Source organism: Aedes albopictus, chromosome 3 (genome assembly GCF_035046485.1).
Source record: "Aedes albopictus strain Foshan chromosome 3, AalbF5, whole genome shotgun sequence".
Lineage (NCBI taxonomy): Eukaryota > Metazoa > Arthropoda > Insecta > Diptera > Culicidae > Aedes > Aedes albopictus.
In genome coordinates this window covers 254690285-254762373 of record NC_085138.1, presented here as the reverse complement: position 1 = coordinate 254762373, position 72089 = coordinate 254690285, and the positions used below count along the sequence as shown (strand labels likewise).

The window sequence follows — 72089 nt, the reverse complement described above, 5'->3', positions numbered from 1 at the left end:
CATTTCCTTTCAAGAGTTTAACGTCCTTACACAGCACTTTCTTGGACCAGTAATTCATCTGCCGTGTTGGCGGAATGAAAAGCGTAGTCTTAATCTTGGGCGGAATGTCCACCTCGACGTCGGCTTTGATGCGTCGCAGCATGATCGGCTGCAGGATGTTTTTTAGCCTCACGGCTCTTTCGTGGTTTGGGTCGATGCAGTCTTCCACCTTAAACCACTCATCGAAGTCTTCCGAATTTTTGAAATAATCTGGTAACAACATATTCAACAAAGCCCACAGCTCGTGCAAATTGTTGTTGATCGGTGTTCCGGTCATGAACAGCAAGTTACGGTAGGTCGTCTGGCGGAGCACTTTAGACAGTCGCGTGTCCTCATTTTTGCATCGCTGTGCTTCGTCCAACACTACGTACTGGTAGTTCAACCGCTTGAAGTAGCCATGTTCCGAGACGAAGAAATGATATGCGGTTATCACGACGTCCCATGAACGATGCGTTGCCGTTAGAGCTTGATGTAGCTCTCGTTTATCTCCCCGGCAGTGTCCTCGTAGAACGCGAACATCAGGTAGAAAGCGTTTGAATTCGCGTTGCCAGTTATCGATCGTCGATAGCGGAACGATTACGACGTGCGGTCCAGTGATTTTCCTGTGAAAAAAAAAAATCAAATATCATTGAAATTTCTGAAAAAAAATTGGTAAAACTTATTGTGGCTTAGATCCACATTGTTGTATTATAATTGTAGAAATTCATCGCCCAGCTTAATCTATCACCACCTAATGTACATGTTGATAGAATGAAAAAGCATCTAATCAGGTTTTGACAAAGACTAAGGGCCGATTTCTTCACCTCGGCTTAACGCGTAAGCCAGGCTTACCCATACAGTTAAACCTGGCTTAACGCCTAAGCCAGGGTGAAGAAATCGGCCCTAACAAAGAATAATTTATTGAGGGGATACCTACCCTCAATGTACCAGAAGCCGCTCGTGTTCCAATAGCCGCTCACGAGCGTAGAAATGAAGTTCAACTGCAAAAATATATATCACGGATATTCAAAATATGCGTGTCGAATTACATTTAAACGGGGAGGATTGCGCATATTTATGCCAATGAACATCAGTTTCATAACGGTGAGTGGCTATTGGAGCACGAGCGGCAACTGGTACATTGAGGGAACAAATTCAATGCTTACTATGTTAACATGCCCGCTCAAAAATTTGCATTTGTATTAAACCTAACAACTTCCTGTCTTCTTGAAGCTTGGGTCCAGGTAACGCCTTGGTCAAGATATCTACCGTTTGAAGATTGGAAGCCACGTGTTCCAGCTTGATCGACTTCGCCTCCACTTGCTCTCGAACAAAGTGGTTTCGCACGTCGATATGCTTCGTCCTCGCCGAGTAGCCCATCTCCTTCTCAGCCAGGCATTTTCAGCTCTTAGTTGTCGCACTTGATGATCATAGACCACTGCGCCACATCGCTGTATCCAGAAAACGCCGGATCCGCATTTCTCCTGTGGGTCAGCTTGCACTGCTTGGTCCCCTTGAGGTATCGCTAAATTGTCTTGGCCGCTGTTAAGTGTGGACGACCCGGATCACTGAGAACGAACTTACCACGCTTACCGCGTGATGTCTGGCCTCATGCACTGTGCGATGAACTGAAGAGCTCCAATCACCTCGCAAAATGGAATTTCTTTCATCCTTTCACGATCCCCTTCATTTCGAGGTCTCATCATCTTCAGACGTCGCTACTTCGCGTCAAGCGGAATCGATAATGGATTGCAATCCACCATATTGAATTTCTAGAGCAATTCCTCTAATATGTATCGCTACTGGTCGATGGAAATAGTGTCGATGGTCCTGGTGACACACAGACCCAGAATCGGCTTGGCTTGGCCTAGGTCCTTCATCCGGAATTCGTCGCACAACTGATGATCTTTCCATCTTGTAATACACGCACGTGTCGTACTTCGAGCGCTCCCGGCTGCTCCATGTATATCTCCTCATCGTCCAGATCGCCTTGGAAGAACGTTGTCACAGCATCCATCTTGTGCACAAAGAAATTTAGTTGCGCAGCCAGTGCAAGGAGTCGAATAGTGGCGTAGCGGACGACGGGAGTCCACTGCTTTCACTTGCGAGAAACCTTCTATCACAAGTCTTGCCTTGTAACGTTCAATAATATCGTCCGGATTGGTTTTGACCTTGAAGACCCACTTGTTCTTCAGAGCCTTCCGTCCCTTCGGAAGATTCACCACATCTCGTTCGCGTTCAACGCATCGAATTCTGCCTCCATTGCTTCAATCCATCGGTCCCAGTCGGCTTAGCGCTTCCTGCAGCGTGTCAGTCACTGCTCAGTTGCTTGTTGCAGTCCAATAGCTACTTCCTTCGAGTGTGCCGGGAGAGCAGTGCTGTGAAACACGTGCCGCCGGATTTGAACGGCAATCTCTGATGATTCGCCTCGATGCAAGGGACACAGGGTGACATAGTCCCGCTTGAGATGTCCATGCCGACCACTATACCAGGTAATCGCCTCACGCTGTCCACATTAAGATGCCCCAGTCGCCGATGCCAAGTCTCCAGACTGGTGGCTGGACGTGCCACACACGCACTCGTTTGACCAACCTGGTTCAGTTGGAAGAAGCCGTCCTTCTCGCGGTCCGTGGCACAAGCTTCTCCCGTTGAATTGTCCTTGGCCACACACGATTCCCTCGAGAATGTTACGCAATAGGTCTTCTTACAGCCACAACACTCACCTTCCACATCAGCATCCAGCTCGAGGAAACACTGAATCAGCAAGCAGAACTTGCACAAACTTTCTTCTTGACGCCATTTTCGTCTTCTTCTTCTTTATGGTTCGACGTTTCCGATGGAACTTGGCCTGTCTCCCTTAAACTTAGTGTTCTTTAAGCACTTCCATAGTCCATTGAAGGGCCTGTCATAGCATGAATTTGTATATTGTGAGGCAAGCTTAATAAGTTATACACTGATAGGAAAAATAAAGTGCCCACCTTTTAGTTTTTTCAATTTCTCTCATTTACTTGGTTCAAATTAAAGTAAAAACACTGTAGTTTTTTTATTATCTTATTTTTTATATTCTTTTTAAGTTTCACTTATGGAATACTAAAAAAAAGGAGTTTTACTTGAAGAAAAAAAATCAATTTGTGTTGAAAAAAAAACAGTGACAAAAAAAAGTACCCACTTCAAAAATCGATATATTTTCGATAAGTTTCCATTGGAAGACCCCTCGATTGTTTATGTTTTGATATTTTGACATGTTTTGAAGCAAACGGCTTGACCTGGTGCATTTGTTTACGTGATCGCGTTTGATTAGGTTGAAAAAAAGAGGGGGCCGTAGAGTAGTTGTCTACACGTCTGACTGATAATCAGATGGTCATGGGTTTGATTCCCACCCCTTCCACCCTTTAGTATTAAGGGAAACCGTCTACGGACGTAAAAAGAATAGGAAGTCTACGGACAATAAACTGTCAAATTGAAAAATAATAATCCGATAAAACAGAATTGAAAAATATGTAAACTCCACTGGAGTCGATAAAACAGAACTAAGAAAAACATTGTAAACTCCACTGGGAGTATAAACAGAAATAGGTTGGACATATAGCCACAGATGCTGGTCCATTAGAAAGGTGGTGCACAAAAGAACAGCACCACCGATCAGAAAAAAGAAGAAGGTTGAAAATAAAGGAGAACGTAGTGGTTTCGAAAGCAATTCCGTTGTGTATCCGAAAACTGGTAGTTCGTGATGTGCAAAACGGTGAATCGCACCGGGCTTTCGCTAGGAAGTACAGTATCAGTAAGGCAGCGGTTGGCAAAATTCTTCTGAAGCTTAAAACACCAAGATCATGCGCGAAGTCAAGAAGAATCCGAAGGTAACTGTCCGCGAGATTCAGGAAACCCTTCAGTCAGAGCCGGATTTACAAATGTGGGGGCCCTTTTTTAAGAGGATATTTTTTTTCACTGTAGAAAAATCCAGAAAAAATGATTAATTCTTTCAAAAAATAAGGTTGTTATTGAAGAAACTATTCTAGATTAATTAGCGTAACTAGAAAAAAGGCATCCACTATAATCTAAGCATAACAGAGATTCAGATATGAAAATCTAGTCTGAAGACGATTATAAAAGAAATTTAATCAAGTAAAAAACGCTTTATCCGAGAGTGTTCATAATATTAGAATCCATTGATCAAGTCGGAATTCATGAGAAAGTCCTTTAAGAAATTTAAAAATAGATTTTATAGGAGATTTTCGATAAATTTCAAATAAAATTTATAGCGCTATCTTTGCTTATTGCTTATTGCAAAAGCTCCAAATAGTATTTCTTGCGGAATCATTGATAAAATCAATAGAGTTGCTAACTGATTACTGTAGTGTCCACACTACTACAAATAATAATAGGGGGACTCACTAAACAGATTAAAATGCTGCGTAAGCCATGATATTCTGCTTATTTGAAATGTTTCATGATTTTGCGCATGAAATAATCAAAGATTGCCTTGGTGATCGCGACGTTTAATCAGAATAAACTTCAATAAGCGGTTTAAGCGGTTAAGTGAATCCCCCTAATATCTTGAGTGAATACATCTTAGAGTGCATGCTGTCACTCATGCGTAGGTAAACAATACACAAATAAATATGCTCAGTTCTACCCGGATAAAAACTGACCATAGGGTGTTTGGTGAAAACCATTCCTGCACCATACAGTGTACCAGCTACAATAAAGTGTATTGTAATGAAATGGTTCGCTATACTATACATTTACATTGGATTTTTATGTAACAATATATCATTACTGTTCTTTTCTTACTTTTCCGAAACATTATTTTTCCGTGAATTTTTAATTATTAATTCAGTTTAAGATTTTTTCCGTGCTTTGTTTTGTTGATGTTTGTGACTTTTTTTGATGCAAAGGAAAGGAAAGAGAAAAAAGTGAATAAGTTGAAACATCAATTTAAAGTCAATAACATGTTTAAATCAGCGGTAAACCAGATGTCCTAAGAACTGCAGGTCCAAGCAAGGTTCCAAGAGATATGGCGGGGTAGGTATGTAGGGTGCGATGAGAGAAATACTAATGTAGGCCAACCCGGAAAAATGCAGGTCAGATTACCGTAAATCAGTGGATGAGTTCAACACTATTCTTTCGGTATTTGCATTTAGGGGAGTTTTCTCGTCTTCTCTCACTTGCCTTCGACCACAATCGAATTAAATGCGATTGACAAACTTTATCTTTGACGTAGAGCCATCTTTAACACCTTCACTTCGATGCCGCAATCGGGTGTCAGCTTGCTCTGTTACATTCATGCGCTACCGTTACCTCTTACACACAACACGAGCGGTAGGACGAAGATCAATAAACAAAGAAAAGGGCCAAATTAATGTCGTCTGACACGATGACATTTGTCTAATTCTAGCTTTTCGCGTGGATTTTAGCCAATTTCGATTATGAATATTAATATTAGTTTATTCTTGTTTGTTGAATTGAATACAACACACATATGGCCATCACAGCGCTCATTGTGGAAGAAGACAGGAGTAACAAAAGCCGAACCGTCTCCCGAAGACGCAATCGTGGTCAAGTGCATTCGTTTGACATTTTTGTTTCGTACGGTAGTTTGATTGCTTGTGTTGCGAATGTCGGAGACAAAGGCAGCCGAATATCGACGAAAAGGTGTAAATGAATGTGATCTCCAATAAGACTGGACTGGACTGAACACTGAAATGACTTCTAATATAGGTTCGTCTGCGGGTTCGCTTTTTAACCTAACTTATATTTGAATCGAACTTGACAGTTTTCTCATGAGTTGTTATGTATTTCAAACTTTAGTCAAACTGGTGCCTCAATATTGCAATAACGGTTAAGCACGCTGTAATGATACTTATGTACCTCGTCACCCACTTCATGCAACTACATTAGTGGTTTAATAACACTTAGCGCGCTCGGCATAGTTCCATCATGCCGCTCAAAGTGCTGCCACAAATAATGCTTAGTTTGCAAAACCCAGTTATCTGGCTGGTGGGACATGGGAGCCTAAGCTTCAACTGTTAATGCAATCAGAGACTACTCAGACTTAGACGTGGGTGATCCTATATATGAAGGGTTATCGAAAATGCACTGGAGAATTTCCAAAGCGCATTCTTATAAATCTAGTAAGCCTAAGGTGCCATTAACAGGAGGAAAATGACAAGATAATATAACAATATATGGTTTATGTAATGTTAAACAATACAACATAACAAAAGAAAACCATTCCAAAACCATTTGATTAAATGTATAACCAGTAGTAAAATTACAATTAAAAACAATTTATTTACGGTACATTTTATTGTTTGAAACCATTCATGTACCATACAATGTACGGTATATTTAAACCCACGTATCAGTATTTTGAACAATTCATTAACAATAAAATGTATGGTTTTGCAAAAAAATATATATGGAGAAAAATATTTTTTTATATTGTTACGATACTTAACAACCTGTATAATATATTGTAAAAATCTTATTTACAATTCACGGTATAGGTGTCTACATTACATCTTATTGTTTTTGTATTTTTTATTTTTACAGTGGTGTCTATTGTAAAAATATGGTTCTAAATAGTACTGTTACAATACAACGTTCGGTTTTTCTACTGTATTTTTTATTCGGGTATTCAGACCAACGCCGCGTGTACACGTCTCTCTTGTGATGCATCCGAAGACCACTTTCCGACATTACATTTGGCTTCGAGGATGAAACTATTTTTGAGTTTGTGATGGAATCGTACCTAGTAGTTTATTAAAATCGCGTTACAATAAAAAAAGTCGAGGAACGGACGAATGAATGCAAGCGGTCGATAGGAAAAAGTGTACTGTTCACATAAAACAGCGGCTGCAGATAGGAGGTCGTTTTTTTTTTGTTTTCTCTAGATCAGCAATAGAACGGGGAAGAAAACATATTTACGGATTTTGTGAAACTGGTAGTTTTTGTGGCAGAGCGCAGAGGAGAGGACATGTGAACAGTCATAACGTAAGAGGTGTAGGTCGCATGATCAGAAAGGACGTGGAAGTAATGTGTGAGCGATGGTGCACTGATTGTTTGTTACCCTCGGCTGGAGTCGAAGTGTTGGTGTCCGCGATGCTGTGTCCGGTTGCTACTGCTGATGGTGATGATGATAATTATTTGTGTCATGTTCGCTGTGTAATTTATAGGGGCGGAAAAGGATGAAAGAATATTGTCCTCCTCTCCTCTTCTTGGCGTAACGTCCTCACTGGGACAAAGCCTGCTTCTCAGCTTAGTGTTCTATGAGCACTTCCACAGTTATTAACTGAGAGCTTCCTCTGCCAATGACCATTTTGCATGCGTATATCGTGTGGCAGGCACGAAGATACTCTATGCCCAAGGAAGTCAAGGAAATTTCCTTTACGAAAAGATCCTGGACCGAGCGGGAATCGAACCCGTCACCCTCAGCATGGTCATGCTGAATACCCGTGCGTTTACCGCCTCGGCTATATGGGCCCTGTGAATATTGTGTTTGATTTCAAAGATGTGGGTATGCTAACGTGCCTACTTGAATGGCGATTGTTTGTGTGTATAGAGAGGCGGAGGCATCCAGCTCCTCCTTGGTTTGCATTGACAGTTACTGGAATGGATGTTTTAGAGCTAATTTACCACTCCAAAGCATATACTCCGCCGTATCTGGGTCGGTGCAATTTTATAGTTGTGGAGAGATGTCAAAAGTTAGTTGTGTGCGAGGCAGACCGTGACCGGTCTTAGTCGTCTGCTACGGACACCGCATAGAAAATTTAGTTATTTAGATAACCAGACGAAGTGTTGAATAAACGACCAACTGTAAGTAAAAATCATGTTTCTTGATTATAATTAAGAATGAAATTTAATATCTTGCTTCAAGGGTTATGCTAAAAAAATATCTGTTAGAAGAAGAATTACATTTGATTTATTTATAGAGAAGTGCCGTGTGAATTGAGGTACAAATCAGAACATACTACTGTAAAGTTGGACAGCGTTTGCGTTATTGAAAAGTTGTTAGCTTGGTGATGACTGGGTATGTGTGCGCTTTTGTGAATTTGGAAATCATTGAATTTCAATAGAGTGACTTATAATTGAATGGGTTGGAATTCGGAGTAGGGTTGTAAGAGCATTGTACATAAGCAGTGGAATGTAGTAATCGTGAAGTCAAGTTAACTTAGGAATGAGGGGAGTAAAATAATAGGGGTACTCACTAAACAGATTTAATTGCTGCGTAAGCCATGATTTTCTGCTTATTTGAAATGTTTCATGATTTTGCGAATGAAATAATCAAAGATTGCCTTGGTGATCGCCACGTTTAATCAGTTTAATCAGTTTGCGTTGTTAAGGGAATCCCCCTAATGAGTAGTTTGGTTAAAATAAACAGCCGTGCAAATTCGCGGAGTAAAGTTATATTAAATAAACATGAAAGTGAGTCATTCAAAGTGAAACGAAGGATACGAAGTAGTGTTCTGAATTTCCTGGGGATTGCTTAAAAAGGATTGTAAATTAGTCTTTAGTTGCGTCCACAAATGATTTTTAGGTAGAGGGGAGAATCAATAATATTATCTCGTTTATTGAAGTAATAAGAGAAGTTATTGGTGAAACTAAGTCTTTGAGTTGTATTGATTTTGAAAGCACATGCTCGGTCAAAAATGTCAAGAAAATCCCTTCAGACAATGTGAAGAATTGGCTTAGTTTGAATGTTGAACGCCAACATGGAGGACCTGGCCACCTGACCTTAGAATGAGAGAACTCGGCATGGTCGGCTTTTCAGTTTCAGAGCAGATGGTGTTAAAGATGGTTTTGGTCTAGAACTCAGACGTTGATGCTCAGAGTAGAAATAATAAGCCTTATAAATTGTAGGTCATTTCAGTTTAGTTAAAAATATCGTAGAAGGAAGAGATTTCACAAATAAAATCTTTCACATCAAAAAATGGTTTCTTACAATCAAAGAAAACTTTCACCAAAAGTGATATTTTGGAGGTATGAGTCTACGGGGTATTTCATGGAATGGTGAAATGTGAAGAAGAAATCCCTTGTTCGCCGATGGTACTTCGGTGGAGCTACGTATGCAGGTTGCTGAAATCAACGTTCAATACGTGCGTGTGAGGGATATCAACCTCCGGAGATTGATGACAAGGATTTGCCTGTGGCGCTTGGACAACACCGATACATTCATCGGATGCTGCAAAAGAAATTCCCTGCTGGACTAGCTTTCAGCGTCAACCTCCATACCGGTATCAGAGGGATATACATGGAAATCAACACTGATATCCCTGCAGTTTTGGCGCTCGGTAAATGGAAAGCGAGGACTTGGGCGAGGATCTACCATATATGAGAGGCTACAAGAAAAATGTTTTGTTTGCCGGTCGGAAGGTCACCGTAGGAATACCTGCCCAATTTTAAAACTGGCGGAGAAGCAAGGACGAGATAGAAAAACAGCAGTTTCGGTATTGTGGAAGAGGAGTATCAGCGCTACATAGCTGAGCGGAAACTATCGACGAAGAAATAATTGAATTTGTAGAGGAAGACATCTTGGAGCCGAAACGCCATTGGTAACAGAGAAAAAGGAAATACCCACTAAAGAGAACGTCGATGAATTAGAAGAGGAGCGCATGAGGCAAATTAATCTAGCGGCAGAACAATTTGGTTTCGAACATTTTCGGGAAAACTTCGCCAAACTATCGGAGATTATAGAAGCACCACCAACACCAAATAACAGCAAGTATCATGCGTGTTAACGATGGAGGCAGTTCGCAGCGTCTGGCTCGATGGAGTTGCGATCGAGAAAAAAATCCACTGGTATCGTAAGAACAACAAGTATTATTAGTAACTATTTTTCGTCCAGTGTTTCGGCTCTATTATGCTTAGGTGTGGTTCGAGTCTATCAAATAAGCAAATAGGTTAAAAAAGAGAAAGTGACCGAGACTTTCACGATTGTTTCGCTTTGCTTCGAAGAAGTTTGCATCTAAAAGGTGAGGGACTCTTTAAGTATAAGAAGGAGGATATCTGGATCTTTTCTTCCAGAAGGAGTGTATTTAAATAGAGTATTAGAACATAAATCAATAGCGAATAATTTTAGTGCTGCCGTGATTCCTGTTAATGCTTTGTAATAGTCAGAAAATCGTTTGGAATAAAAGTGTGTAAATATGAATTGAACTTTCTATATGCTCAAACAGAAATGTACATACTGCATATACTATAATTGACATTCAGTCTCATTTGGAACTTCACATATTTACTTGGAAATATTTCTTTATCATGTGTGTCGAATGGCTCTTTCACATAAATAAAAATAAAAATCATAGAATAGGAGACAATCAGTGAAGTACTAGATTGAAAGTAGTGAGCTGGATTTTTGTATGGTGAGATGATCAATTCTCCGTTTCTGCAATAAAATGATGCAAACAGCGTGGGTTATATGATTACGTGCCTAATTTGATGATGTTTGAGCAAAAGTTTGGGTAACTGTGTTGTTGAAGTTGCAGGAAAAAAATAATACAACAATACAGTTATTCAAACTTTTGATCAAATAGCATCAAATTAGCCAATAAATCATATAACCTACGCTGTTTGTACCATTTGATCGTAGAAATGGAGAATTGATCATCTCGCCATACAAAAATCCAGCTCACTACTTTCAATCTAGTACTTCACTGATTGTCTCCTATTGGCAATGAGTTATATCCAGGGTAGACATAAAGATATAACGTAGAGTGGAGTTTATTGATATGCATTGATGAGTATCGATAGGGCACAGAAGCAAAGCAATGCAAGGGCTATACGTTGGTGTTAACATTGACGGAGTGTAGTAATTCGAAAGTAACATCCAATTGATCGTGCTGATTTCGTCGGAGCAATGGTATCCGAGCATATTCTGTCTATTTTCTAACCTATCACAGCTAGCCAACTAAGGTTGTTGACACGAAGCGGTCAAGCATTCCCCATCACTCGAAGTGTTCATTGTTATGGAGGATACCAGATTGAATGGAAATTCACCAAGGACTAAGTTCTTCAGAGTCGAGTTGCAGTTCTTCTGTAAATGGTTTGGGATCCGGAAGGTTCAATAGAAATTTAGACATACCGAAAGTTAGAACAACTATTCGTGATGGTGATTTTAAATATTAGTTATATTGTCAATTAAAAAAAGGAGTTGGCAATCAATTCGAACAAAATTGCTAAACAGTTTGTATGGATAAAGTAATAGAAATTGAAGAATTTGAAGAATTAGAAAATCCGTGCTTTCTCATCAACTATTTCTTGGGCATTTGATAAAAAGAAAGTGAAAATGTTATCTAAGGCCTTGATAGATTTTATTTTTTGCCTTTTTGAAATGATAGTCAACATCTTTATTATCCTTCAAAAGAAGAATAATAAAGATGTTGACAAGTCCAAGGCTTGTGCAGTAGTATGGGACACCCATCAAATTCTCGCTCCAGTCGACTTTTTCGATTCCATTTAGGTCCCATATGAACTGTACAAAATTTCAGCGCAATCGGTGAAACTATAATTTAGCGCAAGCGGTTTAAAGTTTTCATAGGATTTACTATGGGAAAAGTTACACTTTCAAACAAAAAATCCCAGAGGTCGCCCTTTGTCTCCTTAATTCAAATCGATCAATGCTTCTTGTAGGAAAATCATTTATGAAACTTTCCTTCGAAGACCGCAAAACAATTGGATGGTTGTGGAAAAAGTTATTGATTTATTACCAATTAGTGATCCAACGAACGGCTTTTTGTTTTGTTTTATTAGCAGCACTGTAGCTGCTGCCTTGGTTGTTGCTGTTTCTGGGGGTGGTGATGCCTCCCGCCACCCCATGCAACAACGGCGGCAGCAGTGCTGCTGATAAAATAAAAACAAAAGCCGTTCGTTGGATCACTAATTGGTAATAAATCAATAACTTTTTCCACAAGCATCCAATTGTTTTGCGGTCTTCGAAGGAAAGTTTCATAAATGATTTTCCTACAAGAAGCATTGATCGATTTGAATTAAGGAGACAAAGGGCGACCTCTGGGATTTTTTGTTTGAAAGTGTAACTTTTCCCATAGTAAATCCTATGAAAACTTTGAACCGCTTGCGCTAAATTATAGTTTCACCGATTGCGCTGAAATTTTGTACAGTTCATATGGGACCTAAATGGAATCGAAAAAGTCGACTGGAGCGAGGATTTATTTTTTCCATACAAGCGTGTCCCGTACTATTGTGCAGTCTCTGCTGTGTGGTCCAATGACCACCCGTATTTATACTACCTTAGGTAGACATAATGAATGATACCTAGACATTTAGGTATTGTTATGAATAGTATTTCATGTAGGTAGATATCCTATGCGCACAACCATTAGGTAGACACTACAATAGGTAGCTAGTTGTTTTGCTGTTTCAGTGTGCGTTAATATTTTAGTTATTCAAAATTGTAAGAAAGGTAAGATTTCAAGGGTAGTTTTGGAATTGTAAAAAGGCATCGATTCATAAACACTATATTAGACAACATACATAGCAGACCTAGACCAAGAAACAGAACTAGTTGAACAACAGTTTCTTAAGCTAAAGTTTGTTTGAGACTCGTTTGTTCCACTCTTGTACAGCAAAAAATGTTTGTTGGGAGGCCATTTCACCACAGATAGCGTATATTCAGACGTTAGATGTGCTAGACCAAAGGAGATCTAGACGGGATTTTTTTTTTGTTGTACGAAGAATGATGGTGAGTAGAGACAATCAGCTGTTTTCTACCCGTAAAAAACTATTTAATGAAGCCGAAGAAACTAACATAACGCGACAAGTTAAAAATGTTATAAAAGACCTAAATGATAAGGAGGAGACAGTAACGACACAAAGTCAAAATATATTTGAAGAATGAGGGGATGAAAGCTGCATAACAGGAATACGGAGAAGCATGAAACACCTCAACTGACAGTGTGAAATTATTTCCAGGGGTTTGAATGCAGAAAAACAAAATGAGAGACACAACATCATTAGAAATGTGTTTGTTCGTGAAGTACATTAGTCTTAAGTCATGAAATAAAAAAATACTGTAAAGAAAAGGAGGAATGTAGTGTCCACACTACTACAAATAATAATATCTTGAGTGAATACATCTTAGAGTGCATGCTGTCACTCATGCGTAGGTAAACAATACACAAATAAATATGCTCAGTTCTATTCAGACCAACGCCGCGTGTACACGTCTCTCTTGTGATGCATCCGAAGACCACTTTCCGACATTACAATTACCAGGTTTCTTTTTTTGTGAAACTAAAGCATAAACATTTATAACGTGGCTTTGAGAGGAGTTTCTGGTGATCGCGCAAAATAACTGTTAAGAACTCTTTGTGAAACTTCAAGAGGTAAAAAATCCATAGTGGTATTTTTAGCGGAAATTTTACTAAAAGATGCTGAAGAAATTTCATCGGAAATCCATAATGAGTTCCTGATGGAATTTCTGTTTTTTTAACCTTTCGTAACTCGCGCGGTTGACTACCTGCGTCAGCACCACGCTAATGCTGAGTACAAAAAGCGAGATTTTTTCAACGTGTTGTACAAAATAAAACAGCGCGATCGCTCGTGGGTTAATAGAATTATAAGTTAAATTTCGTAAGTATCTCTGGCGGACGAATTTTTAGCCAATCTAAACAATTTTTTTTGCATAACTTCAAATATTTCAGAATCTTTCAAAAAGTTCTCCACAAATATCTACAGCAATTTTCATATGGAACCTATAGATTTGTTAAGAGTTCGCCTTAAATTACACATTCGAGCCAGGAAGAAAAATTCGTCATGAATTTAATCATATTAAAGAAAATCGGACCAGATCTTTTGCAAAAAAAAAGCTGCCTAAAATTCTTGCTTGTTCCTACAAAGAAATGTTTCAACAATTCTGGGATTCTATTTGAATAATTTATAAATTTGGTGAGCGAAATCTAACTCTACAATTCTAAAAGCTTTTCTTTATTCTGATAGAAACAACTGCAAATCTTCAAAGAACTATGTAGAAAATGTTTAAATATAACACCAATAATTTTCGACAGAAATAAACACGAATTTTCAGCAGAAACTTTTCAACTCTCTATTCCATAGAGTTTAACATTTCATCAAGATACAGGTGAAGATTTCCGGTGAATTAACTTGTGCAATTCACAAGAGTGATCAATTCAAACCATAAAAATCTTAACAACTTTCAGAGGAAGTTTGAAATTAAAAAAAAAACAGATATATGCTTCTTTCTAATTTGAAGCACAATATTTCACATACATCTTGAGAGTAGAAGTACTTGTGATGAAAATTAAATCAAGATGTTTCTACCACTACTTTTTTTCGGTGCCACTTGAAGTTAGATTTTGTGCGGGCCCCTAAAATGTGGGGGCCCGGGGCCATGGCCCACCTGCCCCCCCCCCCCCCCCCCCTTAAATCCGGCCCTGCCTTCAGTTATCAGTTTCCGGTGGAACTGTTCGTCGCCGCCTTGTAGCACAGGGGTTGAATAGCAAACTTGCCCGGAAGCGCCCATTTATCAGCAAGGCAAACAAAGCCAAACGGCTTAAGTTTGCTAAGGAGCATGCTGATAAGCCCCTAGAGTTCTGGAAAACGATTCTCTGGAGGGACGAATCAAAATTCGAGCTGTTTAACCGAAAGCGGCGGGTTCGTTTTTGGTGCAGATCGGGAGAGGAGCTTCAGGAGCGCCACATCCAAAACACGGTGAAGCATGGAGGAGGAAATGTAATGGTGTGGGGATGTTTTTCGTGGAATGGAGTGGGTAGCCTCGTGAAAATCAACGGGATAATGACGGCGGATTCCTACATCAACATCCTGCGAGAAAATCTGGAGGTTTCGCTGCTCCAGACGGGCCTTGAAGAGAAGTTCGTATTCCAGCAGGACAACGACCCGAAGCATACCGCCAAGAAGACCAAGTCTTTCTTCCGGTCTTGTCGGATCAAACCGCTAGAATGGCCTCCACAAAGCCCGGATCTCAATCCCATCGAGAATTTGTGGGCGATTCTCGATGCCAGGGTTGACAAAACTACCAATAAAAATAGCTATTTTGAAGCCCTGGAGCGCGCCTGGGAAGAGCTAGATCCACAGCACCTAAAAAACCTGATCGAGAGCATGCCGAAGCGCCTGCAGGAGGTCCTGAAGGCCAAAGGAGGACACATCAATTATTGAAAAGCATTTGTTTTACTTTAATTTATGTTTTCTGTAGCCTAAATGAAGTGGGCACTTTTTTGTCAGTTTTTTTTTTCAACACAAATTGTTTTTTTTTTTCTTTTAAGTAAAACTCCTTTTTTTCGGTATTCCATAAGTGAAACTTAAAAAGAATATAAAAAATAGATAATAAAAAAACTACAGTGTGTTTACTTTATTTTGAACCAAGTAGGGGTAGGCGGGGCATAATGAGCAGATGGGGCATAACGAACACCTTGTATTTTCACTGTAAATTTCAAAATTTTCGAAGCAAATTGCTTGAATATAGCTTAATTATCTCAAATCCAATGAATTGGTGACGAAACATTTGTCAAAAAAGCCGTTTGCTTTAAAAAAATAGTCAAAATGAGGATAGTGGTCATGCACTGGGGAAATATTATAAGAATCAACTGACCTAAAATAAGGTTTTGGAATCGAAATAAGAATGAAGTGGGTATCTATCAATTTTCTTGATATTTCCTGTGTCAATGAAATGTATTTGTAACACTTTCAAAATAATGGTATAATTATTTTGTTAAAAAATATACTTTGAAAAGTTGATAGTAGGGTGGGGCAAAAGGAGCAACAGGTGGGAAAATGATGAAAATTGTGAACATCTTAAACAAACGAATTTTACTTTTGGTTTTCTCCGTTACGATGCATATAGTAAGGTTTTGTTATTAATTTTCAATTTATTAGCTTGAAAAAATCAGTATCTGTATATTATCACTGTTTGAAAATGCCCTAATAGTAAACACCACGGAACCCCACAGTTCCCTACAAATTAAACCCCATAATTCCCTTAAATTCTCATTGATGGTTGTCGGCATGCTTTATCATTGACAAGAATAGTCAATTAGCATTTGATTGTGTACAAAACAAGGATTGATCATCCTGCCCCACCTAGGGTGCTCATTATGACCCACCCCCAAAACTCAACCCATGATTTTAAACGTTTTTAAAAACCATAAAATTTTGCAACAATAATCGCTTTATTCGAAATTTCAACGATTAGCTTTTGTCAGTAAAGGTTCAAATAAGGATTATACGTTAAAATTGCACATTGATTGCGCTTAATTTACTGGATTTGGAGGCAAAATGCTTAAGCTGCTCATTATGCCCCGCCTACCCCTAAATGAGAGAAATTGAATAAACGATGAAGTGGGCACTTTATTTTGCCTATCAGTGTATGAAGAAAGTGAGCAAATGCTTTTACTTTGGTAAAACGTCAAACCTTGTACTTGAGCGTTTACTCAGGTTGGTATGACAAAACTAAAAGTATGAGCAATTACTTTTTGAACATCATAATCCATATGAATAAAATTGCGAAACCTGAGTAAATGCTCAGTCACCTATACGGACCCTTAGTGTGGGTCATCGGAACTGTTTTCTCAGATCAAAGCTTTTATGGTTTCGTTTCGGGTTCTGAGTATCTGTGCAAAATTTGAGCACGATCGGTTGCGTCTACACTTTGCGTATTGCAATTGAAATTTGTATGGGATTTTGTATGGAAAAACAAACTTTTTTGCATTTTTGTCATAAGTTGAAAAAGTTTGTCTGAAACTTCTTAAGGAGAAACATCAGAGAATACAAATATGACTGCCACAATGGCCGACTTAGACCCCTACTCACGTTTACAAGAGCACCAATCTTAAAAATTCGTAAACAAATGCGCTCGGTTTGGAAAATCTGCCTCTTTTTGGAAGTGAGCTAAGCCAGAATTGACAAGTGCGGCTTGGTTCGATGCTTCGTTCGTCAGATTTGTGCCTCCAAAGTTTGTATGCAAAATTGCAATGGGATTTCTCGATGTTTCACTTTAACCAATACTATAAAATGATAGCCTAGAATGTTCTGAAAAACTTTGTTGAAGATCGCAAAGCGATCCGATGCTTGTCAAAATAGTTATAACTCACGAACCGCATGCATGTGTTTATGTTTTAACATGTAAAGGAATAACAATAGCAACAAAATTATGCTGTTTCGCCAAGCAATGCCAACGCTATAACTTTTTTCATAAGCATCAGATCACTTCGCGGTCCTCGACAAAGTTTTTCAGGACACCCTAAGCTATGTTTTCACTTTATCGCTTACATTGTTTTAGAAAACTTTGAGCTTGTTATGAGAGAAATGCAAAAAAGTGTGTTTTCCCATGTAAAACCCCATACAAATTACAAACGCAATGCGCAAAACGTAGACATAACCGATCGTGCCCAAATTTTGCACACTGAGTCCTGAAATGGGATCAAAAAAGCTTTGATCTGATGGGATACCATTGAATTTTTCATTTTTCCATATAAACGATGACCCACTCTAATGCTCAGTTGAAAGTGAACACATTTACAAGTTACATAAACGTCGAATTATGATCACTGGATGTTGCTCGAAGTGCAATTACCACCCTTAGGGCTGCTCTGATGACCCTCCGAGGCCACAAGTGCCCATTTATATGAAAAGTGCATGATCTTATAGGCATGGTATTGAACTTTATCATTTTCATAGTCAAGCCGTAATGTATGGCCATTGAAAGTTGCTTTGGGTATAATGCATCCCAAAATATGGGAATCAAACTACTCTCCTGGAGGAACCCCACGAGGACTTTCAGCAGGAAATCTTGTAAGAATTTCAGTAGAAACTCCTGGAGGAACTTCTAGCGGAATCCCAGTCGAAACTCCTTAGGAATCCCAGGAAGACCTCCAAGAGGAATCTCAGAAGGAACTTCAGGAACGAATCCCGGGTGTAACCTCTGGCGGAACCCCAGAAGAAACTCCTGGAGGAGCCCTAAGAGGAACTCTGGTAGGAGTCCCAGAAGGAACTCCTAGAGGAATCCCTGGAGGAACCTCAGGAGGAATTCTTGGAGAAATCCCAGGAGGACCTCCAAGAGGAATCTCAGGAGAAGCTTCAGGAAGGAATCCTAGAGAAACCCCAGGAGAAACTCCTGGAGGAACCACAGAAGGAACTCCTGGAGGAATTCCAGGAGGAACTCCTGGAGGAATTCCAGGAGGAACTCCTGGAGGAATTCCAGGAGGAACTCCTGAAGGAATTCCAGGAGGAACTTCTGGAGGAATTGCAGGAGGAACTCCTGGCGGAATTCCAAGAGGAACTCCTGGAGGAATTGCAGGAGGAGCTCCTGGAGGAATCCCAGGAGGAACTCCTGCAGGAATCTCAGGAGAATGAATTCGTAGATGAATCCCAAGAGAAATACCAGAAGAAGCTCCTGGAGGACTTCCAGTCGGAACTGCTGGAGAAATCCCAGAAGAAACTCTTGGAGGCATCCCAGGACCTCCAAGTGGAATCTCAGGAGGAACTTCAGGGAGGAATCACTGGTTTAACCTCTAGACAAAGATGGTTAGAAGGAAAAAGATGAACGACTCCCGCTCCTAACAGGCGACACGAATAGCGCCGCTCTGGTGAGCCAACGTTCAACTAATACACTCTTAATGAATTTTTCGAAAAATTTTACTACAAACGCACAGGCAAAATCACACTAAACTTTTTTCACACATTTCACACAGTCACGCGCAAGGTTATTATTGTAATCACCAATAGATTGTTAATTCAATCAATCGATTCAGTGATGGGTGAACCAATGTTTAGCAGCTTGATTTGGATGTTCCAATGTTCGACAACACGAATATGTTTGCACAAATAATTCAATTTCAATTCATAAGTAATGTGATCACTTTTTGTGTAAATCAAGATGTTACATTACATCAGAATTGCATACATACGCGCCAACTTGTGACGTAGTGGCGGGGGAGAGATGTGCAAGACCTCTCAAAATACATAAATTAAATTCGGAAATTATCTATACAGTTCATTTATTTTAGGCATATTTACGTGAAAATTAGTGCATTTAGCTGAAAAAAGAAATAATTTGATTCAATTTTGGAGAGCTTTGCTTCCTAACTACGTCACAAGTTGGCGCCCATGATTGCAGATGTCGAAGCTTTCAGATTCCTGGCACTGTAGTTTATTTCAGTGACTGGATTCTCTTCAAAATATCTTGAAAAAAAAAAACAGATGCAACCATACATGTGATGATTCCAATGTGGATTCGAAAATCATGGAAAATTACATGTTATTTAAATTACTGAATCGTGCCATATAATTTTGATACATTTAAACAATTTTTCACAAGCAAAATATTTACAAAAAAAAAAAAGTTGAATCAGATTTTCCGACGCAATTTTGTGTTACGCGGTTTTAGCGTGTTTTAATTGCGTCAAAAGTGTACACTCTAACTTAAATCTAGCCATAAAGGATGTTTTTTTGCACTTCTCACTCAACAGATGGCGGTAGTGTAGAATGCATAGTGTGTCTCCGGAGGAATGTATGGGAAAAATAAGAGTCGGTCATCTTTTTCCTTCTAACCATCTTTGCTCTAGAGGAACCCCAGGAGATACTCCTAAATGAACCACAGAAAGAAGTCCTGGAGGAACCACAGAAGGAAGTCCTGGAGGCATTCCTGGAGGAATTCCAGGAGGAATCCTCGAGGAGAGGAATCCCAGGAAGGAACTCCAAGGATGTTTTCGATCAACTGGCAATCGTTTGACTCATTTGTCCGTAACTCAGTTCAGAAGCCTAATATTGAAAAGTTGTGTTCGGCAAAGTTGTAGCTTAGTGTTTTTCCTATAATTATTACCAAGGACGCCATATTCTAACTCTAATACTTACGACGTAAAAGTGTTAGTACCACCTACTTCTACTAAACGATCGGATTTTTCGATCGTTTAGTATAAGTAGGTACTAGGTAGTACTAGCGCTCTATCGCCGTATATATGAGTGTTGCGACGCGAACTCATTATAGGCTCCAATCATTATTAGTTGTATTTACCAGAACATTTATTTTGTTAGGATGCATACACCTCATTCTCATCATTCATTCCGTTTTTAGTTACCCATTCGAAATTTTCGTATACCTGTTAGATGTAAGTAGGCTAAAAATATGAAATCAGAAATACACAAGTAGGTCACAACCAACTGAATGGTCGTAAGTTTCAATCATCCGAACTCACGCTCTTCAAAATTGTTGCTACGAAATAGTGGAAAAGCCTTTCACACTGAAAAGGAACTATTCGCTATTAAGTTCTTCAATTAGAAGAAATATTTAGTTTGAAAAATCAACAATGAGAGTTAGAAAAAAAAATTTCCTCCTGAGATTCATTTTACGATTTCCTATGAAATATTCCTTGTCAAGGAGTCCTTGATTGAAATTTCGAGTCTAGCATGATGTAGTGCGTGATCGTTCTCTAGGATGGGATATGGCAACTAGTGTGCCTAGAAGAGACCGGGTCGTTCCCATTGCATCACCACGAAGCACGATGGTACTGATGGAAATATCAGTGAATATTTTTTTGTCATGGCAAAACATGTTGTATGCAACTGGTTGCAAAAAATAACTTTCCCAGCACTCTTTGTATTTATCCAACTCGGCAAGCCTCATTGATGCCTCGTGCTGAAAATATCATCTTTATGCAACTTGTTGCATAAATAACATATACTATTCTATCTTCACTTACTTGTAATGCTTCAGGTATCCGATAATCGAAATCGCTTGCAGCGTCTTTCCCAGACCCATCTCGTCCGCCAAGATACCGTTGATTCCGTTGTCGAAAAGCGTTATCAGCCAGTTCAGCCCTTCGATCTGGTAGTTGCGCATTTGTCCCGTGATAAATTCTGGCGATTCGGTAAATTGCATCGATAGCTGCTGGTCATCCTGGTCGATTTCGAAACGCGATAGCACTTGCTTTCGAGATCGACCTCGCTTTTTGTCATGGCTGTTGTTATTGTTCGAGTCTTCAGCCACCCGTCCCGTTTTCTGAGGCCGCTTCAGGTTACGCTGTTCGGCAAACTTGGTAAACTGAGAGAATTGTCCCTCGAGAAATTCCAATCGGCGCAGTCGATCGCGTGAGATGGCTTCTTGAAACTCACGTTCCGCACGCGACATGTAAGGGAACATTCCTCCTACGGCGGGCTGAACATTTGAATCAGGTACTTCGAGGACATCGCTCGGAGTCGTTGAATGGCGGCGCTGCAAAAGGACATCAATGATATGAACAATATCGTATGCGAAAACACTTTAGCGTGTCGAAAACCACCCTTTCTTTATACCTTTCGGTCCGTGGTCGATTCCATCGAGTCGGAAGAAAAGCCCTGTTGCTGGGCGGAAGTTGAATCATCCATTGTGATTTCCTGTTGCCTGTACGATTTATGGGTACACTAATTAACAAAATTACAATTTTCCAAAAACAAATTGAACAGTGAATTAGGAACAAAATTAAAACGACGACCGGCTAGTCCTGGTCCTGAACGAACACGAACACGCTTTTGCATCCGAAGCCGGCACCGCGACGCGCGCGTTTGCTCTCAGTAACATTTTCGTGCAGTTGCCACTGGCAACCATAATAGGGCTGTGTGATATTCTGTTTGGAGACTTCTGTTTTTTTTGGCCTTCAGTTTACAGTCACTATATGTATAAACAGTCTGGCGAAAAGAAAATCCAGTGATTTGATGTTGCATGAAGAAGAAGAAGAAGAACGATGGTGTTTGTTATAGATAGTAGAGTAAACATAGATCCGCTAAGATGAATCCGTTGTATCCAAACGAACTGTCAAAATCTGTATCCAAACGAGCATGACGTCACGATTTGGACAACATCAATGGAACGCATGACGTCATATTCAATCGTCGCACTTTTGAAAATTACTACCCGCATAACCATGAACCATACCAGTACTGTTTGCCACACTGTTCACAACTATTTCCTACTGTATCTCAACAGTATGGTATGTATAATATACAGAGTAACAATAAATCAACCCTACCATAAACGGTTTCAACAGTGTGATAGATGGTTTTCGAGCAAATTACAATATGGGGAATAGGCGGTTAAGTTATGTTACAATAAAAAATTGGCATTTTTCTCGAACAAAATTTTCGTAAAACAGTAAGCCATACTGTGGACATACAGTTCATTTTCTGCAGTAATAAAAGTGCACCAAACTGTTGCAGAACAGTTGAACAATAAATTTAGGAGAAAATTGTGACACACAATGAAACTGTTTGTGTATTGTGCAATATAGTATAATGAACAGCATGCTATACTGTGTGGTTATATTTTCACAATTGGAACCATTATTTTTCGGAATTTTCTGTTTTTCAATAACTATTTTCCCAAGCGAAAAAAAATCTTGCCAATTCACAACAAAATAAGCATTTTCTTCGTAATCACCAAAATGCGTATTCAATTCGAAATCGCCATGAAAATTAATCGCTTAGGGAAACAGTTATTTGAAAGTAGCTCAATGATTTGTAGATTATTACTATTATAGAAAATGGCAGAAAAGCCTTGTATATTTTATTGAACAGGATAAGTATCTATGATGAAAACTTAGAACGGCAAAACGACTTCCGGAATACTGCTGCGTCTCCGATGTATCGACATGGCCGCACACGGACTGTAGAATGAATCGGTCCGCAAGATCGGTAACGAAATCATGTGGTATCCGTACAACAATGCACGACTGCCGCAAGCAAATCCTGTCTTGGATCCAGCTGCCGCTGGGGAGTCCACTGCTGGCTATTCTGATGAACTGTTGTCACGGAAGTAACTACGACGCCAACACGGATGTCCCAAGGACAGTGCAGAGCGTTTCTTTTCTATCGCATTATACACTGATCGGGGATTCGCCTCCATCTGTTGTCTGCACCAAATTTCCGATTAGTCGACGTTTCGTTTTCACCCTGAAATCAGAAAGTATAATATTGGTAAATATTGTCAAATCCATAGAAAGTTTTCTCACCTCTGATATCCAATTTGTTCCGGTCCATCGGTTCGAGGCTGGTTTATCCCAATGGGGCCATTGGAAGTCGGGTATCCCCGTGGATTTCCCGCGATGTTGACGGTGTGAGTTTTCCAACGCGGAGTGAGATAAACAAGCGTTACATTTGAAAAAGTCCTAAGCATTAGCATTAGCATTAGCATTAAGCGAGTCGCACAAATTCGTAGGTGGTACAGTCCTAGACCGCTGTTATGAGGGTTGCCTCCTTCCCGTCCGGACCAAAGCACAAAGATTTGGGACTAATCTCTGACTCTTAGACAAGACTGACGCAATCCTCCAATGGTCGAGCACTGTCCTGGCCACGTCCTTGCGACTGCTGAGGAATGGGAAAGGATGGTTAGTTTTGGACACCTATGAAAAATGTAGACAACTCTACGATCTCTCAGGCCTAGGTGTCACGGGAATTTGGGTGTTGTTAGTGGAAGGGTAAACTCCAAAGGATACGCTTGGTTAACGTTCAGGCACACCATTGTTAGACTGCTTCGAATCAGTTGTCTGTCCAATTCATCCTGTGGTTTCCTCGTCATCTTGTTGGCATTTGGTTGAATTACTAGATTCTTCGGTTGATAATCTGAAATATAAAATAATATTAACATCGCACGTCAAATAAGCTACATATTAGTGATACGCTCGCCACAGTTACATATTTTTAAAATATTATTTATATCGTAAGATACATTTACCTGAATCTTGCAGAAATCAAATGTTAATTAGCAGTACATACATTGAAACACAAATACTACAAAACACAAGGAAAAGAGCATCAAACTTTGATCTTGCAATATTTAGAAATACGGTAAATATCAAGGTCAAAATTTGATTTGGTAGATCTTACACCGCAACGCACCATTCTAAGGTGATCTACCCACGTTACGGGGCGCGTTACATTTGAAAAAGTCCTAAGCGCACAAAATGTAATCATAACTTCATTTAATTTTTAGTTTTCGAATAATGTTTTTTTTTTGTTTTAGTTCACATAAAAGAGCATCCATCAAGTACGTCACGTTAAAAAAGATAATTTCGTACGGCTTTTTTTTTTTCTATACTTAATACATTGCTTGTCACACTTCCACAACCCCCCGCTCCCTCTCCCGTACGTACTTTATCGATGACCCCTTACGGCCTTTCATTCATTACAACCATTGCTTGTCCTACTTCTACAATTCCTCTCCCGCTCTAAATAAAATAATATAAATACGGAAACAGCTAATCCAATTCTAAGTTTAATAAAAAACCAAGCAAATACATTTACATTACATATGCTCCGTTCTTCAGATAAGTCTGTATGAAATATTACTCGAGAAATGAAGAAACACGTTGAAAGCTTGAAAAAAAGATGCATTTTCATGTTTCATAAATCGATCACAGATACAAATACGTTCAACTGTTTGCCATGCTGTTAAGCAAACATTATTAATAGTGAAATGTGCTGGTGTAAGTGTGTTGTGGAAATATGAAAGCTTACCATTTGATATGATGTGATCACATAATTCTACCATGCCAATCGTGTGTGCATCCAATAGAGTTAATACACTATAGAGGACGAATGTCGCTGGCGTCGCTGCCGAAACATCTCTTGCTGGCGGAGATAGGCCGGGCTATAAGTGTCAAAGCGAAAAAGTATGCATGTTTCCAAACGAGAACAAAGGGAACAGCAGCGACATTCGTCCTCTATAGTTTCTTAACTCTATTGTGCATCCCCTTATCGGTTGACAATATTAGCACATTATGTTATACTGTTAGAGCACCTTTACCGGTGCGCGACTAAACTAAATTACATAGCGCAGTATCATAGCGCTATACCTTATCGAGGGCTACTAACCGGGCTAGTAAAATAGCAGCGAGGCTTTCGGGAAACATCGAGCGCACAAATTTAGGCGCCCGATAGTTGCGCAGGAAACGATTGCTATTTCATATATGTCAAAAGTGTTGTGTTGTTTTTTATTTGTTTGTTTCGAACAAAACGCACCAGCGGTAAGCAACAAATTTTGTAAACACTTGCAGTTAGAGAAAATCTGCTGCGAATATCACAAGCGAAAATGTCCAAGGAGTACCCCCTCAAGAAATTCCTCCGGGGAACCCTACAGCATTTTCTCCTTTGATTCCTCAATAAACTCCTGGAATTTCTTCTGGAATTTCTTCAGGCATCCCTCCGGAGATTAATATAGAAATCGGTCCGGGTATTTCTCTTGGGATTCCTCCAGGAATTCTTCCAGAGATTCCTGTAGCAATTGTTCCTATGATTCATTAAGGAACTTCTCCGGGAATTTCTTCAGAAATTCCTTTTATAATATTTCTTCCTGTAATTTATTCTGTCATTCCTGCAAGAGTTCGTACAGGAATTCCTCCGGAAATTTCTCCAGCAATTCTTCCAGTTATTCCTACGGGGATTATTGCAGGAAATCCTCCAGGATTGCTCAAGAATTTATCCGGAGATTAATCCGGAAGTTCCTCCGGAAATTTCATATAAAATTTCTGTGGAGATTCCTCCTAGAATTCCTTTAAAGATTCCCATAGAAATTCATCCGGAAATTCCTCAGCTGAATTCCCGAGGAATCCGGAGAAATTTCACTAAGGATTCCCTGGAGCCTGGAGCAATCCTCAGGGAATAGCCGGAAGGAATTCCTGGAAAAAATCCACGGAGGAATTTCCTGAAGGAACATCCGAGTAAATTTCTGAATGAACCCCCGGAAGAATTTCTGGAGAAATTCCTAATGGAATTCCTGGAGAAATTATTGGAAAAATTCCCGGAGGAATCCTCGGCGGAATTCCTAGAGGAATTCTTGGAGGAATCCTCGGTGAAATTCCTGGAGGAATCCTAGGAGGAATTCCCGGAGGAATTCCTGGAGGAATCCTTGGAGGAATTCCCGGAGGTATTCCTTGAGGAATTCCCGGAAGAATTCTAGAAGGAATTCTCGGAAGAATTCCTGAAGGAAATCTCGGAAGAATTCCTGAAGGAATTCCTGGAGGAATTCCTGAAGGTATTCCCGGAGAAATTCCTGAAGGAATTCCCGGAGGAATTCCTGGAGGAATTCCCGGAGGAACTCCTGAAGGAATTCCCGGAGGAACTCCTGAAGGAATTCCCGGAGGAATTCCCGGAGGAACTCCTGAAGGAATTCCCAGAGGAATTCCCGGAGGAATTTGTGAGCATAATCTTTCTAACTGGCTGCACTGCCGCATTCTAACTGTCATCTAACCAAACCGCCTTTTGTTCAGTTCGAATATGTCTAAATAAACAAACAGTTGATCGTAAAGTTTATCGCGTTCTTTTGCCCAGAAACCTCCGAAATCCAGCAGGTTATGGGACCAGCATGGCCGATTCCGATAAATCTGGATTCCCGGTGTTCGACGGGAAGGATTTCAGCAGCTGGAAGTTTCGATTGGATCTAATTCTGGCGGAGCGGGAGCTGCTTGATCATGTCGGAAAGGAGCCGACACATGCAGATTTTCTCGACGCTGACTGGAAGAAAAATGACGTCAAAGCGAGAAACATCATCGTGAAGTGCTTATCAAATGCACACATCGAGTATGTTCGTCAGGAGCTGTCGGCGTATGGAATGTTGAAGTCGCTTTGCACTGTTTTCGAGAGGAAAGGTGTTGCCCAGGAGAGGTACCTCCGGATGAAGCTGCTAGCTTTGAAGTTTTCGGATAAGGAGCCGATGGAAAGACAGCTGGCGCAGTTTGATGCAATCATCTCTGATCTTCGAGCTGCCGGAGCGCAAATGCGGGAAACCGAAATCATTACCCACCTTCTCATGGCGCTGCCAAAATCGTACGAAGGTGTAAGGACTGCATTGGAAACACTTGATCCGGACGACTTAACAGTAGCGAAAGTGAAAGCACGATTATTTGGAGAAGAAATCAAGCGTTTTGAGACCGGAGATGTGAACGCGGAATCTGCAGAAGGAGGCGATTCTGGAGCCGCATTCCTAGGACGACGGAAGAAATTCATAGGAAAGTGCTGGCGATGCAAACAAGCTGGGCATAAAGCACACGAATGCCCAAGGAGTGAGGAGGACTTTGATCGTGACCGGCATAGTGAACGTCGCAGCGAAAAGAAAGTGTTTCAGCTCAACCGAGGCGAACATTCGTTTGATAGAGAGGAGTCAAAAAGAGGAGGATTTGCTTTCGTCGTGAAAGGGAAATGTGATTCCAGTGGCACGTCCTGTTCTTCAGAACTCCGCTGGCTGATTGACTCGGGATGCACGGATCACATGGTGAACAGTGATGCTCTGTTTACCCTCGAACAAACGTTCTCCATGCCGTATCCGATTAGTTTGGCGGAAGAGGGTCAAACGGTGCGAGCAACGAAGGTTGGGTTCATCGCAGCGAAGAGCAACGTCAACGGGCTGGATTATGATTGTGACATTTCCGAGGTGCTGTTTGTGCCAGGCTTACGTCACAATCTGTTGTCTGTAAGCAGATTGGAAAAAGCTGGATGCGTTGTAGTATTTCGCGACGGTGGCGTTGAGCTTTGGGCTGGAAATGTTCTGTTTGCAGTCGGAAAAAGAAATCATGATCTCTACGAAATCAAGTTCTCATTGAGAAAGCATCAAGCGAATCTGACGGAGAAGACACTAGGGATAAACTCACTCTGGCATCGCCGAATGGGACACATGTGTATGCAGAATCTGCATTCTATGGTCAAAAAGCAAGTAGTAACTGGAATTCCTTCTTCTGTTACAGGCGCACTTGGGGTATGCGAACCGTGCATTATGGGCAAACAGTGCAGAGCCCCATTCAACCGTAAGGAGAAGAGAACAACCAGGCCACTAGAACTGGTCCACACGGACGTATGTGGCCCAATTACTCCGGAGACATGGGACAAGAAAAGGTACTTTGTAGTATTCGTAGACGATTACACCCATTTCACCATTGCATTTCTGATTAATTCAAGGGATGAGGTGCTACCATGTCTACAAGAGTACCATGCGATGGTTGTTGCCGGTTTCGATCTACCCCTGAGTCGCCTGCGCTGTGACAATGGAGGAGAGTATGTGTCCGAAGCATTCAGAGAATTTTGCAAGCAGAATGGTGTGAAAATTGAGTACACGATGCCCTATTCACCGCAGCAAAATGGGACTGCCGAACGCATGAACAGGACGCTGGTGGAAAAGGCACGATCCCTGATCTACGAAAGCGGTCTTCACAAAGAAATGTGGGGAGAAGCTATAATGACATCAGTGTACCTGACCAATCGCAGTATGACGAGCGCCTTGCCGACAAATGTCACACCTGCAGAAATGTGGTTCGGAAGTATACCGGACGTATCTGGTCTCCGTGTTTTTGGTTGTCTGGCGTATGCGCATGTACCGAAGTGCAAACGCACTAAAATGGATCCGAAGAGCAAGCAGTATGTAATGATCGGATACGGTGGAAATGGCTATCGTCTGTGGGATCCAGCCGGAAGAAGGATCGTGGTATCGAGGGACGTTGCTTTCGATGAAGAGAAGTTTTTGAAGCTGACCTCGACTGATGATGTGAATTCGTACGAGTTCGTCGAATTGCTAGTGAACGACAGATTAGAGCCAGAACCGGAGGTTGATCAACAAAACGAAGATGCGCTGAATACCGCAGAAAGGGATAGTGAAGCAAGTTCAGATAGTGGCCAATATCTAACTGACGAAGGAGAACCAGAATACCGAGTTCCTGAGGATGTCACGGACATGGTCTGGCCACGCCAAAGCGCTCGCTTGAGAAAACCTCCGATCTGGCATGAAGATTACGTGATTGAGTCTACAGCAATGCTAGCAGAAGGTTTGGAAGATGTGCCACTGCATTACGACGACATCAGAACGCGGGACGACGCAGAAAGATGGTACGATGCGGTTCAGGAGGAGCTAACATCACTGCACGATAATCACACTTGGGATTTGGTTCCTGTGCCGAAAAATGTCAAGGTAATTTCTTCGAAGTGGGTGTTTAAGAAAAAGTTCGACAAAGACGGAGACGTGAGCCGGTACAAGGCACGATTGGTGGCGCGTGGGTTTATGCAAACTCAGGGAATTGATTACCACGATACATATGCACCAGTCGCAAAGTTAGCCACGGTGCGATATTTGCTGGCAGTGGGAACGCAAATGGGGTTTCACTTCGATCATATGGATGTTACTACCGCCTTTCTGAATGGTTTTCTGGAAGAAGACGTATACATGCGTCCGCCAACGGGGCTGCGCGTAGAAAATAATTTGGTATGTAAACTAATGCCGTTTTTCTTTTTTAACCTGGGTTGGAACTGTATTGGCGGAAAATGTGTAAACAAACAACGTCAAACAAATTTTAGTACAAGCGAAACCGAAGTCGGGTTAGGGTTGAAACTGTGATCTGATCCAGTTCCAACCCAGGTTGGAACTGGATAATAAAGAAAAACGGCATAAGGCGGTCACTTTACGGCCTTAAACAGTCTCCGAAATGTTGGAACAGCCACTTTCACGAGTTTCTCATCAGTCTTGGATTTGTTCGGTCGGAGACTGACTATTGTCTTTACATCAAGCGAGACGGATCAAGCGCAGTTTACATACTTTTGTACGTCGACGATCTGCTTATCTGTGGAGTTGATCGAAGCCAAATCGATCAAATCAAACGGAAACTTGCTACCGCATTCAAAATGAAGGATCTTGGACCCGTTGAGTACTTCATGGGGTTGCGGATTCAAGTTGATCGAAGCAGCGGCGTAACGGTAATTGACCAAACCACTTTTGCCGAGCGTATCTTGGACAAATTTGGCATGACCAATGCCAAGTCGGTTTCGACGCCAGTTGAACCGGGAACAAGACTGGTTAAAGCGGATCAAGGTAACGACGATATCCAGGGGTCGTATCGACAACTAGTGGGTAGCTTGATGTACTTGATGTTGGGATCCAGGCCGGATCTGTGTTTCGCGATTAGCTACTTTTGTCGATTCCAGGATAAAGCTACCACTACCCACTGGACGCAGTTGAAACGGGTCTTAAGGTACGTGAAAGGTACTACATCGTATCGAATGGTCTACACACGTAAGAACCAGGCACATCCTATCACTGGTTACGTAGATGCTGATTGGGCCAATGATATAGATGAACGGAAATCTACGTCGGGATATGTATTTGAGGTATACGGGAACCCTGTTAGCTGGGCAACTAAGAAACAAGGCATTGTAGCATTATCTACTACCGAAGCAGAGTATGTCGCTGCATCCCAGGCCGTTTGTGAAGCGATGTGGTTGAAGAAGCTTTTCGATGACATTGGCCACACTGTTGAATCAGCTATTCCGATATATGAGGATAATCAGGGGTGTATTTACCTGTGCAAGAATCCGGAGTCAAAAAGAACCAAACATGTCGACATTAAGTACCATCACGTTAGAGAGAAGGTCTGGAGTAAGCAAGTGGAGTTAAAATACATACCATCAAAATTGCAGAAAGCTGACATCTTTACTAAGCCGCTACCGCGTCAGGCATTTGAGAATCTACGCGGCCAACTAGCCTTAGAAAGAGGAGGAGTGTGAGCATAATCTTTCTAACTGGCTGCACTGCCGCATTCTAACTGTCATCTAACCAAACCGCCTTTTGTTCAGTTCGAATATGTCTAAATAAACAAACAGTTGATCGTAAAGTTTATCGCGTTCTTTTGCCCAGAAACCTCCGAAATCCAGCAGAATTCCCGGAGGAATTCCTGGAGGAATTCCCGGAGGAATTCCTGGAGGAATTCCCGGAGGAATTCCTGGAGGAATTCCCGGAGGAATTTCTGGAGGAAATCCCCGAGGAATTCCTGGAGGAAATCCCGGAGGAATTCCTGGAGGAAATCCCGGAGGAATTCCTGGAGGAAATCCCGGAGGAATTCCTGGAGGAAATCCCGGAGGAATTCCTGGAGGAATTCCCGGAGGAATTCCTGGAGGAATTCCCGGAGGAATTCCTGGAGGAATTCCCGGAGGAATTCCTGGAGGAAATCCCGGAGGAATTCCTGGAGGAATTCCCGGAGGAATTCCTGGAGGAATTCCCGGAGGAATTCCTGGAGGAATTCCCGGAGGAACTCCTGAAGGTATTCCCGGAGGAATTCCCGGAGGAACTCCTGAAGGAATTCCCAGAGGAATTCCCGGAGGAATTCCCGGAGGAATTCCCGGAGGAATTCCTGGAGGAATTCCCGGAGGAATTCCTGGAGGAATTCCCGGAGGAATTCCTGGAGGAATTCCCGGAGGAATTCCTGGAGGAATTCCCGGAGGAACTCCTGAAGGTATTCCCGGAGGAATTCCCGGAGGAATTCCCGGAGGAACTCCTGAAGGAATTCCCAGAGGAATTCCCGGAGGAATTCCCGGAGGAATTCCCGGAGGAATTCCTGGAGGAAATCCCGGAGGAATTCCTGGAGGAATTCCCGGAGGAATTCCTGGAGGAATTCCCGGAGGAATTCCTGGAGGAATTCCCGGAGGAATTCCCGGAGGAATTCCTGGAGGAAATCACGGAGGAATTCCTGGAATGATCCCCGGAGGAATTCCTTGAGGAATCATCTGAGAATTCCGGAAGAATTTCGTGAGGAATCCCCAAAGGAATTTCTGAATGAATCTCCGGAGGAACTCTTGGAGGAATCCCCGGAGGAATTTCCGGAGGAATCCCGAAACGAAATTCCAGTAGAAAGTTTAGGTAAAATCCCGGAAGGGATTCCTGGGGAATACGTATTGCTCGAGGATACTCAGTAAAAATTCATGCTAAAATTTCAGAGGGAATTCCTGGGGAATCCCAGAAGAAATTCTTCCATAATATGTTTCCAAAATATTTCGTTTATACCGCAACAGTATTTGGCAACGACCGGTACGCAATCCGGTAACTAAATATAGTAGCGACCGGTGTGGAAATGAGTAACTTTACTAAAATGACAACTCTGTGGGCAATCATTTTACTCGCCCAGATAGTAGCCCCCGGTAAACTTGCTCTTAATGTTTATTTTGGGTTATCAATACTGTTATTTATGGTCTACAGCTTTGGAATTCAAATTGTTGAACATGAAAGCAACAGTTTGTGATACATTAACCTTACCGGTTAGAGCAAATTTATTGTTAGAAATGTATGTCACACTGTTTTTTTTTCTATGCGGGTACTTACACGCTTGAAACATTTTAGTCAGCGGTGTCTGCGGATCTATGTTTACTCTACTATCTATAGTGTTTGTGAGATATAAGATGTACTGCATAAAGCTGTGGAAAAGAGATTGATCACAGCAGGCGATATAGAGCATTTGAATGTGATGCGAACTGTCAAGCAGACAATGTTAGCATCCCTGCTTGCGTAGCAACAACTCCAGGCGTCACCCAACCGCGTTCACTCTTGCCACTTGTGAACCGACGTCAGCCTGGGTAAGTTGTGTGTGCTGCACGTGAGGAGTGATTCCTTCCCAGTGGAATACCAAACTCCACAGTGTTTTGAAAAAATCCTATCCCTATCCAGTTATCCGCGAGCGGTAATGGCGGCGGCGGGCACAAATAACCGATTCAAATTTTGACGTTTCTTGGGGATCGCAAACGGTTGGCGCCACCAAACGGTGGGTGAAGGGGTGAGGAGGAGAATGAAACTGTTTTGACTTTCCCCCAAGAAACGTCAAAATCCGAACCGGTTGGAATTGCCCGCCGCCGCCATTACCGCTCGCGGATAAGTGGATAGGGATTAACACAGGGGAAGTTTTTAAAATGCCTCTATAAAATCTAAAACAAAATCTAATTAAAAACGGTTTGATGCACGGTGTTAGACTTTGAACAAACTACAAATTAAGTACCTTATCAAGAAAAAAAATGTTAAATTTTAATTTATACGTTCAATATGTAGTCCGTCCAAAGCCCAAACACCGTACATCAAACCGTTTTTAATGGGGCACCTTCGGTGTAGTACTAGATTTGTAGTAATGAGCTGAATTTTAGTATGGTGAGAAGGTCAATTCTCCGTTTCTGCAATGAAATGGCGCAAAAAGCGTGGGTATTATGATTCCTTGCCTAATTTGATGCTGTTTGAGCAAAACTTTGGATAACTATGTTGTTTATGTTGCAAGAAATGGAGGAAACAACAACACTGTTGCCCAAAGTTTCGCTCAAACAGCATCAAATTAGGCAAGGAATCATAATACCCACGCTTTTTGCACCATTTCATTGCAGAAACGGAGATTTGACCTTCTCACCATACTAAAATTCAGCTCATTACTACACTGAAAAAAATCGACACGATCGATTAATGTGTTTTGACTTATGAACCGATTCAAGAACGTCAACGTTAGCCTGATGTGTAATTCCAGTGTATATATTGATTTCTACACGTTAGTTAAATCTGATTAACAACATGGATTTCAGAGCGAAGCTTATAACACCAAATCATAGGTAATTCACTTCAATATGACATTTGTTTCACTTGACTTTGAATTGACTCTGTCTTCAACTGAATTCGATAGCCAAAACATCACAATCTCATATGTCGTATGATTGAAATTGAAGTAATTTTACAAACGAATTTGCGTCACTGTTACTTTCAAATGAATTTAATAACTGGCGACACATGACCCATGAAAAAAAACGTCAAACTCATAAAACATGTTTCATCGTGGTCGAAAACAGAATTGCGCGAGGTGCTATCTCATTTTATGTTAACTAAATTGAATATTAAGAATAACTAAATCCGTTTCCAGGAGAAAACAACGGCAGGTCAGTCCCCAGAGCTTGAGTAGCAGAACTTTTCAGCCCATCATTCGCAGTTTCGCTTCGTTCCAGGCCTGAATCAAATTCAACCGTTTGTCGGATTCGTTCTCTGAAGGAATTCCTTCACGGTGGAAGGTTGCGATTACTTCATCGCATCGGAAAATGTTCCAGGATCCGGTGGAATGGGTGGCACGGGGAGAGGTGAGAATTTGCATTTTCGGTTCTGGTGGCGGAGACAAGTTCGATGTTTCAGTCTTCGTCACCGGGAAAGCGATACGGTATTCAGAGGGTTTGTAGCTTTTGTCCGGATACATTAACCGTTGCGCAGGGACTGCAACCGAGCCCAGGAACAATCTCAATTTCTTCGCTTTTCACAGTGCTTGTTGACTCGCCAAGATAGGGATGATAAATAAAATGAATAAATTTACGAAAAAATATCCAAATAATTTGACAAATTAATGAACCTCCTCAGATAAAATTTTAAGACAATTGTAGCATCTCGGTAATTTTCGTTACTCAGTGATAAAATCTTAATTTATTATATAAATTAAAACAAAAAATCACAATAAAATTTATTACTAAAAATTTCAATTAACACAGTGCATTTAATTTATCTATATAGTGAAGTACTTTTATTTCGCGTGAGCTTTTGATTTTGCTTTGACGATTTTAATTTGAAATTCAAAACTAAAATCGTGATGGTCAAATTATAAGCTCGCGTGAAATAAAGGCACTTCACATTATGATTGTTACATGGAGGACTACAAGGATTTCATAACATGAAATCTATATTCACCAAAACATAATACTCATGTTCAGTATAATATGATATTGATATGCTCACAAGTTGAATTCTACTAGATCGAAATGGTATATTTATTTGCAATTCAATCAGAATGCATAAGTATTTCATTTTGATTCCGTGTGAAATACTCATTACAATCGTGTGGATTGATGATTGACCGGAGCAAAAACAATGTTGGTGAATCTATATGTTCCACACGTGACATTCGTGGGTTTTACAATTTGCGCAAATCTATATGTAAAACACATTACTCTGGCGGGTAATTTTTTTTGAGTGTACAAATCTAGTACTTCACCGATCTGTCCTATATTATTGTGCATCCTACACTCAGAAAAAATAACATATTAAATTTAAAAGTTCTGCACTTAGATTGTGACCAGTTGCTTTTACACTTGGAAAATATGTGCAGCGCTATTGAATCTTTGCCGATTCAATCATGATAGAATTTATGTGCGTCTCTATTTGTTTTCAATAGTTCAGTGCATAGCTTACATTATGATGAATAATGAGCTTATTTACACGTGGGATTAGCATCAAAATATAAATAAATACAAATTTTGCATAATCTACGATCGAGCTGCTTTTATTTGTTAGAACTAAAGTGATCAATTTGGACTCTGCCGATCAAAAGGCACATCCTCATCGCAGCTGCATCCGGCAGCTTCCAAATCGTCAACGCGTTCGTCCTTGATGACGGTGGAGGAGCAGCGACAATTTGGTGCTATTCTATAGAAATACAAGAGGAATGTAAGTAGCGAGGTAAGTAGTTTGAAGAGGTTCTTAAAGTTTGAATAAGAAATTCACTACATACCTTCAAAAACAGCAAGCGACTCGGGCGACGGAGCACTACGCATGGAAAAGATTTTTTTAAATTTTCGGCAACAAAATGTGCGTCTTCTGAGCGCGCCATGTTCGTTTCAGGTTTGTTATGTTTGTGTTTGGATTTTATGTTGACCGGGTTGCTTTTTATCTTGCCACACTCTGAATATATTATTGGAAGAATGAAATATAATAATGCAACTTTTCATTTTCATTAGTTGCACTTGGATCCATTTTTTTCTTACTCGTTCGCAATCCATGTGCTTTCTGCACTTAGATTCTATCAGTAAATTAATTTGAGTGTAGCTAGTAATCCTACATTATAGAGATCTGCGGAGGCGGCCATTGTGAGCCAATCGTGCAGAGAGAACTGTCAAAGTGTGAGCCAAATGAACATGCTTATCGTTCGTAGGAAGGCGTCGTTTGAACGGTATTGCAATCGGAATTAAATAAATTAAAATTATTTATTTTTAATATCGAGATATTGGCGGCATATGTATGTCTAGTAAAAAGATAAAAAATATTAATTCTGCTTTCAAAAGCTCATGCTTATGACGACACTTTTGTTGCTGAACTTGTCGAAAAAACTTCCATTGCTGCTTCTTGCTTCACTTCTGCCGATATGATTAGCGTAACACTTTTGCAATGAATTTCAGATTTCTTCGATTGCTCCGCTATTTCTACAAAATTTTGAAGAAAAAAAATACCATAATTAGAAAATGTAGACAAAACAACTTGAACCACAACGAAGTCACGCACAAAGTTTGAACATCTAGCTTTGTAGCAAGTGTTGGCAGCTGTTGTAAACAAAACAAACAGCGTTGCCGAATCGACGTATGTAACTTCCGCTCATCTCTATGTATAGGATTTCTAATCCTAGCTTAATCACTCAGATCCTGCTGATCTGATTCAGCCGCCATAAGATTGCACCCGTTCGATTTGTACACGGCGGCTGACAGCTCCACCCGGCGGCTGCAAAACAGTTTTAGCCAAGATGCACACCATGTAGAAATCATACGTGCGCGGTCTGGCGCGATCTAAGGCTGCGCGTTTCGAACGCATCTTGCTGAGAATCTAATATAAGCGCGACAATAGATTTAGCACAGACAAACAGGCGTAACACTCTTCAAAACGGCTTGGCATATGCATTTAATGATCAATTCAAATTTCATTTGATTTGCGCGATCGTTCCACCAGATGCGCTAGTGTTCGATCGCTTTGACGTTTGCCAGTGTACGCGTTGCTGAATGATGCAAACGAAAATTACAGGCAATTTGTGTAGTAGTGTGCGTGTCAGCAAAACGTCAAATCGAAATCCATCATGACCGACAGTGTCGCGCGCGGTTCTACCAACAGGTGGCAGTGTGCTCATGAAAATGACACCGGGCAAAAGTTTTCGATGAATTTCTTCTAAGAGTTACGTCTGTTCGTCTGTGGATTTAGTTTTAGATTTTATAGAGGCATTTTAAAAACTTCCCATGTGTTATAGGGATATGATTTTTTTTTTCAAAACACCATTGTTCTTCTTCTTCTTCATGCAACGCAACATCAAATCACCAATAGGATTTTCTAAAGAATAAAGAGTATTTACTCAACTTTCAACAACTTTATTCATAGTGGTTTCTGCTTTTAGTAGTGTTGCGTGTACGTACACGCTGCACACTAAAAATAATACGCATCTAGTTTGTATATGCCGCGCACATAGATTTTTGCAATCAAGCTTTGCACATAAATTTCACTGGCCTTGCACATAGAACCAGATTTCTAACTCATCTTAGTTTCTACATGCAATGCACATAAATAATAAAGGTCTGTACATTTTTATTTAATAGGTTAACCTATTACATTTTATATGCCATCACACATAAATACGATATGTAGTTTTCTAGAAATAAAATAATTAAGACGATAATTATGATGAAAAAATGTATTTGTAACAATAGATTTGCAAACTATGGTGTTCATTTGGATCTTTCCAAAAGCGAATTTTCGGCGATAGACCTTTTCAGCAGTCCGGCCAAACGAAAAAGCTACTCGATGTGGGTGAAAACACGAGAAGACTCTTTCTGATTCTGATTTGGTGGGGACCAAGGTGGGGACTCGCCTCTGGTGTTATTTGTCGAATTGTCCATCTGGTGTTTCCGTGATTTGCGTGCAGTTGCGGAAGCACCTTTTCTGGTACTTCAGGCTTCTTCATGCCGGAGTTTTCTACCTGGCAGACCACGATGACGCTTTTTTGCTTAACGACCAGCACCACTTACTAATATCAAAAAAAAAAAAACGTTGATTCATATCAAATGCAATTTTATCACTCAAAAACTAATAAATACTTACGACCAGGAGACTTAAACTATCGACCGTAAACTCGGCCAGCAACAAAAGCATTTCTTCTTGCTCCCAAGCTTGCTCCACCATTTTTCCGTTAAAGAAAATTTTTGAACGTTTTGAAATATCAATCGGGTCACTCAAAATTTATATTCAGTTAACATAGGTTGTAAATGTATCATTTTTAGAACTCATAGCTGTGCATATAAAAAATATGTGCAACTCAATTATATTTAATGTTAACACTTTAAAATCTAAATGCCGCATATTATCGTCGCACCACCAAATCGAAGTCGTCGCTTGAAGCACATGCGAAGTTGCAGCTGCGAAGTAAATTTGAATTAATTTTTTCTGTTGCGCATCATTAAGCTTATTCAGAGCTTTAATATGCACTAATCCAAATTGAGTTGCGACATTTCTAAGTAGGTTAAAAATCAATTTTCGCACCGCCGGTCACTTCGGATTCCAAGCAAAAGCATAATATAAAATGAGGATTTGTGCCACCGATTCGCTTTTATCTGCTTTGTGCACATAAAAACTAATGGAGTTTTCATTTCAGTGCATTACACGAACACCACTTGAGTTACTGGTTGAAAATAGTAAACAAAGATCAGCTGTTCCCAGCACAATCAAATGGGCATATTTTCAACCAGTAGATTTGCATTAGTGTTCGTGACACTGCGCTGCGAAACCACTATGACCTAATAACACGAATAACACTTGCAGACCCGCTCTGCGCCATATCTACCTGTCTTCCTCGTGTCTACTTAGCTTAGACACCTCCATGATTTATCTAGCTAAGACACGCACTTATTTTTCATGGTTTCCAACCGGGCTATATTTTTGACGTTTGGTTTCGCCTGTTTTCACTTCTCATCAAACTAGCAACCAACCGCCATGAAAAAAAGAAAAAAAAAAGTTTTGTTAACCATCGCAGTACGGGTACGATCGTGTAGTTGAACGAGTTGAACCAAGAGTTTCAAGATTATTTTTACAATTAAAGTGATTTTTTCTTTTAATAAAGTGTGCTGCAAGTGATTTCACCGAAGCTGATGCGGAGATTCCGTATCTTCATGATACAGCCGCGACTATGAAGTCCAGTTCTTCTGAAATGTTTACCGTCCGTCGGTGATCCTATGTCCATCGCCACCATCAACAAAGGACCGGAATTTCGCAAGAAAATCATGCTAGCGGTTGTCATCCGAAGACGCTAATTTGCACCTCGTAGTTGAAGGCTTTCGGCAAGCACATTCGAGTTAATTGCAGTAGGAATGGGTAAGTATCCGGAATGATAAGCTGAAAAAATGGTCGGTGTTTTGATGTGATTAATTTTGTTTTTCAGATTTGTTGGGATTTTAAATAGCTGCGGCCGCCAATCAGACCGGTGACAACGCTCTGCATTCTGCAGCAGGGGGAATGAAAGTCGGCTACGAAGGTAGTGAGAAGAATCAACGGAGAAAATTCTTCCGGAACTCAGACTCGTACTACCAAGAGTCATCCAGCGAGCGTACCGACCTCCCGAACACATTTTTAGACGGTGTGTAGCCAGGAATCATCCATTTTCATATTCGTCCACTGCGTGCAAAAGACAACGTGAATCTTGGCGTGAACCATGCACCACCAAGTCACCAAAATGGCAATATGGTTGAGCATTGACCAATCGTAAAACCGGTGAGGGCGATCTTTACGGTTGCCACGTAAGTATTCTTAAAAAATATTCACAGTTGCACGAGATTGCAAGTATCTTTTCTAATTTTCTTATTGGCGTTACGTCCCAAATGGAACAAACCTTGTTTCTCAACTCTGTTCTATGAGCACAGTTAGTAAAGCAGAGTTCTTTGTACCAATGACCATTTTTCTGTGTGTATCGTGTGGCAACCATGAAGCTACTCTATGTCCAAGGCAGCCAAAAAAATAATATTACGAAAAGCTGCTGAACTCGCAGGAAATCTAACGAGCCACTCTCAGTATGGACTGGAAATATTGTCATAGAATTTCAGAAATCATTGATATAATTCATTCTAAACATGAAGCAATGTGAATTTCATTCATAATACAAAAAAGATAGTTCATGCTAAATGTTATTATATTTGAAACCTTCTGATTATCCGCATTCGGTTCATTACTGAATTTTTGTTAAATTTATCTTTATTTGTTAAGATAATCATGATGGAAAGAAGGAGTATTCTTTGCAAACAAATACTTCTTTTCCATAAACCCCGAATGTTTGTTTCTTCCATGGTTTCTTCACTTCTGTAAACGGCCAGCTTTTTTAATGTTAAAGAATAGGTTTTTTTTATTTTGAAATATGTGTAACCCAGATGACTGGAAATTTCTGAGAATCATGAAAGATTTTTGGAAATAATTTGAACATAATTCATATAATTACATTTTAGAATATAACCCAGATGACTGGAAATTTCTGGGAATCCGTAATGATTTCTGGAAATTATTTGAATATATTTCATGAAACTTTTGAACACTACTATTGATGTTAGAGAATATTTTTATCATTTTCGAATTGGTTGGATGATTGGAAATTTCTGAGAATCTAAAGATTTTTGGAAATAATTTGAACACAATTTAAAAAAATAGCTGATAATACTTTTAATATCAAAGATTATTTTTATCAATTAACCCAGATGACAGGGAATTTCTGAGAATCATGAAAGATTTTTGGAAATAATTTGAACATATAATTCATAAAATTACTGATTAATACTTTAAATTCCAAAGAATATTTTTATCATTTTAGAATATAACCCAAACAACTGGGAATTTCTGGGAATCTGAGATGATTTTTGGAAATTATTTGAATATCTATTATCTATTATATATATAAAAATGCAGTGGCATACGTGGGACCGCGCATAACTTGCGAACGGATGGACCGATTTGGGTCGTCTAAGTTTTGTTCTGTTAGTTTTCACCCAAGGAAGGTTTATGAGGCCTAAAACATGAAGAAATTGGGAGTTTTTTTTGAAAATCTGGTTTTCGTGCATTTTAAACGGGGACTTGGACTTGACTAGGGACTTGAAACGTCAAAAAACGCAGTAGGCAAAACAAAGTTTGCCGGGTACAGCTAGTATATAATAAAACTTTTGAATATGTACTACTAAAAGACACGGACACGTTTGATGCATTCCAGTGAGCTATTTGCTCTTTGAAGGAAGCACGACACTAGACAACGGACTAGCATGCAACGCCCAGTGGCACAGCCAAAAACTTTTCCTGACATCTGCGGCGGGAATCGAACCCGCGCTCCTCAGCACGATGCGACTAAAGGCCTGGTGACCTTAGCCGCACGACCATGAAGCCACACAGATTGATATTAGAGAATATTTTTATCATTTTTTATTATAACCCAGATGATTGGAAATTTCTGAGAATCCTTAAAGATTATTGGAAATAATTTTAACATAATTCATAAAATAGCTGATAAATACTTTTAATATTAGAGAATATTTTTATCAACTTAGAATATAACCGAGTAGACTGGAAATTGAAGGAACTCCTGGAGGAATCCCTGAAGGAGCTCCTGGAGGAATCCCTGAAGGAACTCCTGGAGGAATCCCTGAAGGAACTCCTGGAGGAATCCCTGAAGGAACTCCTGGAGGAATCCCTGAAGGAACTCCTGGAGGAATCCCTGAAGGAACTCCTGGAGGAATCCCTGAAGGAACTCCTGGAGGAATCCCTGAAGGAACTCCTGGAGGAATCCCTGAAGGAACTCCTGGAGGAATCCCTGAAGGAACTCCTGGAGGAATCCCTGAAGGAACTCCTGGAGTAATCCCTGAAGGAACTCCTGGAGGAATCCCTGAAGGAACTCCTGGAGGAATCCCTGAAGGAACTCCTGGAGGATTCTCTGAAGGAACTCCTGGAGGAATCCCTGAAGAAACTCCTGAAGAAATTCTAGGAGGAATCCCTGAAGTTACTCCTGAAGGAACCCCTGAAGGAACTCCTGGAGGAATCCCTGAAGGAACTCCTGGAGGAATCCCTGAAGGAACTCCTGGAGGAATCCCTGAAGGAACTCCTGGAGGTATCCCTGAAGGAACTCCTGGAGGAACTCCTGGAGGAATCCCTGAAGGAACTTCTGGAGGAATCCCTGAAGGAACTCCTGAAGGAACTCTAGGAGGAATCCCTGAAGTTACTCCTGGAGGAATCCCTGAAGGAACTCCTCGAGGAATCCCTGAAGGAACTCCTCGAGGAATCCCTGAAGAAACTCCTGGAGGAATCCCTGAAGGAACTCCTAGAGGAATCCCTGAAGGAACTCCTGGAGGAATCCCTGAAGGAACTCCTGGAGGAATCCCTGAAGGAACTCCTGGAGGAATCCATGAAGGAACTCCTGGAGGAATCCCTGAAGGAACTCCTGGAGGAATCCCTGAAGAAACTCCTGGAGGAATCCCTGAAGGAACTCCTGGAGGAATCCCTGAAGGAACTCCTGGAGGAATCCCTGAAGGAACTCCTGGAGGAATCCCTGAAGGATTTCCTGAAGGAACTCCTGGAGGAATCCCTGAAGTTACTCCTGAAGGAATCCCTGAAGGAACTCCTGGAGGAATCCCTGAAAGAACTCCTGGAGGAATCCCTGAAAGAACTCCTGGAGGAATCCCTGAAAGAATTCCTGGAGGAATCCCTGAAGGAACTCCTGGAGGAATCCCTGAAGGAACTCATCGAGGAATCCCTGAAGGAACTCCTGGAGGAATCCCTGAAGGAACTCCGGGAGGAATCCCTGAAGGAACTCCTGGAGGAATCCCTGAAGGAACTCCTGGAGGAATCCCTGAAGGAACTCCTGGAGGAATCCCTGAAGGAACTCCTGGAGGAATCCCTGAAGGAACTCCTGGAGGAATCCCTGAAGGAACTCCTGGAGGAATCCCTGAAGGAACTCCTGGAGGAATCCCTGAAGGAACTCCTGAAGGAACTCTAGGAGGAATCCCTGAAGTTACTCCTGAAGGAATCCCTGAAGGAATCCCTGATGGAACTCCAGGAGGAATCCCTGAAGGAACTCCTGGAGGAATCCCTGAAGGAACTCCTGGAGGAATCCCTGAAGGAACTCCTGGAGGAATCCCTGAAGGAACTCCTGAAGGAACTCTAGGAGGAATCCCTGAAGTTACTCCTGAAGGAATCCCTGAAGGAATCCCTGATGGAACTCCAGGAGGAATCCCTGAAGGAACTCCTGGAGGAATCCCTGAAGGAACTCCTGGAGGAATCCCTGAAGGAACTCCTGGAGGAATCCCTGAAGGAACTCCTGGAGGAATCCCTGAAGGAACTCCTGGAGGAATCCCTGAAGGAACTCCTGGAGGAATCCCTGAAGGAACTCCTGGAGGAATCCCTGAAGGAACTCCTGGAGGAATCCCTGAAGGAACTCCTGGAGGAATCCCTGAAGGAACTCCTGGAGGAATCCCTGAAGGAACTCCTGGAGGAATCCCTGAAGGAACTCCTGGAGGAATCCCTGAAGGAACTCCTGGAGGAATCCCTGAAGGAACTCCTGGAGGAATCCCTGAAGGAACTCCTGGAGGAATCCCTGAAGGAACTCCTGGAGGAATCCCTGAAGGAACTCCTGGAGGAATCCCTGAAGGAACTCCTGGAGGAATCCCTGAAGGAACTCCTGGAGGAATCCCTGAAGGAACTCCTGGAGGAATCCCTGAAGGAACTCCTGGAGGATTCTCTGAAGGAACTCCTGGAGGAATCCCTGAAGGAACTCCTGGAGGAATCCCTGAAGGAACTCATCGAGGAATCCCTGAAGGAACTCCTGGAGGAATCCCTGAAGGAACTCCTGGAGGAATCCCTGAAGGAACTCCTGGAGGAATCCCTGAAGGAACTCCTGGAGGAATCCCTGAAGGAACTCCTGGAGGAATCCCTGAAGGAACTCCTGGAGGAATCCCTGAAGGAACTCCTGGAGGAATCCCTGAAGGAACTCCTGGAGGAATCCCTGAAGGAACTCCTGGAGGAATCCCTGAAGGAACTCCTGGAGGAATCCCTGAAGGAACTCCTGGAGGAATCCCTGAAGGAACTCCTGGAGGAATCCCTGAAGGAACTCCTGGAGGAATCCCTGAAGGAACTCCTGGAGGAATCCCTGAAGGAACTCCTGGAGGAATCCCTGAAGGAACTCCTGGAGGAATCCCTGAAGGAACTCCTGGAGGAATCCCTGAAGGAACTCCTGGAGGAATCCCTGAAGGAACTGCTGGAGGAATCCCTGAAAGAACTCCTGGAGGAATCCCTGAAGGAACTCCTGGAGGAATCCCTGAAGGAACTCCTGGAAGAATCCCTGAAGGAACTCCTGGAGGAATCCCTGAAGGAACTCCTGGAGGAATCCCTGAAGGAACTCTTGGAGGTATCCCTGACGGAACTTTTGGAGGAATACCTGATGGAACTTCTAGAGATTTCCCTGGAGGAGTCCTTGAAGAAACTTCTGGAGGAATCCGCAAAGAAATCTCTGGAAGTACTTTTGGAGGACTCCCTAAAGTAAATCCTGAGTAATCCCTACAGGAACACCTGAAAAATCCTGGAAGGAACGCTTGAAGTAATCCTGGAAAGAACTCCTTCAGGGATTCCTAAAGAAACTCCTCTAGAACTCCTACTGGAATGATTCCTGGAACCTTTGAAGGAATATCTGGAGAAATTACAGAAATGAATAGTGGAGAAATCCCTGATGGAACTCCTGGATTAATTTCTAAAGTAACTTTAGGAAGAATTTATGCATTTTCCAGGAGAAATCCTTAAAGGATCTCCTGGCGGCATCCCTAGATAAACTCCTGGAGGATTCCTTGACAGAACTCGTGGAAGAATCCCTACAGGAGCTGCTCGAGGAATTCCAGAAGGAATTGCTGGGGGCTTACCTAGATAACCTTCTGGAGGAATCCCTAAAGGATCTCGCGGAGGAATCCCTGCAGAAGCTACTCGTGGAATCCGTGTAGGAACTGCGGGAGAATCCTTGAAGGAACTTTTCGATTAATCTCCGAAGTAATATCTGAAGGAATTCATGCAAAACCTCTGGAAGAAAATTTAAATATACTCAGCGGGCCGGGGAAAAAATCTTCTAGAAATATCAGAAGAATGCTTCCAGTAATATTCCTGAAGAAACTCCTCGGCGAAATTCTGGCGGAAATCCTTAAAAAACCCTGAAGGAATCCATCAAGGAGCTCCTGGTGAAATATCCTAAGTAATTCCTACAGGAGTTCTAAAGGAACTCCTAGAAGAATACTGCCGGAAATGCATTTTAAAAAAATTTAAAATCAGTTATGTTTTCCCTCATTTAATTTTTATAGCGTTAAGGTCATTTATAAATATTATATGTATTATATGTTTCAAATAAATAAACTTTAACGGACAAATATATTATTTGTTTTGTTTTTGTTAGAAAACATAAATAAAAAGAAAAATAAACAAAATTCAGCCTAGTAGAGATCTGCTAGACAGCTACTCGATTTCTAGTACCCTTGTCTAGTAGATATCTATGAGATATCGACTAGAAAGCGGGCGAAATTGTTTTCGCCCTATTTGAGGTAGACAAAAATGTTGCACTGGAGGAAGATTTCTATGCGACTGGTAGTAGATATCTGCTTAAATGTCTACTAGATATTTTATTTTGTCTAGTAGATACCTACTAGATTTCTAGGAGGAATTTCCGAGCGGGGAACGGCCACGAACGGCTTCCCAAAATGTAGTTGAGTAAACTCTACACAAAAACAGCTGTGCGCTCACATCTCCACTGTCCTGTCCCTCTTATCATTTGTTATTTCTGTTGGTAGCTCCGACTGTCACTCTCCAGCTGTCATCGGCGCCCAATCTGGAATCCATTTTTCTTTTGGTGCAAGCACCAAAGTCGCCGCTCTTTTCCTCTCATCGCGTTTGTCATTGCATCGGTTGTTCAGTGAGTGGCCGAGAAAAGTTTTGTAAATTTGCCGTGCAATTTTTGTGCTGAACCAACCGTAAATAGTGCGAAACCATGTCCAAGGAGGAGGAAACCGTCGAAACGGCGGACACCAATGAAAATTCGGTAAGTTGGGTGTAAAATCTGCGGAAAGTTTGGAGGAAGTTTCTCGGCTTCGATTTTACTGAGCGTCTTGGAGCGGGGGAGGAGAGGGACGCTTTATGTGGCGGCGGCTGCGGCGCTCTTTGTATCGGCTTGCGAAATTCGAACAAAATATTGACAGCTGATTGGTTTCCTGATTCTTGCAGAATGAATCCAACTCGGATACGACGTCGTCGCACACCAAGGAACCCGACTACGATGCTACGCTGGAAACGGACCGTGGCAAGCGGTTCGAGTTTCTGCTGAAGCAGACGGAGATTTTCGCTCATTTCATGCAAGCTGCACCGCCGAAGGGATCTACGAGTAGTCCACCGGCCAAGGCGAAGAGCAAGTCGAAGAAGGCTGACAAGGCCGAGAAGAAAACGGAGCCAGCGGCGAGCACAAGTGGCGATCCGGGAGAGTGAGTTTATTGTATTGTTATTGTTTATTATAATTCCGGAATCCCAATTTTTCGGGGATTCGATTATCAGGCGAAAAAGAGTTGCTGATCCTTGGGATTTTTCTATGAGTTTCTTCTGGGAATCAACCAGATATTGTCCTTTCAAAATCCTTAAGATTCGACGGGATTTTTTTAAGAAGTTCCATTGAAAATTGGGATTTCTTACGAAACTCTCCTATGGGAATTCTTTTAAGATTTTTTCAGGCCTTCCTTCTGGGATTTTCTACTTGCGATGATTCCTACTAAAGTTTTTTATTGACTACTATCAGGAGTTCTTTCTGAGATTCTTTAGAGTTTTCATATAGGTATCTTTCAAGAGCTCCAACACAAATATTCATCCAGGAATTCATTCTGGAATTCTCCAAGAGTTCCATCTGGAGTCCTTCAGGATATTCTTTTGGGAAAACCCTATAGATTGAATTCTTGCATTAATCCCCAGAAGAAATTCTGGGGCGAATCCCAGACTATACGTTTGTAGGAATCCTTAAAGAAACTTTTAATGGAATTCCTGAACAAGATCTTTTGGTGGAGGAATCATTAGAAGGAATCTGCGAAAGATTTGTTGAAAGAATTTTGGAATTTCTGGAAGAATTCCAGAAACAATTCCTACAATAATCTCCGACAAAAATTTCTGAAGTAATCCACAGAGAGAACATCGGTGACGGTGATCACAAAAAAGTTTGAAGAAAACGATGACACCAGATAACTAGGTTAATTCGGATGTTCCCAGGATAATCGAGTCCGGCTTTAGTGGACTTGTTATTATTCTTATACTTCCAGCTCATACGTGTTTCTAATCCTAGGTTTCTACCTGCAAACTCTCAACGGACGTGTTGATTTATCGGGGAACAGCCTTTGTGAGTTATTTCCCTTTGTAATATGTAACGTACACTGCCCCCACTCGCATAACAGTCCCATCTTTGCTTGGTTTCCTATTCATATGGGACATTTATGCGAGTGGGGGCAGTACAGTGCACTTAAGTAGGTCTGTATTTGAAGATAACTTTATTACAAATGAAAATGTTTCAAAGGTGTGACGTATTCTAAATTCTATCTGGACCACTATGGACGTTTGAACTCCTATACTCCTCCTAGACGAAATTGGTTAGTCCAACGATCTCTGCAAGCTTCATTGCCCTGATTGTGGGTCATGGCTTCCGTGGTTTCCGATGGACAGTAGACTCATTTGATGTTCCACTTCTGGATTTGATCTATCACAAAATGGATTTTCGTAGCGATGTGTTTCGTTCTTGAACAGGTCTTCTCTGTCTCGACCATCTTCAAGCAGCTTTGCTTGTCTTCATGGATAACAACATTTTTGGGAACTCCGTTTAATTCTCCCAGCCACTGTTTTTGCCATTATGGTTCTTGTACTGCTTCTGACAGTGCTATGAATTCTGCTTCTGCCGTTGACAAAGATGTCTGCTGCCTACATGACCAACCTATTGTTCTTCCGTTTATCTTCAATACACATCGAACGGCGATTTCCTATCTTTTCCTAGATCTGTTACATGTTTTCAGCCCAATATTGCCCAACTAATACGTTAATCATACTGTGTGCAGTATTCGTTATGAAGCTTCGTTATTTTTTACTGAATTTTCAGCTTGGTCAAGGACATAATTATAGCATGGTTTTTATTCATTAACGGGTGATCGGCAGTAGTTATGTACATGCATTACCATGCGTTCAGTTGCGTGACTTTTCATTTTTAAGCACTTTCGCTTCGCTTGCTTCCAATCTGCAGTATGTCCTAGAGTCGTGGTGTGCACAACTGCGGTGTTTTGGGTCACACCAAGTCGTTCTAAATGCCGATACAAGAATAATTGTAAAATAATGATAATAGGACATTTCAGCACCAACATTTCAAAAGGGCGTAACTGCATTTTGAAACAAACCCCTCTTTCACATCTGTAGATCGTATGTCAATGCCGCCATGCAAATCACCGCCAGTATAGGAAAGAAGAGCAATTTCTCTGTCTAGTAATGTTTGTGAATTCCGTGGGAAACTTAAAATATGACCCACAGATGTGAAAGAGTGGTTTGTTTCAAAATGCAGTTACGCCCTTTTGAAATGTTGGTGCCGATTTACTGATTTGACAAAAGAACAAATACCGAATGAACTGAACTTAAACAAAAAAAAACCTGAATTAATCCACCTATGGTGAACAGAACCCTTCTTACACTTATTAAAATTCTGGACGAACATTTGAAAAGGGCCTATCTGCTTTGCGTAAACAAACATGTTTTTGTCTCTGTAGGGCCCATCTGCATCCACCCACGCACATCAACACCCTTATCAGAAAGAGTGTTCTTCAAGCTATCTGTTAAGGGTGTTGATGTGCGTGGGTGGATGCAGATGGGCCCTACAGAGACAAAAACATGTGTTCGCGGTTCCGTCACGTAATAAAAAGAATTTATTTGGACTGTATTGATTATATTTATTTAGAGCACAAGTTTTCTTGTCTTGCTAATGTAACTAGCTCTTTTGTTCTGATATCAGAGCTCGCGCACACCCGATAAGCGGAAATCAAAGAATTCAAGGAAATATAACAACATCAAGAATGCCTGAGGGATGCGCAAATGGAAATACAAGTTAAAACAATATTAACCAAATCTTTTTCTTATTCACACTCAACATCCTCCCCCCGTTGAGCAGGTCTCAATCTTCATTCCCAGTCTCATTGTCCACGATGGGTAGAATGGCTATCTGTGTTGTTGGGCGGTCAAACGTTGCACCACTACTTGTACGAATCGTAACCACCCGGACCACACCGTCACTTCCAGGATAGGTGCGGATGATTCTGCCAAGTCTCCAGGTTTGTGGCGGCGTATTGTCCTCCTTCAAAATAATCAGCATACCGTCCTTGATTGGAGAAGGCGATCTGTTCCACTTTCCTCGTCTCTGCTGCTCTGTTATGTAGTCGTTAGACCACCGTCTCCAAAACGCCTGTTTATGTTTCTGCACGAGTTGGTATCTGGATAGTGTATTTTCCCGAAGTCCGTCATAGGATGGCTCTGCAACAGCGGTGAGTTCACGTCCAATAAGGAAGTGGGCTGGACTCAATGCCTGGTAGTCACAGGGATCATCTGTTTGCTGGCACAGAGGGCGCGAGTTTAAAATTGCCTCAATTTGCACCAACAGTGTGTTCATTTCCTCGTAGTTTAGGTACGCTTCCTTCAAAACACGATGCAAGTGATGTTTAACACTCTTAACCCCTGCTTCCCATAGACCGCCTTGGTGCGGTGCCTTCGGTGGGTTAAATTTCCAGTCGATGCCTCGGACTTGACAAAATTCGGAAATCTTCCTCTGCAGCAGTTGTGACGCCAGCATGTCGTACAAATCCTTAAGTTGGCGGTTTCCTCCAACGAAATTAGTGCCTCGATCTGATCGCATTTCCGACACGTTGCCTCGTCGTCCAACAAATCTATGCAGCGCAGCCAGAAACGCATCGGTCGATAGTGACGTCACTAGCTCAAGGTGCAACGCCTTTGTCGTCATGCATACGAACAGTGCGATGTATGCCTTTACGGGTGATTTCATTCGGCCTTGCTTCAGCAATAGTGGACCGGCGTAGTCCACTCCGGTCCTTGAAAAGGGAAGAGCTTCAGTCACGCGGCAACTCGGCAGATCCCCCATGAATTGTTGGATATCAGACGGTTTCACCCGGAAACACCGTACACATCTCTTCAGCACTCGATAGATTACTCTCTTGGCATTGATCGGCCAAAATCTACTTCGGATCACTGACAGGAGCCCGTTACGACCAACGTGTAAATTTTCCCGATGCAGTGTGTCGATCAGGATTTCTGTGAGATGTTGCCCTTCTGGTAGTATCAGTGGATGCTTCTGTTCACGAGGTAGGTCGGAATGACGAATGCGTCCACCGACTCTCAGCGTACGCTCAACCTTATCGAAGACTGGATTAAGATTCCGCAGCTTTCCTTTCACTGGATGTTCCTTGAGGATACAGCGAATTTCTTCTCCATACGACGCAAATTGGACTACTCTCACCACCAGCAGTTCCGCCTCCCGCAAATCAATCACGTTCAACACACCTTGGGCAGCATCCATTTATTACGTAACGCTAAAATCAACATTTTTCGGCCCCCCCCATCCCCCCTCCGTAACGCTTTTTTGTATGAAAACCTGAAAATTTTTGTATGGACCGTAGCGCTCGGCCATACTCCCCCCTCCCCCTCGAGCGTTACGTAATTTGTGGATGGCGCCTTGTCGCTTGTCTATCTTGGATCTACAGTTGTGTAGGAACCTTGCCACATATCCAAATGTTCTCTGCAGCTTCCTGTAATCACTGCACCGGTTTATAGCTTCTAAGGGTGCATTCGTCTTCTCGTCCACTGTAACCGTTAGTGTATCTATTTCCACACCATCATTTCCAATGTGATCCACGTCGTCCTCTTCGTTCTGTGGTAGAACTGCATCAACTCTGGTACGAAGGAATTCCGGACCACGCCACCACAGCGCACATTTCATCAGTTTCACAGGATACAAACCACGTGAGATATGGTCTGCCGGGTTCAGAGCTGTCGACACATGCCTCCATTCGAATCTTCCACTCAGTTGTTGAATCGCAGTAACCCGATTACGCACGAAGACAGGTGCATCAGGTTTTAAACGGTCGATCCACGCCAGCACAATCTTTGCATCGGTCCACAGCACCGTCGAGCTTATTTCCAACTGAATCGCATTCAACACCTTGGTTACCTGTTCCGCCAACAGCTTTGCTGCGCAGAGTTCAAGACGCGGGATGGTCATTTGCTCCAATTTCTCATCAGCATTCACTTGTCTGTTCAGCTCCTTCACGGGTGTAACTCGGGACTTGCCGCATAACAGACTCATCTCAGCAGTACCGTCTATTTTCAGGCACCGCAAATAGACACAGCAACCGTACGCCTTCATCGATGCATCCGCAAAGCCGTGTATTTCGTAGCTCATCACATTATTCACTGTTATACGTCTGGGGATTTTCAAATCACTTATTTCACACAACTCCGTCCGGAATCGTTGCCACGTCTCCAACACTTCTTCAGTGACCGGATCATCCCAGCCAACCTTCTCCATCCACAGCTGCTGCATTAACAGCTTCGCGATTATCACAGCTGGTCCGAGGTACCCGAGCGGGTCAAACAAACGGGCTATGTCGGACATGATCAGCCGCTTCGTAGGTGACTGCGTCGATGGCTTGATCGGCTCCACTCGAAACTCGAACACGTCGTTAACAGGATTCCATAACAAACCAAGCGTTTTTACAGTTTCACCTTCTTTGCAGGATTCGAAATTGAGCTCCTTGGCCTGACCTTCAGCAGGGATATTCTGCAAGAGCGCCGCGTCGTTCGCACACCATTTGTGCAATTGGAATCCGCCCCTTGACAGCATCTCGATCAAATCACTCTGAAGTTTCTGTGCCTTAATCAGGCTATCGGCGCCAGCGAGTGCGTCGTCCACATAGAAGCTGTTCAGTACCGTGTCACTCGCCTCAGGAAAGTCTTGTTGTTCATCCAACGCTAATTGATTTAGCGATCGTGTCGCCAAGAAAGGAGCTGCAGCGGTCCCATACGTCACTGTCGAAAGTTCAATCGTTTTCAGTGGCTGCTGACGGTCGTCTCTCCATACAATGGTTTGGTATTTTCGGTCATCTTCATGCACCATCACCTGCCGATACATTTTCGGAACGTCGGCGGTGAAGGCATATCGATGGCATCTAAAGCACAGTACTATATCGAATAAAGTACGCTGAACGGTAGGCCCAATCATCATAACGTCGTTGAGCGACAGGTTTGTCGAGCTCCGTGCCGATGCATCAAATACTACTCTTAATTTAGTAGTTGAGCTGTCTGGTTTTAGCACACAGTGGTGTGGCAGATAGAACACGCCTTCATCAACTTCGTCTACCACACGAGCGTGACCAAGTGAGATGTATTCTTCGATGAATGCCTTGTACTGCTGCTTCAAATCAGGATTTTTATCCAGCCTACGTTCAAGACCAAAAAATCTCTTCTCTGCTTGCTGTCTTGACTCTCCTAACTCCGCAACATTGGTACGAAACGGCAGTCGTACCACATACCGTCCGGATTCACTTCGGGCGTGGGTCCTTTGGAAGTGCTGCTCACAGTATGCTTGCAGACTGGCACGTAGATGGAAAATCTTGTTCGTCAATCGACCAGAACTGTCGCAATAATCTTGAAAGTTCTGATTCACCTGCTTGTGTTGGTTGTACATGGCACACACGGACTGTTCCCGTCGATTGGAATTCAGTTATACGTCCTGACACCAACCATCCCAAAGCACTTTCTTGCAGAATGGGCAGATCAGCAGCCATCGTTATTTTCCCACTTCGTAGTAAGCCGAAAAACACTTCTGCGCCAATCAGCAAATCGATTCGGCTGGGTTCATGGAAAGACGAATCTGCTAGCTTCACGTTCTCTGGTATCGGCCAACGTTCGGCATTCACTCTCTCAGACGGCAATGTCCCAGTCACTTTCGGCACCACCAGGTAATCCATGCTGAAGTCGTATTCCGTAGCTGTGGACTTGACCTGCGCGTGCACCTTGAACTTCACCACAGTCTTCATTCCATTTACGCCGACTACAGGAACATTTGCGGGCTTCTTTTCCAGGTTCAGCAGATCCGCAAAGCGCTGCGAGATAAAGTTGGCCATCGCACCCGAATCCAATAGTGCCCGACACTTCTGCTGGATTCCACAAGCGTCGATTACACTGACAATAGCAGTTGCCAGCAGAACCTGATTTTCCGTTTCGGTGGCGTTGCAGAGCAGAGAACAATTCGTTGACGCGGTTGACGCCGATTCTTTCTTGTCAACAGGGTTACTTGCAGCTGTGGCATCAATTGCCGTTTTCTGTATTGGTTTCTCGGGATCGATTTTGCTTTCCGGATGCATCAACGAATGGTGAGCTCGTGAGCATTCCGAACACTTTTTCTCCGCCTTGCAGTCTGCCGTGCGATGACCCCGTTTCAGGCAACGAAAGCAAAGTCCGAAATGCTTCGCCTTCCCGTAACGAGCGTTTACGTTCAGCTTCAAGAAAACATCGCACTTTTCTACCTGGTGTTCTCCAGTGCACAGTGCACATGTCTCGTTCTTTTTTCCAACGGTGGCTGTATGGATCTTCGTTGAAGCGGATGGAGTTTGTGTTCGAAACGTGTAGTTCGAACTACGAGTTTTCACAACTGGCTTGGCTCTTTCGCAACGCTCAAGTACTGCTTGCTGGTTCCTCAAGACGCTGATCATTTTTTTGTATTCTGGTAGTTGTCCGCGTGTGACGCTGGACTCCCACACCTTCCGGGTAGCCATGTCCAGTTTCGACGCAATTAGAGTTGTGATGATAGCTTCCGACAGGCTGTCCATTTTCAAGTTATGATACTCTAGAGAGCTCACACACTTCTCGATGTCATCCAACAGGCACTTCAGCTGGGCATACGACTCGTTCACAATCGGCTTCACATTCAGCAATCGCATGGTGGTGTCATTAATCAGGGCAGGAAGGTTTTCAAACTGCTGCGTCAATGAGTGCCAAGCTGCCTGGTAATCATTGTCCCTGATTATTTGCTGATCGATCGCTCCCTGTGCCTTTCCAATAAGCGCTTTGTCGAGGAAGTGCAATTTGGTTGCAGCGGAGTCGGCGGTACACTTATCAGCAATGTCGCAAAACATCTGTTTGAATTTAAACCAATTGTCGTAGCTACCGTCAAAGGTCGGAAGTGCTACTTGCTGCAATACGAGAGTAGGAGGAAATGCAATGGGCAGACCGGAAGAACTACCACCGGGTTGGAGACTACTTGTTTTCAACGCTGATGCAGAAGCATCTTCGGCAGCGGCTTGTGCAGCAACCGCAAGTGCTGCCTTTTCTTCATCCTCATAAGCTTGGAGCATCTCACACAAAGCGATGCGAGTGAACTCATACAATTCCTCAAATTCGATGAAGTTCGGCTCAAACTCCTCCTTTCTCGCAGGGTCAGAAAGGTAAATTCTGTTCTGAAACCCATTATATTCTTCGTACGCCGAATCAGTAGTCTTCAGGTACAATTTCAGCGCATGTACACTGAACTTTCTGTGGTCTAATTGTGCAGTTGTTATCGCTTCGCGGATCCGTGTCACCTTCGCTTCCGTCGTCTCCAAGCAGCGGGAGAGTGCATTCACATTTTCTGCCATCCTTGAACGTTCCTGTGCTGCCGTCTGCTTCTCCAATTGTTCACGAACCGACAATACCGGCGTGCCGTACCTCACGGCAGAAGGGCTTGATTTTCCGGTCGGAGTGAAGAACAGGTTCTTTTTCAAACCGGATCGCAATTGCATATTTTTCTTCTTCTTTTCAGTTTCTTATTCACTTTCTGCTTTCTTCATCGTTAGAGGTTATGTTCCTCCAGCATCAATTTTTCGGCACCGTACCGAATCACTAACTGCTTAGCTTGTGGACTCTCTCCTTCACTTCAGTTCTATACAGTTCAAGTTCGATTTTCCCCGTTCAACCGTCTCACAACACCTGCCGGAGGACTGCTCTTCAACGCAGGTTTCAGCATCCACTTCTCACGGCGGTCAGAGGAATCACTCGTTGCGGGCACTCTTCAATGTGTCCACAACGTCAAATTTCACTAAGGCGGTTCGGAAACCACCACAAAGTCCACAAACTAAGCGTTTCACTATTATTCCAGGCTTCAAATCTGGAATCACTCGAAATCTGTCGATTTTCATCGAAACCGCTTGCGTCCGGATGCGTCCATTTCGGAGCCGCAGCACACAAAAGTTGTCGAAATTATTTCACCCGGAGCATCCGTAATATCCAATCACTCGCGGTTTTATTATCGGGATCGAAGTGACCAAATTGTTCGCGGTTCCGTCACGTAATAAAAAGAATTTATTTGGACTGTATTGATTATATTTATTTAGAGCACAAGTTTTCTTGTCTTGCTAATGTAACTAGCTCTTTTGTTCTGATATCAGAGCTCGCGCACACCCGATAAGCGGAAATCAAAGAATTCAAGGAAATATAACAACATCAAGAATGCCTGAGGGGTGCGCAAATGGAAATACAAGTTAAAACAATATTAACCAAATCTTTTTCTTATTCACACTCAACAACATGTTTGTTTACAAAAAGCAGATAGGCCCTTTTCAAATGTTCGTCCAGAATTATTGTTGTATTATTCGTATTTACGATTGTGATTTTTGGTCATTCTAGAAAATATTGTGGTTGATTGCTTTCCATAATAGAATTATCGACCATGGGCTTAACTACTAGATTTTTTTTTGTCTCAAAAGCGTAAATTTTATTACTCCTTAGTACTCCTGGAAAGATATCTCGATCTCGGAAACAAAATGTCCAAACGGCATGAAATTTAATAGCATACTACTAGGATGCTGTAGCTTTCATTTGGTGCTGAGAGAACCTCAAATCGATTGACACACGGATGATTCATTTTGTCAAAGACCTCTTAAAAAGTCAAAGACCTGTTAAAAAGTTAAGTTGTATTACTCCAAAGTACTCCCCGAAAGATATCTCGGTTACAAAATGTCCAATCGGAATGAAATTCAAAAGCGTTCTTCTAGGATGCAGTAGCTTTCGTTTCGGGCCTTAAGAGCCCGAATCGGTTGATAGACGGCTGAGAAATTTATGGTGATACACTTTGTCAAAAATATCTAAAATAATTAAGTTGTACTACTCCCTAGCACTCTTTGAAAGATATCTAGGTAACCGAAAGTCCAATAAAAAAAAATCAATAGCGTTCTACTAGGATGTAGAAGCTTTCGTTTGGGGCCTTAAGAGAACTCAAATCGGTCAACAGACGGCTGAGAACCGTGAGTGACATTTTTTGTAACCTACATACACACACACACACACACACACATCACATACACGCACATACAGACATTTGCTCAATTCGTCGAGCTGAGTTGATTGGTATATGTGACTCGGCCCTGTGGGCCTCGGATCGAAAGTCGGTTTTCCAAGCGGTATTTATACCCTTCTTATGGGTGTAAGAAGGGTAAAAACACGGACACGTTTAGTAGGGTAATTCGCCAATTGTTGAATGGTTAGTACTGCCATTTTTGTTTTCGTTTGTTTTTCCGTGCATAATTCCACTTAAGTTGAAGAACATCCAGTGAACGTCTAGATCTACTCATTCCTTATACATATTTCCCATTGAATTTGTATTCTCTTAAATTCCATTTTCTATGGGAAGTCTGTAATTCAAATGTTGAACGCTTCCTTAACCCTAAAAGGGATACCTTCATGGCCTCAGTTTCGTCACCTCGCTGAGTGTGTTCCATCAAAGACGAGCTCTGAAAGGCGCCTGGGGTCCAATGGACCCAAGGTATCCCTTTTAGGGTTAAGCTAGGTCATCCTAATGTTGGACGGTTCTCGCTAATCGTTGAATGGTTCAAGCTTTGTTCGTAATTGATGACGTATAACCCGACATAAACCTATCATTGACCTGTTTTCAGCTTGGCCACCAAACCCAACATAGACCCAACAACAGTTATCCGATGTAGGTCCAACAGTGGTCCAACATTTGAAAAAAAAAATGACCCGACTTTGATCCGACATCCAAAAGTTTTTCACTCTGAGGGATTTTTTCCGGGTTTGTCGTGTTTTGTGCTCAGTTAGTCATTTGAGTGACAGTTCATTCAAATGACAAGAAATCACTCTGAAATCACTCATTTGAAGAGTGAGTGAGTTCTAGTGAATTGAAATCGTTTCAAACATGACTAGATGCAAAAATGACTGCAAAAATTTCATTAGAAGAAAAAAACAGCTAAAGAAAAGAACACCTATGAAAGCCCCTGAACACTCCTGGAAACCCATGGGACTTATTCAACTCCCTAGAACACCCCTGGAACGATCCTCCCGTAATCCCTTGAAAACTCGTGGTCGCTCCTGAGCCCTCCTGGAACGCCCTGAAATACTCCTGGGACCCCCTTAACACTCTGAATCCCTCTGGAACACCTCTGGAACGCCCTTGAAACCCATTGAAAACCCCTGGAACCTTCCTGAAGCCCTCTGGAACACTCCTGGCAACATCCCTGGAACGCCTTTGAAACCCCAGGAAATGCACAGTTAGGTAAAATCGGACAGTCATGCTGACATCGTAGTTTATACCAATGTTCAACACTGGTTCCTTCTATGTGTCCGGGACATGGATTTTTGCAATGGGGATAAACAAATGTTTTCCACTAGTGCGACTTCAGAGAAAATAGGTAGAGAAGCGAATAGTGTGAAGCCAAAAATACCTTATCTAACCGTCAAACTGGTATCCTATCGAACAAAATCAACAAACCTTGACGATTGCCGCATAAGTAAAGATAAGTATTGCATTCGTTTCAAACATATTTTCACCAAAGTTTCCAAATATCATGGATGACAGTGCAAACAACATTGATTTCTTGAAATAATGAAAATTGTTCCATTTTGGAACATCAGTTTGATAATGTCTAGTTAATAAAACAACAGTATAAATAGTTTTCAAATGCGGTATGCGAGATAGGCACTACCTTCGATGGGTGGATTAATCTGCTTTGCCGCAGTTGCCAGCATCTGAGCGATGAAATCAAAACAGAAAAAGTGTTGCCGTTCTGGCGGCTGTTCACTCTTCGCTTCTCTACCTATTTTCTCTGTGCGACTCATACTTTTGATGAGGCACCATACAGCAGCGACTCATACAATTTAGAGCACATTCATGCGCTAATTTGCCTGCGTAAGCGGGTATTGGTTGCATATACTTTGGATGTGGTTTGGCACATGGATATTTGCCAATAAGTATGAGGCAATTTTCCTGAGTGAACAATAGGACCCTAGATGTATAATGATAAGAAAAATATTTTTTTTTCAAATGTAATTACGATTAAAATGTGATTTTAAACAATGTTAAACTGTTAAGGACATCCTTCCAGATCTTGTAACTATCGTGTGACTTTGATATTTGCGGTGGATTTGCCAGCAAAGCATATTTCGTAACAGCAATTTCTTAAAATTAATCTTAAAAATTTTGCAGTTTTCGTGTGTTTAGCGGTACAAAATTTTCAATGAATATTTCTGACGGAAAATGTGTATAATTTGGAGCAATATCGTGACACACATGTATACGCAACTACATCATACGTTTACGTTGAGCAAAAATTATTTAAGTAAGATTTATGATAAAATTTTCAGAACACCGCTAGCAATCATGGTTTCCCATAGCGCAAATAATCATGGTTACAGGTCGCACGCCCTGGTAAAGTGTGGAACGTTTTGATGGCTGTGATCCCTGACCATCATGCAATCAAAATCACAGGGATACTCAAGTGACCAGACCATACTGTTGGGTTGTGGGGGTTGCGTGTGTGGGGTGTATATATTGATAGGCATTGCTATTGGGAAAAAAAAATCTTCATTCATTCTATGTGTCTGGGACATGGATTTTTGCAATGGGGGTAAACAAATGTTTTCCACTAGTGCGACTCATACTTTTGATGAGGCACCATACAGCAGCGACTCATACAATTTAGTGCACATACTATTCATGTGCTAATTTGCCTGCGTAAGCGGATATTGGTTGCATATACTTTGGATGTGGTTTGGCACATGGATATTTGCCAATAAGTATGAGGCAATTTTCCTGAGTGTATGGATCGTTAGGGCTGAGTAGGAGCGGGGAATGGATCTACACGGAACTACAAATCAACCCAAATTTAAGTTCTTTTGACGCAATCCCGCACCTCCGTGGAATTACTCAAATTTGCGTCAAACAGCGATAGTGGTCACTAGGTAAATCTCATTTGATCGCTGCAAAAATTTTCACCCAGCGGAGGCCTTATTTGACGCAAATTTGGGTTTAGTCAAGATAACCCAAATTTGGGTGAGGGAGAAAACAACCCAATGCTGAGTAAAACTATAAACTGTTTAGCCAAATTTGAGTTTTTAGAACTTATTCTTTGGGTTTAAATATTTTTCAGTGTACGATTGCTTAATTGCGATTATACCTACTCGTATAGTCGTGGTTCAACAGTGGTGGCGCCGCTTTTCACTTGTGTTCGGTCTAGGTGGTTTGTTTAGGCGGTGCGGGTAGGTCTGTATGTACTTCGTACGTGCAGTGCGTACGGCTTCAGCATTGTGGTTACCTGGGTAGTGTAGGATAATTGGGTTTGGGAGTGCTCATTGTTGGCGGTTGTGTTGGCGACGATTTCTTCAGCTTTATAATCTCATTTATACCACGCACAAACTTTGGGAAGAGGGACTGCTTTGTAATGCAAGAGAGGGATTTAAACTCTGTGTTACGGGTTGGGTGAGATCAAGCAGATAGAAGCAACCCAGGTGACCGTGCGGCTCGGGTCGTGATGGATGCATGAGTGCAGTGTGTGTGGGGTGCGCTGCCCTGTGGGTACAGTTGAGTCCGGGTTGGAGTGGAAAGAGACCCTTCTCTACCCTAGATCGGTTTCGGTTGTACGGGCGGGGTAGTGTTTGTCTTATTTGTGACGTGTTGTGCGTAATTTGCGGCCCGAGCTGCGTGGTTACTTGGGAAGTATTGTGCTCTGTAATCTAGATTTTGGTTTTAAGGTAAAGCTATGGCTGGGATGTGCCTCGGATTTGTTGGGCGCAGGTCGGGAGAGTTGGTGGCGGTTTGTGCTGGAGGGTTTGCTCGATTGATTATTCACTGGTGGTGGCCAGTCGATCGACTGTTCGCACAGCCTGTCATTTGGTTCTTGGGGTTTATCTCGAGGTTGGGGGCGTTGCTTCATTGTATCTTCGCCTTAATACTAATATTCAAGGTTGCAACCATTCATTTGCAAAGATTTACATTCATTTGCTATTATCTCAGTTCAGAAGCATGCTATCGAAAAACAATGTATGGATGAATTTATGGAGTTTTATGGAGATTTTATGTATGGAGTTTTATCTGAAAGTTTGCCGAATAACATTGGGGTCGCACACGCATTCCAAAGTCGTGAGCGAGCTGTGAAGGCAACTTTCCACAGCGTGAATGAAATTTACATTCACCGCGTGGAGAGTTGCCTTCACAGCTCGCTCACGACTTTGGTATACGTTTGCGACCCCAATGTTATTCGGCAGACTTTCAGATAAAACTACAAGGTTAAATTCATCCATACATTGTTTTTCGATAGCATGCTTCTGAACTGAGATAATAGCAAATGAATGTAAATCTTTGCAAATGAATGGTCGCAACCTTGCTAATATTCCTTGCTTAACCGGTAAGCCAGGCTTACCCATACAGTTAAACCTGGCTTAACGCTTAAGCCAGGGTGAAGAAATCGCCCCTAACTGGTTATTATGTACAGGCGCTTAACTCATTCTATTTCATAGATTGCCAGATTTAAGGGTAATGATTCAATAGGGTGTTAGCAATCAGAGTGGATTAGAACGAGTTGGCGCCTACAATACACCAACACTAACACACATACACTAATACTTACACGCACACATGCACCTACAACTAGCTGTAAAAGACCAGTGGGCGGGACAATAGTGCCTACCCAACAGTTGTAGGTGGGGTGTTTGGCTTAGCTACATGACTTGGTCCGGCAAGCCCATAAACATCAATTGGTAGACGTATTGCCTAGTGAAAAGACAACGCAGATGTGCGAAAGCCAGAGGATGCGTTGATAATAGCAGAATAGCAGAATAGAACAGCAGAATAGCAGAAGATTTATAATAAAATTTTCATAAACATGTTCAACATTTGGTTTTGGGTAGTGTTCAACAATTGGCGAATTACCCTACTTCCAATGAGCTGTTCGCTGTTTTAATCCTTCAGGACGCATGCTGTTGGAAAAGTACAACACTATCAAAAAATTTCGCTCGTCGTATATACAAGGTGAATATATGACGAAGCCACAGCCAAAATTGTCAAAAGCACAAATCTGAAGAACCATTGGACGGTTTGCTCTGAAAAGTTGATCGATTGGTCACCACCAGCGGGTAACCAATCGATCAATTTTTCAGCGCAAACCGATACGTGATTCTTCAGATTTGTGCTCTTGAAAATTCGGGCTGTGGCTTCGTCATATCTTCACCTTAATACTGAATCGCATAGAAATTCTAACATGTTTTTTTTTCTTACCTTTCTGCAGCCATCGTCATCGAAAGACGGAACAGGAGGAAGATGAAGAACTGCTGGCGGAAACGAACACCAAGGCGAAAACGGTGTTCCGTTTTGAGGCATCGCCGCCGTACATCAAGACCGGAGAGATGCGAGACTATCAAGTGAGGGGTCTGAACTGGATGATTTCCTTGTACGAGAACGGCATCAACGGAATCCTGGCCGACGAGATGGGTCTGGGAAAGACGTTGCAAACGATTTCGTTGCTGGGCTATTTGAAGAACTTCCGGAACAATCCGGGACCGCACATTGTGATCGTGCCCAAGTCGACGCTACAGAACTGGGTTAACGAGTTCGGGCGGTGGTGTCCTTCGTTGAAGGCGGTCTGTTTGATCGGTGACCAGGAGACTAGGAATGCGTTCATCCGGGACGTGCTGATGCCTGGGGAGTGGGATGTTTGTATCACGTCGTATGAAATGTGTATTAGAGAGAAGGCCGTCTTCAAGAAGTTCAACTGGAGATACATGGTGATTGACGAGGCCCATCGTATCAAGAACGAAAAGTCGAAACTTTCGGAAATCTTGAGAGAGTTCAAGACGGCCAATCGTTTGCTGTTGACCGGTACGCCGCTGCAGAACAATTTGCATGAGTTGTGGGCTTTGTTGAACTTCTTGCTTCCGGACATTTTCAACAGCGCTGACGATTTCGATTCTTGGTTCGATGCGAACGAGTGCATCGGAGACAACAAGCTAATCGAACGTTTGCACGCCGTTCTGAAGCCTTTCCTGCTGCGTCGGTTGAAATCGGAAGTGGAGAAGAGACTACTCCCGAAGAAAGAAGTGAAAATCTTCGTCGGTCTTTCCAAGATGCAGCGCGAATGGTACACGAAAATCCTTATGAAGGACATTGATATCGTGAACGGAGCCGGCAAGATGGAGAAGATGCGTCTGCAGAACATTCTGATGCAGCTGCGGAAGTGTACCAACCACCCGTATTTGTTCGATGGAGCTGAACCTGGTCCACCGTACACAACGGATTACCACCTTTTGGAAAACAGCGGAAAGATGGTCGTTTTGGACAAGCTGCTGCTAAAACTGCAAGAGCAAGGCTCCCGGGTGTTGGTCTTCAGTCAGATGACACGTATGTTGGACATCCTGGAAGATTACTGCTACTGGCGTGGGTACCACTACTGTCGTCTGGATGGTCAAACGCCGCACGAGGATCGTACGAAGATGATCGATGAGTACAATGCGGAGAACAGTACCAAGTTTATCTTCATGTTGTCGACCCGTGCTGGAGGGTTGGGTATCAATTTGGCTACTGCCGACGTGGTCATCATCTACGATTCGGATTGGAATCCACAGATGGATTTGCAGGCTATGGATCGTGCTCATCGTATCGGTCAGAAGAAGCAGGTGAGTGTTTTACACATAGTATCAGAAATATTGATTTTAACCCTAGTAATATATTAGGGTCAACTTGACCCAGACAGGCACGCTGAACATGCACTACGCCATCGTGGTGCGAAAAACCTTACATCCTAGGAGGGTTAAGCAGTGAGTTTTTTCTGCAAAAGTTTTTCCAGAGACTTCTTCCAAAGAGTTTTACGCGATTCCTCTTGGACTTCCTCCCGGAATTCCTTTTGGAGGTCTTAAGGAAATTTCCAGGAATTTTCCTAATATTTCGTCACGGGATTACTCCAAGATTTCTTGCTCCAGTTTTTCCCAAAATTCCTTCTAAAGCTCCGCTGATTTCCTCACTAGGTCTTTCGCGAAGTTTTACAAGATGCCTCCCAGATTTCTTTCGATATTTTTCCGAGAATGTCTTGAATAAAATGAATTTCGTAGGTTACCCTGTAAATATTCTTAGAAAAACCCCTCGAACTCCGGAACTACAGTTTGAAAAATTCCAAAAGGAACATCCACAATTGCCGGATTATGTCCGATAGAGATTCCAAAAAGAACTCTCTCGGGAAAATCGCTAAAAATGTCAGGAAATCACTGCAAGAAACCTGGAACCGACTACGTAGAAAAGCTTAAAAACGCTCTGAAAGAAATCGCGGGCTCTATATCTTGTATAGGAAACTATACAGGAAGTACTTCGGAAGAAATCTCGTAAGGGACTCTGGGAGCAATACTGGGAAAACCACTGACACAAATCTCGGGAGGAACTTTTACAAAAAGTTAATGAAAACTTATAAAGAAATGCTTGGAGGAACTCTAATAGAGAAACTTTGGGGAAAATCCAGAAGAAGTGCTGGGGAAATTTGATCCGGAAGGAATCGCGAAAATTCAATCAAGAGGAATCCCGAGAGAAATTCTCAGAGAAATTCCGTGACAATATCTGAGAATCTGAGGAGCTTCTGCCAGGTTTTTCACAGTTTTTTTTTCCTGGATATCATAGATATTTGGCATAACGGTCATAATGCATAATTCAAATGCATCTTTCTTTTTTATGCCAAATGTCTATATGCCAAGTAACCTTATGCCAAATGATCATATGACAACACAGACCCGTAGTAAACTTAGTGGACTTAAATATAGCTACTACAAGTACCTAGCACAATTCATTACATTTTACGCATAGGAGCTGACTAAAACAACTGTTTTATATACTTTTCTTGACATGTCTTAGGTCCGCGTATTCCGTCTCATCACCGAGAACACCGTCGAGGAGAAGATCGTCGAACGGGCCGAAATCAAGCTCAAGCTGGACAAGTTGGTCATCCAGCAAGGTCGCCTCGTAGATAACAAAACCAATCAACTGAACAAAGATGAAATGCTGAACATCATTCGCTTCGGCGCCAACCACGTGTTCCAGTCCAAGGACTCCGAAATCACCGACGATGACATTGACCGTATCCTCCAGAAGGGCGAGGAGAAAACCGCCGAGCAAACGGCCAAGTTGGACAAAATGGGCGAATCTTCACTGCGCAGCTTCACGCTAGACACGGAGAATCTCGAGAACCGTTCGGTGTACCAGTTCGAAGGCGAAGATTATCGTGAGAAGCAGAAACTGCACGCCCTCGGATCTTGGATCGAACCTCCGAAGCGTGAGCGAAAGGCCAACTATGCCGTTGATGCTTACTTCAAGGAAGCTCTTCGAGTGGCCGAGCCCAAAGCCCCTAAAGCTCCCCGACCACCGAAGCAACCGATCGTCCAGGACTTCCAATTCTTCCCGCCGAGGTTGTTCGAGCTGTTGGACCAGGAAATCTACCACTACCGTAAAACTGTCAACTACAAGGTCCCGAAGAATCCCGATCTGGGACCGGAGGCGAACAAAGTCCAACGGGAAGAACAGCGCAAAATCGACGAAGCGGAACCGCTGAGCGATGACGAACTCGTCGAGAAGGAATCTCTCCTGACCCAGGGCTTCACCAACTGGAACAAACGGGACTTCAATCAGTTCATCAAGGCGAACGAAAAGTTCGGTCGCGATGACATCGAGAACATTGCCAAGGAGGTTGAGGGAAAAACCCCGGAGGAAGTGATGGAGTACAGTGCGGTGTTTTGGGAACGGTGCCACGAGCTGCAGGACATTGAACGACTTATGGCGCAGATCGAGCGAGGCGAAGCGAAGATTCAACGCCGGGCTTCGATCAAGAAGGCTCTGGATAGTAAGGTAAGTGTGTGTACGGTTACGATTGTATGTATTTGTAGACTGGCTCAAAATCCATGAATTCTCGAAATCGAAACTTTGAAGGAGTTCCTCAGCGTATGTTTTTGGTCTTCTATGTTTCTTTTAGTTGCGAAGTTTCAAAATCAATCGGAACTTTAGCCTTGACCTCGAGCCTGGGTAAATTGTAATTTTTCTAATTAGGTACCGATATTGATTGTCATTCAATAATTGACAGACAACCCCAGCTTCATACTGCCAAGAAAACTACCTCTAGTTTCTTTAATAATTTTGATTTTTCATGTGTTTTCAAACAGCACAACTATTATGTCAAATGGCATTATGCGAAATAGGGCCTTCCCCTCCTAGACTAGCGCAGTCTTGTTCCACGTGTCACCTACTGTGGCATAAGATCATCGCATACCGTTCCGATCCATTCGTTCTCGTGATACAGCTATCATGTGTTACTTCAATTAACTCTTTTCTGTTGTGGATTAGTTTTTCTTTTGGTGTTACTATTATGTAACTAATACTAATGTAACATCAGCTCAGGTCCTTTGTTGTTAAGGTTAAGATAAGATTGATTAACATATAGATTTTTAGTTACTTTTGTGTAATGTTCCTTACAATTCTCCCCTTCACAGATGTGTCGCTATCGGGCTCCATTCCACCAGCTACGTATCGCGTACGGTAACAACAAGGGTAAAAACTACACCGAAGAGGAGGACCGCTTCCTGGTATGCATGCTGCACAAGTTGGGCTTCGATAAGGAAAACGTCTACGAAGAGCTCCGGACGGCGGTTCGATCGGCTCCGCAGTTCCGTTTCGATTGGTTCCTCAAGTCGCGGACAGCGCTGGAACTGCAACGTCGTTGCAACACCCTCATTACGTTGATCGAGCGCGAAAATCAAGAACTGGAAGAGAAGGAACGGCAGGAGAAGAAGAAAAAGACCGCCACGACCGGCGGAACGCAAAAACCGGCCGCAGGAAAGCGTAAGGCAGAAACCGCCACGACACCCAGCGATAAGAACAGCAAGAAAAAGAAGAAGACCTAAAGCTACTTAGAGTGGTACTATTTTAAGTAACAATGACAAGCAAACATTCTTAGATTTATGAAATTTTTTAGTTTGATTTGAATCAAAGGAAAATCATGATAAACAAATTATTTTTAAGGTGTCCATTTTTTATACATCAGCATCGAGAATTAGTAACGTTTTCAGCAGTGATTAATTTATTATCTTGAGTATTACATACTACAGCTGCATCTTTTCAACTGCGGTTGGTGGTATTACACTGATCGTCAGTTGGATCGAAAAGCACGTAAGAATCAATGTCCTACTACTATTCTACAAATATGAAACTCAACGCAAGAAATACAATTAGCACCCACTAGTTCTGTGGTATCAACATAGGTAATATATCTAATTGCATATTTTTGAAAGAAATGCTTCGAAAAGGGTATATACAATATATATAAGGTGCTATTTTTGTCAACTAAGTCAACCTCATACCAATTAAACTGAATTTTTGCACACGGCTTTTCACATTGGGCATTAGACTGGGTCAACAAAGTCGATTTTTTGGAACAAAACTTTTTCGATTCCTTTTAGCGTCCATAATAACTGCGATTGGTTGCGTCCCCTTATTCCGCATTGCGCTAAAATTTGGCATTATCACATTTTTCAAAAAAGTTAAAAAAAATGTGTCTATAACCCCCTGCCCTTTGGTTTGGGCAGCGTCCTGCCAACTTGGTCGAGGCAGGATTCTTGGGAGAACAAGTCAGGCCAAACATTTCAATAGGTCCTGTCTGCATTTGAGAGACTCTCTTTGTTCACTTTCTCTTTCAATTATTGCAATGTAATGGTACACTTTTCCACTATTTTTGCAGTACAAATCAAAAGACTATTGTTTTGAGCATCTTTGAATGCAAGGAGACAATCATAATACAAATAAACAGCTGAGATATAACGAGATAACAAATAAACAGCTGAGATTTAACGAAAGAGAGGGAAACCAAAGAGAGCCTCTCTTCTGCAGATAGGACCTTTAGACATGTTTGGCCTGAAGTAAGGGGTTGTTGAAAGACTATGTAATGGTATTTATTTTGAGTAAATAAAATCTAATCTTTCCCAAGCATGTTACGTAAAATTTGAACAGCTTCTCCAACGCTGATATTCTAAAGGACTAGAATGATGCATTGAGCTTGTAGTGATCTCTTGAAGATGGGATGTAAATCATTAACTCGCGATCGCGTGTTTTTGTACTTTATGGAAAAAGTACATTACATAAACGAACGATTTAAAAAAAATCCGATATGTTACATAATTTAATGATTTGCTATCCATGTCCGTGGAGCCATTCTGAATAGCCATTGAGTGAATTTTTTTTTCCTGTTCGGGTTTGTCACTGCGACCAGTTTTTAGATCTATTGTGACATTACCCGTATCCTTAGTGTAGTGCATGTCGCATTACTCAATTGCCATTGAGGGGCAAAAAGTATCGATTTTGATACAGTTTTTGTTTTGTTTTCTTAGAAAACAAAACAAGAGTACTGTTATTGGCCATGCATCGGAAACCTAGCATCACCCTTGTTTTACTGCTAAATTCTCCCCAGTAGGAAGTTTCCCAAGTAACATTTTTAGTTTTCTTATAGTTCAGAAGCTGTTGTTACAATCAAACTGATAAAACTCATTTTAAACCTTAGTAATCCTAACAGCTCTAATAAACCCGTGATAAAACCCTATAAAGCCCAAAAGGGCCCACCCTACAGGAGGTTGTTAGAACCATTCCTTAAGACCTTTTTCAAGCTACTAAATATTGTGGCATATTCTTGTAGTCTACTATACAGCTTTGTTAAGATCTGTTGTGTAGGTTGCAAAAAGATCAACAAGCCGTAACAGAGTTCGAAAAATATCTTGAATGAACGATTAAAACCAATAATTAAAATCAATCTGAAACTAAAATCATCAAATATATTTGATTGGATTTCAAGAAAATAATGATAAAAAAAAACAAAATTATGTCGGTCAGCCGTGTCAATTATATGCCGTTGCAAATTTATATGAAGCAAAACTCTGTTTCCATGACATAGAAACTCATGCCATAAAAAGTTTACCGGTATAATGTAATAAATTGCTGATAAATGAGATGAAGCGCCATGCCAATTTGCAGTTTTTGTTATACTTAAAATAACAATTTTAGTTCCGCTTACAAAATTATACATCCCAAATCCACCCAAACATCAATATGGCGTACACAATTTGCAAGCAGGAGTAGAAAATCGTGAGAAAAGTATGGATACCGTCAAGTTAAATCCTCCTGGATTTATTTGAGACTGCTTAAGATTAGTTAGCGTATAAGTAACATGTTCTAGAGCTGCTATTCTTCATGAATACGGAACATACGGCTTGCATACACCTATTTATTCTTAACGCATATTTATAAGTGCTACTCAAACACTGTTAGGTTTTAAGAAGAAGTGGGTTCAGGCTGAATGCTCTTAAGAACTCACCGCTTGAACGAGAGCCATAAAAATGTAAACAAACTGCAAAATTTGTATATTCGTCAGATTATTAGTAGTGTTTTGTGATTTTTCGAGGCGTTTTTGTCTGCTCGTGTGTATGGTAAGTTATTTAATGATAATTAATCTTATACCGGCTGTTTCTGTGTACAAATAAAAGTCAATTTTATGTACTACTGCGATGTCTGACCTAGAGCAAAAGATGCAATTCCCACCAGTGCCGCCACTCATCAGTTGCCTCGGAAATCCCGGCTACAATCGGAAGCCTAGCTAGAAAAAATAAGCCTGCCCGAGGTTTTTTAATCAGTTTGACATCAAATCGAATGAAAAATAATTATGCCTGCTTAATTACTTTTACATTTGCTAGCATCAAATCTGTTGATCAAAATAAGATCACATTGCAATAACACTCCTAAACCAGCTTTAATGCTTCCAGTGGTTGTTCCGAAAAGGTTTAACATTATTTTATCACAACTTTATGCAATCTATCAGGTTTTTAGACCGATAAGATATGACAGGCATGCGACTTTGAAGGAAGTTTTAGGTTCAAGTTTTAAGACACACTTAACAGTTCTCTTACAATAAAGTTTTTGCTTGACAAAAAGACTAACAGATAAGTTTTATTCTATGGACGTATAGATATCTACAAATTGTTTTTAAGTTGCTTGTGTCGTTAAAGCTTCATGACAATAAGAACTGCTTCATTAAACCTAAACAGGTTTATCAAATACATGATAAAACCTCAATAAATAATGTCTAAGAGCAGAAAGCATAGAAATTGTTACTTGGGTTAGGACCCGGGTTTTAACATTAGCAGCAATATCATTCCAATAATGGAACATGTGCTCAGTAATATGGATTCTAGTATGTTCCTTGCGTACTAGCACTTTCCAGTCTTCGAAGAGTTAGTACATACATGGATCCCTAACCCAATTTGATTTCCTTTGCATTGAGTTTAGCCTCAGATGGTGAGGTTTTTAACTACAGGGGATGGCCAAAATGTTTGGGATAGGCAACTTTTTTTCTCTCACAAAAAAATTCAACATGCTATAACTTTTCGTAGAGTGCATCAAAAAATCTCAAATTTTGACTGTTTATCAACCTGTTATATGTGCATCATTGGTACAAATTTGTGCTCGATTGATTGAATTTTCGCAAAGTTATAACCGTTCGAGTAAAACACTATTTTTTAGACAACTCATTTTTGAGCTGTCATATCTCGGAAACCAGTGAACCGAATTCAATAAAATTTTGACCGTTCACTAACAATATACAGATGCTTTACAAACTATTAAAACATAGATAGTTTTTGAACGTTGAAAAAAGTTATCATGGATTGACACTTTTTGGATTTTTCTCGAAAAAAGGTTATTTTTTTACGTCAATGTCAATAAATTTTAGTGTTGATGTCCAAAGATTTTCCACTTCTGTTCTCAAGTTATCTCTAATCAGATATATTAGAGCCTATTTAGATTGAAGAAAGAACACATTTAGCAATTGTTGTATGGTATTGTAAATTTGACTTATTTTCCTCTATATGGGTAAAAATTTCAACCCGATATAACTTAATTCGTCGTGAGAAAATATTACATTTTATAACGTTGTATTAAGTATCAATATATTGTTCATAAACGCTAAAAAATTCATTCAATTCGGTTCACTGGTTTCCGAGATATGACAGCTCAAAAATGAGTTGTCTAAAAAATAGTGTTTTACCCGAACGGTTCTAACTTTACGAAAAATTATTCAATCGAGCCCAATTTTGTACCAATCATGCACATATAACAGGTTGATAAACAGTCAAAATTTGAGATTTTTTGATGCACTCTATGAAAAGTTACAGCATGTTGATTTTTTTGCCAGAAAAAAAAGTTGCCTATCCCAAACATTTTGGCCACCCCCTGTATATGCAAAGTAAAGTTGGTAAACTCAGTTTTATTCAAAAACTGGAAGTCACCAAAACACCAGTAGTAGGACTAAATGCTATAACTCCTTGAATTACAAGAACACATATTCCAAAATTGAAAAATAGGACGACACTAGATTTCGGTTTGGTAGATCTATCACCGCAACGCAACCCAAAAAAGCGATCTACCCACGCTACGGGCTCCATTAAAGATCGAGCATCTTTTAAACCCCTCAACCATTCATCCCTCAGCACGGGTCGCCTGACACCTTGGATTGGGGTTACCTGTTTGGTGGACTTTTACCCCCGGAACAGGTGGTCCGTAGTGCTATTCTAAGCCGGCAGCTACACGGGCAATTGAGTGAATACACTGGATTATTATTTATTTTCATCTTGCAAGCCGACTAACCATATTAAAACTAAACCCAGTGTATCACCACAACCTCCCAAACTAATGTACCATCAAATAACAACTATTAATCATATCCTTTCCTTCCCTTCTTTTCGTTTCCCTATATCTTCCTTTTACATGAGCAAAATAACTACTTCAAGTAATTCTATCACCATACGCCCACACATAAGCCGAAAGTGAAGGCAAAACACCTTTCACCATAAACAGTGGAATCGAATGAAGAGGATTCGTGAGTAAAACACCATGAAAACACCTAAAGTAAGAACATAACTATTCTGTTTCCAACGTGTGATTAACCATCAAATATATTCACTGGTCACGTGTAAGACGTATTTTTGATGCCGAAACGTCGCGACAGAAATGGTTCACTACTTGACTAGGTGGACAACGTGACAGGTTCTATACGCTGACGTTTTCAATGTAGTTGGCATTAACTACATGTGTATATAGGTAAATAGCGTGAGAGTAGGAAATTTTTGTATAGACATGACCGATGCTGAGAATCAGAGGGGCTTTTTTCCCTTAGGTGTATTTATCACAAGTCTAAGCCCTGCCAAGGACTGTGGACGCTAAGACAAATTTAATAACAGTTGAGGCTTTTGTGTTAATAATAAAATTACTGCAATAGGTTAAGTCTAATACCCAAGAAGATTATAAAGGAAATTACTATTTTAAAATAAGTTTAAAAATTTCTTATTTTTATAGGTTCTGTTTACTAAGACGCCTTGCATCCAGTCGACCGGAAATGTCGCGGTTTCCAATGTTGCAGAATAATTAATGTCGCAGTTGTGCAGATACTATGGGGTTAGCTTTGAGTATCTCAGCTGATATGCGATCGATCCCCGGGGTTCTGTTCGATTTCGTGCTACGAATTACTGTCTCTATCTCTTGAATTGATGGAGCTTCTGTGTTGACACGGGTAATGCATCGGACCCTTGGTGAATCATGCTGAGGTGTTTATGGCGTGGCCGATTCTTGGAAAAGGTTTCCAAAATGCTCAAACCGCAGCGTTTCAACTGGCCAGCCGGGTCGGTCAGTACCTGTCCAGACTTGTCTTTTACGGGCATCGTAGCATTCACCTTAGTCCCACTAAGCCGAGGTGGAACATCGTAGACGGTGACGAATGTCTCCGGTTCCTCGTGTTTTCGCTCGCTCTACCACAGCTTTGGCGTTCCTTTGCTCCTTTATCTTCCACCAGGTATCATCTGTGATCCATTGCTTTTTCCGGATGTGTAGCTCACCCCAATATTCTCGCCGGTGGCGATGAAGGTGTTCTTGTCTTGCATTTCGGCAGCATCGGTTGGCGCGTGACATTGGATCATGGTAATTAAAATAATTATGGTTCCGAACCCGTGTTTTGAATCTGGCTACAATTTGTTATCCTCTCTTTAGGTTCCCACTTCAAGAGCGCAGCGTAAGTTGAGCAGGGAACCAACTCCACGGTGGCGAGGAGCGTGTTCACCTCGTATGTAG

At 41.7% G+C, this 72089-nt stretch overlaps 2 protein-coding genes and 1 long non-coding RNA gene across 3 annotated transcripts in view; 1 reads left to right on the top strand and 2 right to left on the bottom strand.

Annotated features, from left to right (window-relative positions):
- Window positions 1-21578, bottom strand: part of LOC109422326 (chromatin-remodeling complex ATPase chain Iswi) — a 22732-nt gene extending 1154 nt beyond the window's left edge. The window contains exons 1-3 of the mRNA XM_019697014.3: window positions 21298-21578; window positions 20706-21217; window positions 1-641 (exon numbers count right to left, since the gene is read on the bottom strand). The exon at window positions 1-641 is cut by the window's left edge and continues 1154 nt beyond it. Coding sequence (XP_019552559.3) covers window positions 1-641; window positions 20706-21217; window positions 21298-21369 — 1225 coding nt within the window. The 5' untranslated portion in view covers window positions 21370-21578. The remainder of the gene's footprint in view (window positions 642-20705; window positions 21218-21297) is intronic.
- Window positions 21579-22521: 943 nt separating this feature from the next.
- Window positions 22522-23144, bottom strand: LOC109431419 (uncharacterized). Its single transcript, XR_009998837.1, has 2 exons — window positions 22989-23144; window positions 22522-22929 (listed from the first exon to the last, which is right to left on the bottom strand). It is a non-coding gene; the product is annotated as an uncharacterized LOC109431419 (long non-coding RNA).
- A 22271-nt stretch (window positions 23145-45415) lies between these two features.
- On the top strand, window positions 45416-66189 carry LOC109422324 (chromatin-remodeling complex ATPase chain Iswi). Its single transcript, XM_019697013.3, has 5 exons — window positions 45416-45617; window positions 45800-46053; window positions 61195-62578; window positions 63798-64784; window positions 65423-66189. The coding sequence occupies exons 1-5, from the start codon at window positions 45567-45569 to the stop codon at window positions 65831-65833; spliced, it is 3087 nt and encodes a 1028-aa protein (XP_019552558.1). The 5' UTR covers window positions 45416-45566; the 3' UTR covers window positions 65834-66189.
- Window positions 66190-72089: the final 5900 nt, after the last annotated feature.

What these genes read in the sequence shown, in the direction of transcription:
- LOC109422324 (XM_019697013.3), top strand. Translation starts at nt 45,567, where the DNA reads ATGTCCAAGGAGGAGGAAACCGTCGAAACGGCGGACACCAATGAAAAT. An exon ending in ACAAGTGGCGATCCGGGAGA is followed by an intron (nt 46,054 to 61,194) that starts GTGAGTTTATTG and finishes ACCTTTCTGCAG; the next exon opens with CCATCGTCATCGAAAGACGG. An exon ending in GTATCGGTCAGAAGAAGCAG is followed by an intron (nt 62,579 to 63,797) that starts GTGAGTGTTTTA and finishes GACATGTCTTAG; the next exon opens with GTCCGCGTATTCCGTCTCAT.